Source organism: Sciurus carolinensis, chromosome 8 (genome assembly GCF_902686445.1).
Source record: "Sciurus carolinensis chromosome 8, mSciCar1.2, whole genome shotgun sequence".
In the NCBI taxonomy this organism is placed as follows: Eukaryota; Metazoa; Chordata; class Mammalia; order Rodentia; family Sciuridae; genus Sciurus; species Sciurus carolinensis.
In genome coordinates, this window is record NC_062220.1 from 18,949,154 (window position 1) to 19,021,242 (window position 72,089).

The 72,089-nt window shown below is 39.3% G+C and overlaps 1 protein-coding gene across 1 annotated transcript; it reads left to right on the plus strand.

The window, feature by feature from the left end:
- Nucleotides 1-4,988: 4,988 nt before the first annotated feature.
- Nucleotides 4,989-41,399, plus strand: Mtpn (myotrophin). The gene is made up of 4 exons (XM_047562210.1): nt 4,989-5,330; nt 18,782-18,895; nt 19,749-19,832; nt 38,279-41,399. The coding sequence occupies exons 1-4, from the start codon at nt 5,259-5,261 to the stop codon at nt 38,363-38,365; spliced, it is 357 nt and encodes a 118-aa protein (XP_047418166.1). The 5' UTR covers nt 4,989-5,258; the 3' UTR covers nt 38,366-41,399.
- Nucleotides 41,400-72,089: the final 30,690 nt, after the last annotated feature.

Below are 72,089 nucleotides of genomic sequence, written 5' to 3' on the forward strand. Positions count from 1 at the left end.
TCAAAAAATATTTATTGAACACCTACTATCAGCCAGGTGTAATGATAAATACCTAGTATATACCTTATAGCAAGATAAAAAAAATCTTGTCCTCATTGAAACTGTGTTATAAACTGCATGATTATATGGCCCCAAAATTCATATGTTGAAATCCTAGTCCCCAGTATGATGGTATTTGGAGTTGGGGCCTCGGGAGGTAATTAAGACAGGAGGATGAGGTCCTTATGATGAGATTGGCATGCTTATAAAAAACAAAAGAGCTTTCTCTCTCCCTTCCTCCCTCTCCCCTCCTTTCCTATTCCCTCTTCCTCTCCACCCCTCCATTTCTCTCCCCATCCTCTCTACTCCCCTCTCTCCCACCATGGGAGAAAATCAGGAAATGGGCCCTCACCAAAACCCAACCATGCTAGCACCTTGACACCCTGATTGTGGTCTTCCTAGCCTCCAAAGCTATAAAAAAATAAATGTTTGCTGTTTAAACCACCCAGTCTGTGGTGTGCATTTAAATATTTGTATAAACACACATAGTCAAGCATACTATGACATTCTTCTTCCTAATGCAAGAGGCAGATGATAAATAATTACGTTATCCAAGATAGGCTATGTTATTTCACCATAATATCCAACTCCTGAAATTTTAGTGGTGTTAAACATAAAACATTAATCTCTAAATGATGCTACAGCTACATGCCTATAACAGGCAGCAAGGGAATCTGCTTGCCAGTTACTCCAGAACCCAGGCTGATGGCTACCACTCTACTGGAAAAGAAGGTAATGCTGAAACTCACAATGGCAATCAAAGTTTAAATGTTTTGCTCATAACTCATTTGTCATTTGTCAGAACTACTCATATCTCCCCACCCAAACACTAAGGGACCAGAAAGTGCCCCAAAGGTGACAGTATGCCTTCTGATCCTTATATAATGGGTTTACCCTTCTTCCCACGTGTTAAACATATGCATACTGCCTTCCATGGAAATAACCAGAAAAGTTCTTAACTATTACAGTATATTTCTTAAAGTCAGGACCTCCAGTAGTTGGTCTCCTCTTGATCTGAAGATACATAAACTAAAGAAATGAAATATTCCTCCCTTCTACCTAGCATATAACAGTAGAGTAGGAACATGATAACCATAATCACCACCCCCATTCAAGAAGAGGAATCCTGCCCAGGCAGACCGTGCATGGGCTGTTCCTCCAGGGCAGGACGTGTTCCTTGATTAAGCTCCAATTCTGATCCATGGTACAGTCCACCCCTGCACACTGCTTCTGGAGGTCCTTAGCTTTGCCTTCTAAAAGGGCTCTTCTTTCCCACAATCCCACTTGTCCTTATCTCAAGTAGGCACTGGGGAACATGTTCTCCTTGGAGTGTGAGCAGTTTTCTTGGGTTGCTTCCTGTCCAAAGAGGACCAGGTTCTTTTCAAAACTATTTACAGCTCCTATAAATATGACTGATAAATATTTTGCCATTGCTCTCAAAAATGTAGTCAGTTTCTTCTACATTTGTTACAAGTCAGTTCCAGTTATCATAATCCCAGTCACTGTAATTTCTGAGATACAACTCTCTCATTTATTTCTTTCTCATAGGTAACTTAAGCCTATCAGGCTTTATCATGGGAAGGTCTGGATCATTTTGTCCAACCGAGAAGTTTTACTGAACACCACCTTAATCTAGGATTTGGTCCTGGTCATAATACTGAGTTTTAATCACCATTTGTTACTCAGTTTTATTTTTTTATTGATCGAGGATGAGAATCACTTGCACCTTCCACTTGGGCAAGTCTCCAAATTTCTGGACTCTATTATAGTCATTTTGTTCCTACTTGCAAACTGGACAATTATTTCCTGGACTGATCTTGTCCTTTACTACTTTATGTAATCACTAGTTACCAATACACGACACCAGCTTTCCATTTCCAGTCTCTTCCAGTAGAGCTTCAAGTTTAAGAAGTACATTATTTGCCTCCGGTGCTTCACCATGCTAGCACAGGAGTTTCACTAAAATGTTTAACTCCTAGAAATATGAATCACCATCCTTACGACTCCTATTACTTTCTTTGTTGTGTGCTACCTAGCTCCAAAGCCAAGGCAACTTATTTACATTTTTTATTCTAGTAATCTCCCCATCCTGGAAATAATCTCTGTATTAGTCAAGATTGGCTCATCCAGGAATAAATGCCCAAATCTCTTAAAGCAATAAAAATTTAATTCTTGTTCATACTTCATATCCATCATGGGTTGGTGGGACATCCTGGGTCCCAGACTGACTATGTATCCACTATCCTGAATATTGCTGGTTGCTGTAGCTCTGAAGGTCTTGTGTTGGCAAGTCTGGAAGTGACTCATGTTACTTCTGCTCATAAACTAACAGGACAAAATTAGTTACATGATGTTACTCAACAACAAAGAAGCCAGGAAGAGCAATTCTCTCTTGCATACAGAATTGCAGACAAAAGGAAGTATTTGTGGAACATCATGAATGCCTATGAAAACAGACATTAAAAATAATGAAAAATAATGAAAACATTTGTGATAAGTACCATAATGGAGGATTAAAACTGGCTATATGACAGAAGGAACCAAGAGACCTACCTGAAGTGGATGGTCTTGGGAGTCTTCTCTGAAGATGTAACACTTTTCACTGAGACCTGAAGGTCTAAGTGGATGGTCTTGGGAGTCTTCTCTGAAGAGGTAGCATTTTCACTGAGACCTGAAGGAGTGAGAATTAAATGAACATTTTAGGCCGGAAACAACAGGTATAAATACCCTAAGGTAGACTGTGCCTGGTTTTTCTTGAGACTGACAGAAGACAAGATTTATGAGAATAGAAGCAGCAATGCAAGTGGGAGAAAATGTCATAAGACAGGAGAAACCTCTCAGGGACACATCACAGAGGGCCCTGAAAGCCACGACAAATAATTAGAATTTTAACCAAGTGCAATAGGAAGTTATTGAAAGTTGTTTGGACAAGAAGCACATAGTTATGTTTTATAAAATGGAGGCTCTCTATGTGGGCAAATACCTGGAAAAGGACAAGTTAAAATAAGGAGACCCATGGGAAGGCTATGAACGTAGAAATGATAGTGGCTTGGGTGGTGACGAAGAGGAGTGGTCAATACTGAAGGTGCCAGAAGTGAACCAATCTAAGATATATTTCAAAACTTTTACTGGTGGAAAAGTTGGGAACAACAGGAGCTATTAGGTCTACCGTATTTCTGGTTTTAATGACAGGGTGGAGGTGGTGCCATTTATCAAAATAGGGAAGTACAGAAAGAAGCAGGTTTAGAATCTAAAGGAGATTCAAGCCTATTTTAAGTTCAAGACATTTGAATAGGTAAGAAGGTAAAAGTAAGAAAAGATCACATATGAGAAGTCTGGGTTGCAGAATTCAAGAATAGTCATTGTAATAACACAGATCACACAAGCAGAAGTGTGAGTCAGGAAGGAGAGAACTGCAGGGTTTACCTAACAAATTCATCCTTGAGATTTATTTCTACAAATGTATCATCATTAGGTATGTGGATTCATATTTCCAACAACTGGAAAGTAAAATTAATGGAATAACAACATACATAGCTGGTAAAATCTTTAGAAATTTTTTCTTTGGATTTGAAATCTTTGCTATGACTAAATGACAGCAAATTTATATTTATTGAACACCACTATTATCTTTATTTTGCACACATGGAAAACTAAAGCAGAGGTAAGAAAGTTGCCTGATATGACACAAAATTAGTAATGGTGGGTCCCATGTTCAAAAACTAAGCAATCTGGCCCCAGAGTATGTTTTCGAACCCCTATACTATGTGGCAACTGTGGAATAATAGCCTGACTTATTTGTTTAGGAAGTTGTAAATAATAAATTTTATACATATATATAAAAGTTGTAATGAGAGTTTTTATTGCATCTCTCAATGTTCATGCATGCATGTCTGGATCATAAGGGTTATGAGCTACAATTCACCTGGTAGATGTGCCCTAAGGTATTACAACCAACCCTAGAAAGAAGATACAGACTTCTTAAGAAAGGTCTTGAAGCTCCAAACATTTAAAAAGTAATAATAATAACACGAAGTGTGCCAGGCAGGTTTGCTCTGCCTTGTGTCATCGAACCTAATTTCTAGTGCGGGAAGTCATTTGATGGGCAAGAACATGACTTTTTTTTCCATCACACGCTTAAGCTTTTCCCTGTACAGAACATCATACATAGTATTAACACACTAATTAACATTGCTGTCTTGTGTTGAAGTTTCCTTGCAGGCAGGAACGCTTTATTCTATCCTATCTTCTTGGTGCTTACCAGAGTCTGGCATGTAGAAGGAACCCAGATAATGCTGCACAGTGGAGGATGAGGAGGATGGAAGAGAGAGGGAGAGAAGGAAGGAAGGGAGAAAGGAAGGGAGGGAGGTGAGGGAAGAAAGGAAGCATGAACAAACCAACTCATCTCCTAACTAGCAAATGACATTCAGGACTGGGAATTCAATCAGATGCCACAAAGCAGAGCAAACCTGTCTCGTGGTACAGTTGAGAGAGAGAGAGAGAGAGAGAGAGAGAGTGTGTGTGTGTGTGTGTGTGTGTGTGTGTGTGTTAAAAATGGCTCGAAGCAAAAAGAAAGAAGGTAAGCAATCCAAATCAAACACTTCTGAACATTTTTAGGTGAGCAAGAAGCCCTCCATGATCTTGTATTGGACAAAAAAATTAATCATAAATCTCTCCGGTTTATGGTAGTGCAGAAACATCCCAATCCCACCCGAAATCCTCTAACTCCTTCGCCTGGTCCCTGCCTGGCCTGACCTGGGCTGGACCGCTACACTCGGCCTCCGGCCCCGCCTACTCGCCCCCGCTCCTCCCTCCGCCCCGGCTCCAGCCCGCGTGGCCACTGCGCCTGCGCACAAGGGACGTTCGTGCCGTGGTCTGTAGGGGCGGGGTCCGGAGCGCGGCGTTCCGCGTGGAGAAGAGGAAGAGGAAGTTGGGGGAGGGTCCTAGCTGGGAGTGAACCGGAAGTGTAAACGCTCCCACTTCTTCTCGGCCAGGCGGAACCTGCTTTGCTGGGCCCGGTGGCCGCAAAAGAACTTTCTCCCGCCCCAACGGTGGCCGCGGCCAACTGCCTCGCCCGTCTGGCAGCCTTACCCGCCTTCCCTTCACCTCCTCTTCGGCTTCGCGCGGCCCTGTCTCCTCCTCGTGCGGCGGTATCCGCTTGCTGCCGCCACCGCCTCCCTCGCCTTCTGCCTGGCCAAGCGGCCCGCCCCGCTGCAGTGATGTGCGACAAGGAGTTCATGTGGGCCCTGAAAAACGGAGACTTGGATGAGGTGAAGGACTATGTGGCCAAGGTAAGCGGGGTTGGTTGAGGAAGGTTGAGGAAGCTGACGGTCGCTCCGCCGGCGGGGGCGGCGGTGTCGCCGGGGAGCGTCCAGGCGGAGAGAAGGGTCTGGGTAACTTGGTGTCCTGTGCCAGGTGACTGCTGCGTTGGTACCGTCAGGGCTCTTGCCTGCTTGACGCCTTGGAGGAGAGGGATGGAACTGGCCGAGTCTCCTCTGAGCCCTGATCATTTGAATATGGCCCTCTTTTATACCAGCGCTACTAAAATCTTTAATTGAATGAAGCGATTCTCCATCTTGGACTTGGCCATTTACTGAGTGAAGTAACCTAAGTAATTGGAGTCATAGGAACGTTTTCTTTAACTTGGGGCCTGATAGGAATTGAAAAGAATTCGTTGACCGTGAGAAAGAGTACTGAAAATAGCAATAGTTAGAATTCTGAAACTTAGTATCACTTCAGTGTGAAGTCTTAACTTTGGGTGTGGCCTTTTTCCTCTTCCCCCCACCACAACAAACACATATTTGCCTCAAGTGGTAAGGTCGTCGATCGGCACCTGGAGTTTTGAAGAAATCTGAGTAGTTTTCAACAAGCATGTTAACTTTGGCTACTCCATCATCTGAAGTGCTTACTTGTGTCATTGCCATGCTGTTTAGTCACAGTATATTTGGGGGGTAAGATCATGATTAAGAAAGCCAAACTCAAAGCTAAACCCAAAATGTCAAACAATCCACGTTGTGGTGGAGTGGTGAACTTTTAAGTTCCAACCTAACCTACCTTTGGATCCTGCAACTCTACATTTTGTAATTATAAAAGAACTTAATGTAATTGTAATGTCATGATAATTTTTTAAACATCTCTTCCAGAACAAAACTATAATTTTATGACATAAACAAGAAGGGCATCTTGTTCAACTTTATTTATTTGTGTGTGTGGGGGGGGATTGAACCCAGGGGCACTTAACCACTGAGTCACATCCCTAGGCCCCTCCCTTTTTAAATTTTTATTTAAAGACAGGGTCTGGCTAAGTTTCTTAAGCTCTGACTTTCTGGCTAAGTTGCTGAAGCTGACTTTGAACTTAATGATCCTCCTGCCTCAGCCTTTCCAGCCTCTGGGATCACAGGGGTGTGCCACTGCAGCCTACTCAACTTTAAAAGTGTGAGAACCAGGTATAAATTTCACTAGTGTGACCACTGATACACTACTACAGAGGTCTGTGTTAGGAAGTAAGCAGAACAGAGTTTCATAAAACTTGCCTGATTGTGCAAGGCAAGTGCTGATGGTTTTCCCTCTGTTTAACTGTTACAGTTTAGACTTTTTGCATGTATTTGATCTGCTTAATTGTTATTTGCAATGGATTTTTAGAATAAGCTGCCTTCTATTTACTGCCTTCTTACCTAGTGGCAGGCTGAAACCTGAATTATTGCCTATTTCAGAGTAAGGTTAAAAAAAGAGAAATTACTTGGAGCACTTCAGACTGAGAAATTTACCACTGTTGGGACATTGTCGTACTCTGTAACTGAGTAGCCTTTGGTTTCATTGTGGAACCTAGGGTATTTGAAATACAAAAAAGTTGAAAAGTACTAACTGAATTTTCAGCTAACAAAAAATAACAGAGTTTATGTAGTGTCTTCCTGATTTATTTTACATCTTCCTTGTGAGTCTTGTGAAACAAGTCTATTAGTCCCATTTTACAGTTAAACTTACTGAGATGAAGGGCACTTAAAAAAGGAATCCAGAATTATAGAGATCATGTATGATAAAGCCAGAACTGAACTGCTCACTCCAGAACTGAGACTTTTTATAACTGGTTCATACAGTCACAATCCAAGCATAATTGTGACAGTATATAATACCAAGCTTTCTAGTGGGACATCCCCAAGATCCACATTCAGGCAGATATTTGTGCAGAGAAGCTATCACACTAAAACTTTAATGGAAAAAATATGTGACAATAAAGGTGGATTGATTTAACTTATTTCCTGGTCATTTTTAAAGTTAGTTATGTTCAGCCTGACTTCTCCTGCCCCCATTACTACTATACTACCTACTATCATAATAAAATGGATGTACTGAAGGGGAGGAGAGACTTTGGAATAAAAGTTAAAGGCGTTGAGAACTGGTTTACCCATAAAGGTTTGACTTTAATGAACTCCTATGAACAGATCATTGAGCTTTTTGCTTTCTTAGTGTTCATTGAGAAGTGTGGGTCTTAATGTCTTTTACTTTGTAAATAGGGAAAATTAATTTTAAAAAACCTACCATTCTGGTTTTATACTGACTGAGCTGCTTTATTGTGTCTATTCACACTCAAGTTCTTATTATATGGCTGCTTCCACTCAGCAACCACCTTCTGTACTTATTCATCAACTCAACTTTTTCATCTGTCAATTTATGAACATTCATTATCTTCTGAGTTTATAGGACATGCCTTTATCTAAGTGTGTATAAAGAAAGTATTAAAGAAACACTCAGACTTGTCTAGTTTTCATTATGAGTAGTGACTTTAAATTACTCTTGTGAGAGAATACTCTTATTAACATACAAGGACGAACTTAGAGGTAGCATTTTAGTAGTTTTCCTATTTTAACTAATACTTTAAAAATTCAGTAATTGTACTGCTCTACCTGCTTCTGACTTTTCTACAGAAACTTGAAATAGAGATAGTCTTAATTGTTGATGTTGAGTGAGCTTTTGCACTCTTGAGTTTAGAGTTCCCAAAACCACTGAAAATTGCATGTTTCTAAATGGAAAAAGCAGAGTGTAGAGAAAAATGTAGATTTTACCATAGTAAATGTTTATCTATAACATTAAAATGTTATCTGAAGCAATTTAAAGTTTTTGAACACTGTGTTTTGCCTTCTTGACTGACCTAAAGGCCATGTTTAGTTAATTCATCTGCTTTTATTGGACACCAAATACTATTAGATCTGGGCTAGGCCTAGTAACTAAAAAATTTTGAGCACAGTGCTCAGGAAAGTTAAACGTCTATATTTAGTAGACTTATGTGAAAACACTCAGGCTTTTTAAAGTAATATGTAAATTACAAGTAACATCTCACATAAAATTTGGTAGTCCAATTGGAAGCAAGAGAAAGGCAGAAAGTAAAAATAGCCTGAGCAACTATAGTGGATACTCACAGCCTAATTTTCGATCTATATGCTGCATCTGGGTGACAGAATTTTTGCCTCTGTCTTCTATTTCTGTCTTAATGTTAATTTCTCCCATTGAAGTTAATTTTGGCACTACCTGAATGCCAGATTCCTATTGGATACCTCTATTATATTCCAAATGAACTTTTTTCCTCTCAAAAATTTTATTCATATTGTCTCCATTTTGACTTGTGACCTCATAACTCAGCCATTCACCCAAATTAGAAATTGGGAGATTTTTCTAATTTCTGAGGGTTGTCAAGACTACCTTCTTTGTCTCCCTCATTTACACCTCACTCTCCATTCTTAGCACTGCTATTATAGGCCATTTGCTGCTTTTCAGCCTGAATTGTATTTTCCTTAAATATAGTCTCCCCTCCCCACATGTCCTTCCTGGTCTACTTACAGAGTTTACCTGGAGGAATCTCTGTAAAATGTGAATCTAAGCATGTTATCTTCAGCCAAGCTCCTTCTCTTAAGATACCCTTGTGATTCCTTGTGATTGCTAATTTAAAAAAGGCAAACTCCTCCTTGGTTCAGCATACTAGGTCATAATGATCTGACCCAGGCCTGCCCTCTGCTCCAGAACTTACCATATTATTTCTTACAGAAAGCAGGAACACTTTCCATGTACTCTTCGTTCTCCTTGAGCAGTTTGACTCCTCCTCAGTCCCTAGCCCCCAAGCTGGTAAACTCATTATCTTCCTAGCATATCACCTCTTCCAGAAAAATATTTCAACTTCATATGGAGCTCTGGTGCTTTTACTGTTTCACTTACCGTTTTGCTGTGATTTTGCTTATGTATCTGTCTTTGATTAGGCTCTGAGAATCTAGAGGGTAGATACTCTATTTTTTTAATCTTTGTATCTCCAGTATAGTGTCAGGGAACTTCACACATTAAAGTTCATGTTCCTGGGAATTCTCTTCATCCTTAATTATGATTTCAATAAACTAATATATGTAATAGTAATTACCATTGAGTGGTTAATTTATGTACTCTGCAAAATGTTTTATCTGTTTCATTTGCTTTATATCATAGTGTTTCAATATCACCATTTTAAAATGAGGAAATCAAGCTTAGAGAAGTAATTTGACAAGGTCACAAATTAAATAGTCTTACTGGGATTCAGACTTGAGGATGTCTGAATTGAAAACCACACACTTTTATTTAGACCATATCAGTCTGCTTTGAAATAAGTTGACTGGTTTCTTCCTTAAAACAGTTTATAAGGAGCACTTTAAGAAAAATGGGAGAGGGGCTTGCAAGAGGTAGAACAAATTAGTTCTGATTATGAAGACAGAAAATAACTACTTTGGGGTTTTTTAATTTTAAGTGTAACAACTTGGAAATAATTAGCATACAGACATACATTTCTGTAAACTTTAATTTTCACCAAAGGCTCTTTTCTCAAGGTGTGTCCATAAATAGAGTGATTGATATCTTGTGGGAACTTTTTCTGTACTTGAAGTCATAATTTTACTTCATGATTTAGGCTCCTAATTGTAATCTTTCACAGTCCAAAAGAAGTTAAAATTGTGTCTGTTTGCTTTAGGACAAAACAAGTAACTCATTACTGAGATTTCTATTCAGAGCAGTTTAAATTAAACAGCACTTTTAAAAAGATTTGTTCTTAACATTTTGTACATTTGAGCACTGTGGTGCATATATGTGTATTGTTTCATTTACTTTTCACATCAACCCATGAATGTGATTAATAAGTTAACACCATTTTATAGATGAAGAACTGAGGCAAAGATTAAATAATTTGCCCAAATCATAAATTTTTTGGATGGTGAAGCTGAGATTTGAATCCAGTTCCATGGGTGCTGAAGAGCTTCAGAACTCCTCACTATTAACCACTTCACATACCCTTCACCTTCATTTCTCAGTAATGCCAGATAACTCAGGGCATACTATATTATTGTGTATATGGGTATTAAAAATAAAAAATCAGGGCAGGATGATAACAATCCATTGAGACTACTTAAAGATAAACTTTCTGATGGACTTTGAAGCTCCAACACTTTCAGGTGAATGCTTATGAGTTATATTGATAAGTAGCCCCTTAAAGTCTCCAGCAGGCCTGATAAATGTACTCTTGTTTACATGTACTTCTGTTTCACTTGCTGTGAAATACTATACATCAGGTCTCTAACTTCCCTTTCTCTGTGGTTTCCTTTCCCTCTCCATCCCCCATTTTAATTACATGTGCCTTTGACACTGTGATAAGTTTAAAAAGCAACAATTGTGTGCCATGTGAGAGAATAGGATCTCTTGAGCTTGAGAAAGGTCTCAACTCTAATCTTTAAAAATTTCTAGACTTATTGGGATCATTCTTCACTTTCCTAATTTAATAGGCAATTTAGAAGAATACCTAATTCGATCTGTCTTTTGATTGGTTATAGGTTGTTTCCTGGTGTTTTTTGACTCAGTTGTTTTTGTATTATAAACATTTATCACTTTATATTGCTTTTTCTGCCTCAGGACTGCTGACTCAGTAAGAAAGCTATTATCAATTTCTATAAGATACAAATGCCATCAATAAATACAGAGTACTTAGTACAGTATAGATAATTTGCTTTATATTAGGCTTTCAGCCTTTTTTTTAAATAAAATGAAGGAAGATCTTTTTTACATTGAAATGTAAGTGTTCTCTCAGGTATATTTTTTTGAAATTTTAGACATTATTCTTCCATTAGTGCAGCTAATTAAAAGTTTAAGAATTAAAACTGATTTAAATGTCTCATTTAAAAATAAAACTATTGAATAGAATCAAAAACAAACATTTCATTGAATATTCCTCCTACTTGTGATTTTTTTCATTAATATGTAAAACTTACTAGGTGTCTTAAAGACAGAAAAGTGTACAGAAGACAAAAATTAGCCCATAATTCTACCATCTAGATAACTCCTATTAACTTTAAGACATAAAATCACTGATTCCACCACAGATTAGAAAATGCAACAGTTAGGACTGAAAGGGCTGGCCTCCCACCACTAGTCCCTGTGAACAAAGCAAGCCATTCTTAACAGGTTCACGTAATTAATTTTGGGAAAACATTAAAAATTCACTTACTCATCCGTTTTCCCCACTTAGATTTTATAACCATACTTGTACTTTGTTTTATTTAAATTTATTCATTTATCTTAAAGATTGAGATTTATTGATTACCCTCTTTTTAAATGGGGTACAGTATTCCATCTTATAGGTATGCCATAATTTATTTCACTAATCCTCTATGATAAACATTTTGGTTTCAGTTTATTTAAACAACCTTGTAGTGGATCACCTTTGTGTATGTTGTGTATGTGTATACACTTTGTGTATATGCATACATATATATACACACACATATCTTGACAGATAATATACATGTACACATATATCTGTGTATGTGTACATATGTATATGCACATGTGTGCATCTTAACAACTTTTGAGGATATATCTGTATTACGCTCTTGATAAGTTCATGGCACATAGGTGTATGAGACTGATGGTTCCCTTACATTGTAGGTAGAACTGGGCGTCATCAAACTTTAGTTTTTGCCATTTGGTTAGATGAAAAATGGTGTTGCTTCATTTTGCATTAATTAGGAGAACATCTCTGCAGAACTTTATTAACCATTTATATTCTTTTTCCGAATTTTTCATTTATATCTTCTGTTCGTTTTTCTTTTAGGTCATTGATCTGTTTCTTACAGATTTGTGTGAGCCCTTTATAAATTAAGGAAATTAATTTTTTGTCATATCTTGCCAATATTGTTCCCAGTCTGTCTCTTGACTTTAGTTATTTCATTGTGCTAGAATAGTCTTGTGACTTGTGTATTATGTCCATGTTATTTATTTTGAAGTAAGGCATGAAATAGGAGTATAGTTTATTAAACTATATACCATTGTGCCTGTAATATGATGAGTGGCAATGTATATTAGCTATTGATGATAATACCTGTAAGTTTGTTTAGGAGCAAGACTACTTAAAATGTAGTCCACCTCTCTTATAGATAGGGAGAAATTGGATATTAAAGACCTTGACCAGAGTCATACTGCTAATTGAAGTTAGGAGTTCTTTTTTACACTTTCCTTTATGAAAAAATTTTTTTCCACCACACTCTTGTTTTCTAACAAAGTGCTTTATTTGCTCTTTATTGGGATATTCTTTTTTGCTCCACTCCATCTGCTTGTATCAATCAACTTTTTCATTGCTATAATGAATTACCTGAGGCATACTAACTTTAAAAAAAGAGATTTATTTAGTTCACAGTTCTGGGAGTTCAAGGGCATGGAACTAGCATTGACAGTTCTAGTGAGTGCCTTCTTAGCTGTCACATCATGGCATATTATCATAGCTTTTTTAATAACTCTCCGAGAACCACCTTATTGCCTTCCCAAGGGCCTTCCTCTAAGCCCTGCCTCTTAAAGGTTCTATCAGCAGCTCCCCTAACACATTGAGAACAAAACTTTCAATATATGTGCCCTTGGGGAACAAACTACATCCAAACTGTAGCACTGCTTATTTTTAAAAGTTTTTGTTTATGTCTCTTTGGTTTTGCATAACATTTCATAACTGCTCATGCAGTTAATCCCTCATTTATGCCACTGTGGTATATAATACAGAACTTTTTAACTGTGTTCATACTTTATTGTAGAATTATTTAAACTTAAGAGTTTATGAGCTCCTGACCTGAGAAGTCAGTGGACCTGAATTTGAAAAACAGTAATTTGCTCTATGAAACATATCTTTAAGTTTAGAGCATTCCAAAAGAGTTTTGTCTTAATGACTGGTTAAAAAAACAAAGGTGCATTTATAGGTATAGGCTCAATTATTACCATTTATTGTTTCTTGACAACTCAGTGACTCTCCACTAAAAAATAATCTGCAGGTCTTGATTTAAGATTCAGTGCTCTGTAGGGGAGCATTTGTCTTGTGAGGTAAAATACATGGCTTCCCAACAGTTGAAGCCCCTTCCTGTCTGTGAGGCATTCTCTACTATGAATCTTGATGAAATGCAGGACCTGGCTCCCACCACAACAAAAGCCAAGAAGAACAAATAAATTGCTTTCTCCTGCCAAAACAGGAAATGGGCTCATAACCCAAATATGACCATTTGAATACTTATGTCTGGAGCCAAGTACAAAGACTCAGGCACAGTAAAAGATGTATGGCAGCAATAAAACATCTGGTGTCCAAAAACCACAACCACAGTAGTGGAATGTCACAGTAGTTGTGACATCTCTTCTATGCCCAGGTGGTTCTTATGACAGGTTAAGTCTCTTTATTTCTTGCCCATTTCTTCAACTTTCCCAGCAATTCTGGGAGCTATTTTAATTAGTCTGAATTGGTTTATGTTGCTTGCAGTTAAAACCCCCTTATTTATTTTTACCTGTCAGTCTTCCCAATATACCATAGATTTTTTGAAGATAAAAATTATCTTTATATTCACAACAGTTATCACATTGCTTGTTATCAGCCTTACAGTTTAGTTGAATTTGGGTTGGATTGGTATTTGCAGAAATTAGTTCTTCCTTTATTGTTTCCAATATATCTCTTTGTAACAGATGTTCTTAGTATAAATGATGTTCTTTCATTTCCTCTCTTAGAAATAGCTCTAAGTTTTCAAACTTTGTTGTTTTAAACTCAGTGAACTTTGTTCAGCTTTTCTACAGTGTATATGCCAGCTTGCACTTATAACCTCTCATGACCATCATTTTAGAATTTCAATTCAGAAATTTTAAAACCACACAGTCTAAAAGTAAAGATAGTTTTGTGCTTATTGTCTGTGTAAAGTAAGAATCATCAGTGCATTTTTTCTTGGTATTAGTGAAAAAAATATTAAAACCTGTGCTTAATGTCATATTACTTACAACTACATAAAAGCACATGGCCTCTCTTTATTATTTTTTAAAGCTCTATGTAAAGTGCTTATTCTTTCAATAATAATTGAAATTATTATTTCAATTTGACCAAGATATTTAATTGCATTAAGCCTCAGCTTTCTCACTTGTAAATGAGTGAGAAAATGCATATGTTTTGTACAATTTTAAAAGAGATAGTAAATGTCAATTCACAAAGTAGTACCTACACATTGCAGCTGTGCAGTAAATATTTTCTATTTGTGGTGTTGTCTATGTAGATCATTTCCTAATTGAAGGCTCATAAGAGAAGCCAGGGCAGGGGTTGGCAAATTTTTTGGTAAAGGATAAGCTAGTAAATATTTAAGACCTGTTAACTATGTAGTCTTTGTCACACTATTTATCTTCGCTGTTGTGCAGAAGCAGCCATAGGTGATATATATAAACACATGAGCATGTTTCTTGTATTCCAGTAAAACTTTATTTACAAAACCGGCAGAGAGAATTTGAATGAAATGCTGAAAAGGAAAATGCAGAATATAACTTGTAAATTTGAACTGTAGGCAAGAGGTCTAGAATTATTCTGAAAATTAGGGGTCATTATTTGTAAATATGCAAAAAGGAACTAATTTAGATTCTTAAACTACAAGGAAATTCAAAGGGCTGGCAGTTCAGCTCAGTGGTAGAACACTCGTCTGGCATGCCCAAGATCCTGGGTTCAATCTCCAATACCACAAAAAAAATCTTTAAAAAAGTTATAGAAAGGAAATTCTACAAAATCTTTTCAATTGCCAAATTGAAAATGTTCACCAAAAATATTCCAGAATATTCTTCCCAACCCTGATACCAATTCCATGAACCGACTTGGTTTCCAACTCCAACAGTGAAAGAGAAGGATAGTTAGCACAGTTTTCACTGTTTTAGGCGTGGTTCATTTATCAAATATCATAGTGCCGGTTGTTGTATTGGATAAGCATGGAATATACTAGGAACAGTACTTCTGAGGCTGAGTTTTCTTTGGAGGTTCGTTTAGAGTGTGCAGGAAAACAGCAAATAAAATAGTTATATGGGTTCTGAATAAATTATATCCCTTATTTAATATATGAAATATGAACAAAACTTAGCAACTACTCATTTTGGAGTGGTAGGATTAAGAGTAAATATTTTCCTTTCTCTTCCAACTTTTCCTTTATAATGCAACTTAATTTTATAATATAGTAAATTCTAATAATGATTATGTATTTTCAGTTTTTCAATTCATAACATACTGCTTTATTTGTATTTTTGATTCTCTGTAGTCTTTAATTTTAAATGTTACATCTCATTGTATTTGAAGTATTCATTTACACTAAATGTTAACAATGACATCATTTTAGGTGACTTGAACTTATAAATAAATATAACTTTTACTTTTTTATGTTGGATTATTATCCTATTAACCATTATTTTAAAGATTTTGTTACTTACAACTGATTACCTCCATTAAATATTTTGAAACCCTATGTTGGGAAAAGAATGTAGAAAGAGGATAAAACAATGCCTTATCTTTGAGTACTTTATTCCAGGTACAGTGTACATAATTAATTTCAGTGCATACAGATATAATTTAATTCTTGACAACTATCCAGGTAGGCCTTATTCCCATTTTGTAGTCAGAAAAAAAATGGGAATTAATTGGCCTGAGATCCAACAGCTAATATAGTAGGACAGGATTTGAACTCTGATCTGACCCATTCCAAAAGAGTATTCCTATTCTCTTTGCATTGAAATATTTCAGAACTACAAATGAAATACAGAGATGCAAAAAATTGAAGATGAGGCATTACAGAAGACTGTGATTGAACCAGCAAAAAATGGGAAGAACGTATATATTTGAACTAATAGAAATTGAAATCTTCAGAACTGAAAATATAACTCAAGGTTGTAAATAGACGGTCTACACTTCTTTGCAAAATTAGTAAATACAGATGAGGAACAAGACACATCCTAGCTAAAATTTTGAAAATCTGAAATTCTATGGGTAGAATAATATTAGTTTCAAGGCAATAAAATGAACCTGCCTTTCAGTTGTTTTCTAATACAGGATACCAGAAAATAGTGAAACAATTATGTTAGGAATACAAGGTATAAAAAAAATGTTTAATATTTTTTAAATATGTTAATACTCAGGTTATCATTCTATATGGTGGTTACAGAAAAACAATCTTAGGAAACCTTAATACTCTTCACTCAGTAGATTTGTACATGTTACACCTTGAAACTTCAGACTGAATATTTTCTTTCTCCTCTCTTGTCTCCCTCCACCCCATCCCCTCTTTCTCCCTTTCTTCTCACTTACCGGTTCATTTACAAATACAGCTTTTAGGACTGTAAGCATTGAATTAAGATACTTGATATTTCCTAGGCTTTATAAGATTTTAAGAATAAATTCCAACTATGGAGCCATGAATTAGTGTCTTATAAATGAAACTACTTTTCAATCACATCAAAATTTTTTTGCAAACTTAAGATACCACCATAATGTTTTGAATGAATTTTCTTAATTTTGATAGACTTTCATAATATAACTATATGCGCTTGGTTATTAAAATTTTAATTTTATACCACAAATAAAAGCTTTTCTAAAAATGCCATGAAACAATTAGAAATAGTGGAAATTTTTCTTCCAAAGAAGAACTTAACCTCTTTACATTTACTGTCACAATGTGTCATAAAAATTAAGTATGAATTTACCAAGTAAGTCAGCCTTTTAAAAGTAAAAAATCAGCGTTTCCATAATTTAAATGACTGAAGTAGTTACTTAAAAATGAAAATATCTAGACTAAAAAGCAAGTTGATTTTATATTTCCCAGACCTCCCATGCCTGCTTCATGCTCATGCTGGGGGCACTAAACCACTGAGCTACATCCCCAGCCTTTTTTTTTTTTTTTTTTTTTTTTTTTTTTAATTTTGAGACAGGGTCTTGCTAAGTTACTGAGTCTGACCTCAAACTGGGAATCCTTCTGACCCAGCCTCCCGAGTCTCTGGAATTACAAGCATGTGCCACCACTTGGTTTGACCTTCTTCCTTTTTGTTGTCATCTGTTTTCCTGTACTTTGTAAAGTTCCAGATAAAGTATTACCATCTTTTTTCTTTGCTTTGCCTCTCAATGGTAGATTTTAAATCTGAACTAATTGCTATGCTGTAATTTATAATTTTGGGTACTGTTTTATACACTGTTGTCACCAATAAATAACACATGATTCTACTTTGCCAAGTTATATACTGCGTAAGGATTTTTGAGGAAGGGACAGGGGAGAAAGAAGGAACATACAGAGGGAGAAAGGTAGGAAAAGAAGGAACATAGCATTCATTTTAAAAAGATCTGTCATTTAAAAAATACTGAACACTGCAGTCTTAGGGAATTCTGCATTCTGCATGGAGACAGGTAATACTTAACTGACTTCAAAGACAAACTGTATATACAGCAGTGGTCCAGTAAGATTATGCCATCTACCTATGTAAAATCTGAACTCTCCTTAAAAAGTTAGGAACAAATACTGAGCTAGAAGCAGCGTGGTGGTATAGGAAGAGAAAGAGTGTAGAACTCTGCCATTACTTGAGTCACCTCTTTTCAGCTTTAGACTTTTCATGTATTGGAAGTTCTCTATCCTGTTAGGTTAGTTTGAAGATTAGAAATATGCATATAGCACAGTACTAAATACATAGTAGCTGGTCAGTAGAAAAAGATAAAAAAATCTCTTAATCCTCAATGAATGAAAACTACTTTTTGAGGGCTTAAGTTTGTTTGCTGACAATGTATCCTGTCCATCACTAAGATTAAGTCATGGTCTTCTGATAAGTCCTTTTTTTATAGCACTTATATTTTGAAATTATATATTTCATTGTACAGTTATTTTATTACTCTCTCCCACACACACACTAGATGGTAAGCTTCATGCATGTGGAAGCCATGTTTGATTTTGTTCACCATTGTCTTTCCAGCACCTAGTTCAGTGCCTGCTATCCAGTGGAACTTTTAAGTAAAAGTTGAAAGAATAAAATGGATTCTCTTTTTTAAATGAATTCCTAGTAGCTAATAGTTGTGGTACTGATAGCTGCCTCCATCAAAAAATAGCAGTGCTTTCTTTGTAGAATTAAAGTACATATTGTATGAAATGTACAGAATATCTCACTACCTGAACTTTTTTTTAATTCCTTAGAGATATTGGAGCTCAGCAATACATTTCGTTATATTTAGTATTATTGTGTATTGTTTTCAGTTTGCTAAATCATGACTTGAATTACTATTATGTATGTTAACATGCAGATTTCAATTCAAGTTTTTATTTCACTTTGTAATAAAGACAATTGTTAGATGAAACTTAAGTTTTTAAGAAAATAAAAATATCTGGTCCTCTTTTCCTTTCTTCAGTCTCCTGTCACAATAAACATTGTTTTCTTTTGGCTTCCTTATAAGGGAGAAGATGTCAATCGGACACTAGAAGGTGGAAGGAAGCCTCTTCATTATGCGGCAGATTGTGGACAACTTGAAATCCTGGAATTTCTGCTGCTGAAAGGAGCAGATATTAATGTATGTAAAGAGCATACATTAATACATAATAACATGCATAATGTATATAATTCTAGGAAAAATTTTCATGTTGATTTGGGTAATTTGTTTTCTATAGATTTATAAAATAGTTACAGAAATCTCTTCTAATAATACAGTCTGAAATTGTGCCATATTTCCTGTAACTTTGAAACATAGTTGGGGTTTTTTAAAAGTAAGCCAAACAGACTGACTTTTTTTAGCTATTAAACTGAGGGTTCACATTTCCCCCTTGGCTGTTGCTTTTTAAGTTCTAAATCTTGAGGAGTTAGCACTGTCTATACGTAGCAAATGCTGTCATGTAGTGGAACATAGGACTCTGTAGTCATAGTCTACATTTAAACTGGATAGTGGGGCAAAGGTCAGTAATCAAGTAATCAGACAGAAGCAGTCATCTCTGGACTCTAGCTAGCCTTTTATAACTTCTGCTTTTCAGACTTTTAGAAAGTCATTTAAGTAACCATGACAGCAAGTAAGATGAGATTTCAACATTTTAGGGAAAATGCTATGATCTCTCCATCTCTTCCTTCCTCGACCACATTGGCATTTCTGCAATAGTAGGAAACTAGGCTTATAGAGGCTAAGCAACTAGTCACACAGTAAGTGGCAGTGTAAGGTTTGAGCTAAGAGCCCACTCCCTCCACTACACAGATTCCCAAGGCTTCTTGTTACCTTTCTAAGAGACTAGAAACTTACTCTGTGGAGTGATTTTGTATAGGAAGGCAAATAGGTGTTTATTGATTTTGAAATATTCTCAAGAATTCCTTGCTCATATGTAGAAAGAAGGAAGAAATGAAAAATGGATAAGGTTCTCTCTCTATTTGTCATTTCATAGGCTCCAGATAAACATCATATCACCCCTCTTCTGTCTGCTGTCTATGAGGGTCATGTTTCCTGTGTGAAATTGCTTCTGTCTAAGGTGAGGTCCTTTGCTCATTTTTATTGATTTTTCCCCCAATCACTGTGCAACTGTTTAAGTATTTGACTGTTAATTTACTTAATTACATGTACCTGCAGGGACAGAAAACTTGAGGTAGTTTCCAAAATTGTGATCTACAATGGTTTTACTCAAAATAACCAGTTCACAAACTGTTATCAGTTCATAATGGGCCTGTGGGAAAAGAGCTTGGGCTAGTCTCTTCCTCAAGAAAATCTTATGATAAAAAGGTTAGCTGAAGTAAGCACATTATACTTAGAGATGTAGAAAATGTCATGGATGAGCAACAGTTTGTGGCCTGGCCCTGGCACCTTCTTTGAATAGCACTGGTTTGAAATTTTAAGTTTCAGTTTCTATAGTCCATACTAAGCAAGATCATTAGAGGTATTTTGCTATAAGGGCCCTTTTAAGTCATCTGGTTCCCTGATATGATTGAGATAGGGGGTAAATCTGGGAATTTCCAATGGTTTTTGTTTTGTTTGTCTCTGCTACTTAGAAGCTCTTAGGTGGACTTCCAGAATCCATCCTTGGGAAGTAATCAATTAGTAGCAGACATTCTAGCTATATTAGATGTTGGAAGGTAAGAAATCTTTATAAAATAAGACACCAGTATTAATCCCAAGCTTGCCATTTCTTGACCATACTCTGAAAAATGCTGTTCATAATATATTCATTTGGGGTCTTAGAATAAGGCCAGCTGAAAGAAGCAAGGAAGAATAGAAATTAAATGAGTAAATGTATGAAAAGCATTTGCCAGAGTGCCTGACACAAAATAAGCACTCTTTAGATAGTAGCTTTTATTATAACTAAGATTGAAAGAGGATTTTGTGTTCATGCATCTAAGTTTCAATATGGAGAGAATTGAGAAAGGGGTGGCACATTTATCTTTTAACATTGTATTAACAACTCCTTAAAGATATGGTTCTAAAAGCAGTTTATTCGGGTCCTTTTAAAACTAGATATTTTTTTCTATGCTTAGCTTCATATTAAACACAATTATTAGATTTCTTTAAATATGTGGCTTTGTTGTTTTATTTTCTGGGTGTATATTAACAGCAATTTTTAGGTACCACATACCATGCTACAAATGGTATAGTCCCAAAGAAACAAAATAAATGGAAATGTTTTTCTTTGCCACTGTTGTAGATCCACCTTCTCTGATAGGGTGTGCTCACAATGATTTCCAGTCACTATGTTGTCTAGTTTCATCCCTGAGGAGATATTTGTTGCTCACTGTAGCAAACACTTGTTGCCACAGGCTACAAATACTGATTGACAATTCATGAAAGATTGATACAATTCCAATATTCTATTAGTTAGGACTCTCTATTTCAGATACCTAAACCAGCCTGGACAAACAAATAGTAGAGATCTTATTGACTCATGACTGTATAGTTGAGGCCCAACTTGACCCTGGTTTAAGCCACATGACCTGATGTCTGTCTCTCTGCTCTTTCCTCAACATCACTTAAATTCTCATGGCCTCAGCCTATCTAGCTGAGTATATAGTAAAAGAACTGAATGACTCCTTTCCTCCCTTTCTTTGACCTTCTCTGCTCACCCAGGGGTTTTCTCTGAAAATAAAAACTTCTGTGGAATCCTTATAATTTAGGATTATTTACTAAATGAATTGCCCCTTAGCATGCTCTTTCATTTTAGCTATATCTGGAACTATATCAGAATAAATACTGTTTCTGAGTCCTCTTTTTCCTCCTAGGAAAACAAAACAGCCATAATTATTGTTATGCTAGAGAGGGCCCAAATCATTGTTCTGTAGACCTTTGTCTCCAGTGTTCCAGCTCATTGAAACCTTGTGGTTTTAAGTTTTTATTGTTATGCAATCTTCTAGAATAAAGAATTCCTTGGTCTAGGGTTATATAGCTCAGTGGTGGAGTGCTTGCCTAGCAAGTGTGAGGCACTGGATTCAATCTTCAGCACCACATAAAAATAAATAAGTAAAGTAAAGGTATTGTGTCCATCTACAACAAAAGAAAAAATTTAAAAAGAAAGAATTCCTGAAAGTCCAACTGATTTGCATGTACATTAGGCCCTGATGTTATCTTTAAAAAGTTCTCCTTCCCACCCTACATTTCTACATATGTACTATGTTGCTAAATTATTGATTATCTAACTTTTAAACAGTTTGATTTTTTCTTTTACATATGCTCATATCATTCTTTCAGTTTGTATTTGAGCCTTGTTTCTGTAGCCAAATAAATGACATTCAGAGGCGGCTATATTGATGGAAGATTGACTAACCCTGTAGACCCATTATTTGTTTTACATGAATTCTTTAACTTTTTTGAAAGCAACATGGAAAATTTTAGTTCTACCGTCTCAAAATTAATTACTTTGATTTGATTTGATTGTGTGAGCTTCTTTAGTTCTTTAATGGACATGATGTAGTTTTGTTAGCCTTTTTTTTGGAAATCAGTTGTGGTCTTTCAGAAATCCTTAATTACTAAATAGGGCTATTCCAGTGCATCTTTTAAAAGTTATAATCAGTATTTTTATTGTCATGTTCTGCCTTTTATCAAAGTAGAATCCTTATGGATTCCAGAATATTGACATTGCTAATAATTTTCCAGCCAATATATCATTATTAGCATAGGAAAAAAGACAGCATAATAAATAGCAATTTAGAAACTCAGTATGATCACAGCTAATGGAACGGGATTACAAAAAAACAAATCAAACTGTAAATGATATACTGTTTATAATTTGTTGTCAATTCAAGCACATAGGTATGTTATCTCCATTTTATGGATAAGGAAACTATATGTCTCTGAGGAATTTAACTGCCTGAAGCCCAAACAATATAGTAGACTCAAGATTTTGTTCTAAAATGTATGATTCAATTGCCTGTATTCTTTCTACTACTTGAGGTTGCCTTTCAATATTAGGGCAGTTATGAGAAATGGAGCCTGTGTGTATTTGCAGGTTAAAATACATGCAGCAGATGTTTAATTGTTGAGTTGATAAATTAGAAAAATGTAGAAATTAACAGATGTAGGAATTCCACTTCTAGATTGAGGTCTGAGCACATGTTTGCTATCCCATTTTTTTGCCCCTAGTGACAGAAAAGGTGTTTTTAAAGTGAATGAATCAATATCTGCTTTGGACCATAAGAAGGAATTCATTAGACAAGAAGAAGCAAATCCATGAAAGACAGAAAGCAGGCAATACAGGGTCAAAGAAGAAAACATTTCTAAATATGCACAAGAAAATAAAAGGTAGATGCTGATCCAGAGCTTCTCAAGGGCTTTTCTAGGCCCAGAGGAACCCAGTACACCTGAACAAGTGGAATGAAGAGTTGGATGCACTTCAGGAAGAACGAGGTGCAAGAGAGAATAATAGCCAAGAAATTAACACATGAATAAATCAAAACAAAGATTAAAATACAAAATGAAAATTAACTAGAACCAAAGAATTGGTAAATGAAAACAGATAAGAGGGAAGACAGATGGTCAAAAGCTCCTGGTGTATGAGTATCCAGAGCACATGAGAAACATAGCAAAACTGATGAGAAGAGACAAGGAAGAAGAGAAGCAGATGAAACAGGTTAAAATTCAGGCTCAAGAAGCACCCTCAGAAGTGTAACAGCAGCAGAGGAATGAGAGCGTACCGTGTATGTGAAACAGACATCCACCATGTTAGGGAAGTGAAATTTAGGAGCCCAGCAGTCAGCATAAAGGCCAAGCCCAGCACACTTCAGCCTGTTTTTAAAAAGCAAGAACAGTTAGACTGTGTAATCATGTGTCATTTAGAATTGTAATTATCTTAGCTTAATACTCTTTTTTTGCCTTAAAAATGTTAACAGGGAAACTTTTGAAATAAAAGGATATTTAAAATATGGTTTTAAAATGTTCTGTAGTACAGAGGTGGTCAAACTTTCTTAAAGAGTCACATATGCCTTTGCATATCTGCTATGGCAGACATAACTTTGCCAAGCAGCTCCAGAGCTGCCATAGACAATGGGCACGACTTCATTTCAGTAAAACTTAATTTACAAAAACAAGTATCCGAGCCATAGTTTGCCAACCAACTACTGTTGTTGCTCATCTATAGTTTTAGAATTTGTAGTATGCATCATTTTAAAGCCTTAACCCTCAATGACAAACAGTTCTTCCAAAGTGATACAAGTTAAATATGTGTCACTTGGGGTGTTTTTATTAGATTATGCTAGCCTATTTGTTGAATAGTTTTATGAATTAATATAGTCAAGCATAAGCTTGTAGGACAGTCATCTGGAATTTCCATTGTTCATTTCTAAACTAGTCTCTGATTAAAATCACAAATACCTGGTTCACAGAAAGCTATATTAAGCACAATTATTTAGAAAAGGTTAATCATGAGGTAGTATTCTTGAACTATGATTATCTTATAGGCTTTCATAAGTTAAATTCATTTATTTTCAAGTTACATGCAACATTTTATTCTACTTTTGTGGTTACAAAACAGCTCTATAAGAAATAATAGTTTGCCTGTTAGCATCAGTACATTATGTTAGACATTTCTTATAATATTAATAATAATACATATTAATATATTTACTATATATTAAACTTTCTAAAATATTAATAATTAAAATTCCTTATGTGTAATCCCTTATAACATATAATGGATAATAAAGGATTTTTGAGAAATCCAGTATTCTAATCCTAATCCTAATCCTAGGGAAAACCATTTCTAAATAATTCTCTCCAGGGGATTGTGGGGCAATGTTTCTGTTGTCAGTACTTTAAAGATATTACATTTGCTGTAATTTATACTTTAGACAGGTAAGTTTTCATTTACCCTAGTGTATGTTCACACTCTGATGCTCACATGGTATGTCTTGATATTAAAACCGACCTCAACCTCCTATGGGAATAGGAATTCTTTTAAATAATAGAAAATGTTGCTGGGCGTAGTTGGTATACTCCTGTAATCCCAGCAACCTGGGAGACTGAGACAGAAGGATTGCAGGTTCAAGGCCAGCCTGAGCACCTTAGTGAGACCCTGTCTCAAAAAATAAAAAGGACTGGAAGTGTGGCTCAGTGGTAGAGCAACCCTGGGTTCAGTCCCCAGTGCCACATAAAGAAGGGAGGGTGGGAGAGAATGTTGTATCCTAACATTAAAAATCAAAATACCATGAACTGAAAACAATGAGAACTTAAAACATTATAAGTAGTTTTATTCTTAGATTACAAAAGTAAACTGACAGCATACTTTTTTTTTAATTGCATATCATCATACTGTCATCCTGTTACTAGAGATATTTGATGTTCTAAGCTGTGTCTGAGAGGAAGAAGTCCAAGACAAATTTTACTTTGTTTTCCTCTTTGCTTCACACTGTCAACAGAATTTATCTCCTTAGGAAGTCTACTCTGATCTTACAAGAAAAAAAACTATGTATAACCCCTGAGGATTGTGCAACACTAATTTTAATAACTCATGGCTATTTTAGATCTCTTGGTTTGGTTTGTTTGTTTTGCAGTGCTGGTGATCAAACCCAGGGCCCTCACATACTAGGCAAGTGTCTTACCACATATCTACAATCCTAGCCCTGTTTTAGACCACTCTTAAGTCAACTGTTCCTCATTTGCTAAGATTTTTTTTTTTAATCAGTCTGCTAAGAAAATACAGAAAGCCATTTTATCTATTATCATTGATGTTTTTAGTAAAGATATTTTCTGCGTGTATTTTTTTTTTCAATCAAGCAGTCATTTGAATATCCCTCTCAAGTACTAGTATTGTTGATTCCAAAAGGAAGTATCTATGGCACAGATTTTGCTGCTGGATTTAAGAATCAAATGTATATAATTGCTGGGCATGATGGTGCACACCTGTAATTCCAGCAGGTTGGGAGGCTGAGGCAGGAGGATCACGAGTTCAAAGCCAGCCATAGTAAAAGCAAGGTGCTAAGCAACTCAATGAGACCCTGTCTTAAATATACTACAAAATAGGATTGGGGATGTGGCTCAGTGGTCAGGGGCCTCTGAGTTCAATTCCCGATACTCCCCCGCACCCCACAAAATGTATATGATATAAGCGCTGCAATCAGTCTTTCAAACATAAGCAAATAGATATGTTTGCAGATATAGCCATTTTTTACCTGCTTTACTCACTGCCCTACCTCCATAAACTATAAGTAGCTTCACATATTATCAAACACACATTTATTATTTAAAGCCACCAAAGTTCTGTTTTGTATAATATGGATAAGGTTTGGACTACTGACCCTTGCAGTAGCTTTCTGAATTGCCTGAAAGGGCCCACCCAAATGATTACTACAAAATTTACCCTGTAATAACTGAATGATCAATTATTACTGTTTTGATAGGTTTTATGAATCTCATACACAAGTATGCCCATTGTAAGCTCATTGTTTTTACTCATTTAGCTCTTTAAGACTGGAGTACATCATCATTTTGTATAGTTTCAGTTAGTGACACACATTGTGTGTCATGACACAAAAACAATCCTAAGTTTAGTGCTCATTTCTGTTCCTTAATAGCTCTTTGACTTTGGCAAGTTCTTTAATATCTCAGCATAAGCTTTTTCTTATGTAACGGGGGACCAATACTTACCACATAGAGTTGATAAATATAAGGTAGATCACAATTAAGTGACATTTCCAACATAAGTCTCCTTTAAGTGCTTGATATGGATAAACTCAGCTTATCACAATAATCATATTAGGCATGTTTTTTATTCCCCATGTCATCATTGGGGAAACAGTTACAGGACAATTAGGAAACTTACCCAGGATCACACAGCTTAATAAGGTGTCATAGTTCATTTTCTGTTCTTTCAACAGAATACCTCAGACTGGTTAATTTATAGTGAACATGGTTCTGGCGGCTGGGGAGTCCAAGAGCATGGTGCCAGTATCTGGCAAGGGCCTTTGTGCTATATCATCCCATGGTAGAAGGTAAAAGAGCAAAAGGAAAAAAGAGATAGTGTTGGACTTGTACTTACAACTAGTCCACTTTCACAATAACTCACTCACTCCACAGTAAGCACATTGATTTATTCATGAGGGCAGAGCTCATCTGACCTAATTACCTCTTGGTATGCCCTCCTTCCCAAGCTGTTGCACTGGGGATTAAGTTTCCCACACATGAATTTTGGGGGACCCAGTCAAACCATAAGAGAAAGGGAGTTAGAATTCAAATCCAATCAGTTTGTCTCCAGAGCCTGTCTATAACTACTGCATTATAGCAAAGGAGGTAAATGAGAGAATGTGTATATAAGCCACTTCTTGTAAAACCCCCAGTAAATCATAAAATTTCAGTAGATGCCAAGACAAGTACTTCTCAGAAAAGGGAAGATCTGCTGCAGGCAGGAACAGGCGTTTCCTGAAAAACATAAGCTTTATGAAAACAACTTTGTTTCAAGTATAGGCAAACTTTCATCCAAAATTTATGATGTTCTACCACAAAAGTACTATAACAGGTCAATATTGAGTTTCCTTAGAAGTCATCTGAAGACTCACTTTTGCTTTACTCCATCCTCATATTTCTTACATGAATTCTTCTCTGAAACCTTGAAATAATCTTTGTTCTTGCTAAAATATGGTTGTAGTAGAGATGTTAAAATCATATTTTTACAATGAGTAACATAAGAACAAATCCACATTTTTTCTGCAACTGAAAATGAAGTGTGGTCATTGTGTTCAAATGAGAAAATGAAATGTAAAATGTGTTTCATTGCTTATATGTATGTGGATTTCATTTGTTAGTTTTTGTTATGTGAATAAGTTGCAATGGTTAGTTGGAAAACTTTTGAAGTACCTGCCTCTTAAGAGTTAATTGAGGCTGCAAGAATTCTTTTATTGTTTTAAGCAAAAGAGATCAGACAACAGCAACACTTAGCTCACTAAGGTAAGGTTCTCATCCAATGCTGTAGATAATACGTGTAGTTCCCCGTTGTGTAGTGAGCAGGTTGTTAGGCAGAATCATACAATGGAGGATCTTAACCGTGAAGTTAAAAAGCCTGCTTGTAAAGCCTAGTCCTATAACTTAATAGCCAAGAAGTCACTGACATCTGAACTCAGTGGAATTAACAGTATTCATACCTCAGGATTATCCTGAGGATCAAAGAAGGTAGTGATTGATCTGTCCCTCTATTTTTAGTACATACTTGCCATGCTGGTACATTTGCACAAATGATCCCTTCCTCAGTCCTTGCTAGATTGTGAAAATAGGAGTAGTCTTCATTCTCCTTAATACCATAGAACAAAGGTCAACAAACATCTTCTGCAAAGGACCAGATAGTAAAAGTTTTGAGCTTTTTGTGCCATATGGTCTCTGTCACAGCCACCATAGCACAAAAGCAGCTTTAAACTACATGTTAAGTGAATGAGTGTGACTGTGAGTCAGTAAAATTTTATTTACCAAGACTTCATCTGGCACTTAATAGAAACTCAGTAAATACTTGTTGAATCGACTTGTGAATTGAATGTCTGCATATATTCTCTAGCTTCATAGTGCTCCACGGATGAGATGATGCCTCTTGCATATTCGTCTTACAAAACTGTGCATTTTCCCTTAAGAGACATAAATAAGGTACAGATATCTAAAGGAAATAAATTCTAAAATCTGGGTCTCATTCTCATGTTTTGAACAAGAGGCTATAGATAATTTTCAACTAAAGATTTCATAGAACACAGGATTTAGAGTCAAGCTTCTTAAAATTTGCTGACATTGAGCAAGTTTCTTAATCTCTAAACTTAAGAACCTGTCTGTAAAATAGAGTTAACAGTACCTACTTCACAATGCTGCTGTGAGAAAAAATAAATAAAATTATGTCTTTTAGGTTAAAAATCCAAAACTGCTACATGGCAGTTTCGAAATGTGTGGAACGTGCATTCACTGTATTTTATATTTTATTAGATACTTTGGGGTATCCAGAAACTCTCTTTACTTTGTGTCTTCTATCACTGTGTAAATTAAGTATGAAATTAAATGTGCTATGAAATCCTGTACCACTAAATACAGTTATATAACATGTATAATTGTGGGCATTTGAATATTCTTTTAATGTCACTAAATGCCAAATTCATTTTTAGTAGTCACCAAAATTGAACTGTGTAAATTCTTTGGCAGTTGTAACATAGAAGTATAAATTCAGACAGTTGAAAGTTTTCAGATTCTCAATATTCTATCAGTAGCACTGTGGAATTGCAAACAGATACCCACAATCATGAACTAATGGAGTTGGGTGGTGGTGGTGGTGGTGAATGTTTTGTGGTTTCATTTTTTCGAAGTTTTTTGGGGGAGGGGCGTGTTTTGCACTGCTAGGGATCAAACTCAGGGCTTCATACATGCTAGACAAGCATTCTTCCACTGACCTATAGTCCCAGTCCAATAACAGTTCTTTGTGAACATAACATAGTCTCTCAGGACTATTTTAGTATGCAATAAATTGATTGAAAATATCTTGCAGTATTCTTTTTAATAGAGTGATAAGTGGTGGTATATATTCAGGATGGTAGAAGAGGTACTTGTTCCTTTTAATTTGGATATATGTATTCACTAAGGGTAATATTTGTTGCTAAATATATACTGACACTGTGACCCAGATGTGATTTTTTTTTTTTTTTAACAAATACTTGTTGAGCATCACTGAATACCAGGCATTACCCCAGGTGTTAAAGTTACAGCAATGAATATAACAAAGACCCTGTCCTTACAAAGTTCAGCCTAATTTTGGGAAGACAAGTGTGTTTACATTATAGACTCGGTTAAGTGCTATAAGTGGAGTTCAGCCACAGTAAAAGCCCCTACTATAATGATCTAAACAAGAAAATGGCTTATATCACGCTATCTGAAGGTGCATAATACAACTGGCTCCACCATGTGTATTATCCTTCCTCACACCTCCCTCCATCCCCCTGATCCTTAGGGTCACAGGATGACTAGGGAACCTCTAAGCATTGTGTGTGTTTCAGAAAAAAAGTGGAAGGAATTAAGGACTTTCCCCTGCAGGGCTTTATTAGAAAAGGAAAACCCTCTACAAGAGAGACCAAAAATTTTATCAGATGGCTACATGTATGCTTCCTTTTGTGGGAATTCTATTTCTTTTCAACCTCTGTAGTAGAGGAAAGCAAGGAGGGAGGGGTCACACTGGGCAATTGAGTAAGCCAAGCTACAGCGTCCACCTTGGTATGATCAGTAACGCACTGTGGACTTAGAGGAACCAGCTGCCTGGTAAATTCCAGAAGGACTTAAGAGAATATAACAATTGAATCAGAGTTAATTGGGTCATTAAAGGGAAGAATAAGAATGTACAATGTTGAGGTATGTTCCTACTAACCCTAGTTTTTCTAGTGTTTTGAACATGAAGGGGTACTATATTTTGCCAATTGCTTTTTCTGCATCTATTGAGGTAATCATATGATTCTTGTTTTTAAATCTGTTGATATGATGAATTATGTTTATTGATTTCCATATGTAGAAACAACCCTGCATCCCTGGGATGAACCCCACTTGATCATGATGCACTATCTTTTTGATGTTTTTGTATGTGATTTGCCAGAATTTTACTGAGAATTTTTGCATCTGTGTTCATCGGGGATATTGGTCTGAAGTTTTCTTTCCTTGATGTGTCTTTGTCTGGTTTTGGTATCAGGGTGATATTGGCCTCATAGAATGAGTTTGGAAGGTTTCATGGAATAATTTGAGGAGTATTGGTGTTAATTCTTCTTTGAAGGTCTCATAGAACTCGTCTGAGAATCCATCTGGTCCTGGGCTTTCCTTAATTCGTGGGCTTTTGATGGTGTTTTCTATTTCATTTCTTGAAATTGTTCTGTTTATATCATGTATGGACCCCCTGATTCAGTTTACGTAGGTCATATGTCTCTAGAAATTTGTCAGTTTCTTCAATATTTTCTATTTTATTGGAGTATAAATTTTCAAATTAGTTTCTAGTCATCTTCTGTAGTTCAGTTGTGTCCATTGTGATATTTCCTTTTTCATCACATATTTTAGTAATTTGGATTTTCTCTCTTTTCATTAGTATGGCTAGGGGGTTATCAGTTTTATTGATTTTATTTCAAAGAACCAACTTTCTTACATGACTGCATAACCAATGTGATCCTACAATATGTACAATCAGAAAAATGAGAAATTATACTCCATGTATGTATGACTTATCAAAATGCGTAAGTTCATTCTACTGTCATGTATAACTAATTAGAACAAATAAATTTTTTTTGAAAAATCAGACCTTAAGGAGAGAAAAGAGAATTCCAGCATATTTATTCCAAGAAAGAACTTGTAAATGCTATACTGTGATCTCCTCATTACACCAGTGAAGAAATAGGCTCAGACAGGAAAGTCGATGTCACCAGTTGGCCTTGAAACTCAGCTGTCTTATTCATCATACCAGTTTGCTAACTGACTTCTCTTGTGAGGGCAGTGGTAACTGGAGAGCCAACCAGTATGAGTCTGCAAACCCAGGTACTATTTATCAACATCTTACCCTGAACAAAACCCTGGACTTCGGAGTGCCCAGCTCTCACTCTCATGCAGATCTGAAAGTCCAACTCACAAGCTCAAGGACAAGTACCTTTTACTCACTACTGAATGGACTCCCTCTCCCCTCGCTATTGAGTTCTGGGAAAGATCAGCAGCAACACTTCACCCATTCATAACTATGTGCATCCTTCCATTGCTGGCACACAGGATACTTGAAATGTGTGGCCTTGTTAAAAGAAAGAAAGGTTTTTATTCTCTTCTAGCAACATAAATTTTATTAGAAGTCATATGTGGGCTGGGGATATAGCTCAGTTGGTAGAGTGCTCTCCTCGCAAGCACAAGGCCCTGGGTTCAGTCCCAGCACGGCAAAAAAAAAAAAAAAAAGAAGTCATATGTGCTTTCTAAAATAAGAAGGTAAGGATAATTAAATAAAATTTAAAGTTATCTAAAAATCTCATCACCCACATATAAGTCACTGTCAATGTGTTTGTTCTCGTCCTGAATATTTTTATATGAACATATGTATATTTTTCTGTATTTAAATACATTTCTCTTTTTATTTTTGTTTTGGTACCAGGGATCCAACCCAGGGGCTCTTAATCACTGAGCCAGATCCCCAACCCTTTGTACTTTTTTTTTTTTTTTTGAGACAGGGTCTCACTAAGTTGCTTATTAGGCTCTTGCCAAGTTGCTGAGGCTAGCCTCAAACTTGTGATCCTCCTGCCTCAGCCTCCTAAGCCACTGTGATTACTGGCATGCACCATCATGCCAAGCTTTAAATACATTTCTCTTACCAAAAAAGGTAGTATTATATTTTCTATTTAATAATTTTTAGTGGCAATAGAAAATTTATCCTTATGTCAATAAATGTACTTCAATACCTAAAAAAAAATTTTTACATTTTTCAGCCTCTTTATGAGATATTTACTTTCCAAACAAAATAAATACAGTATATTCATTTAGGTACTGGGAATATATAAATAAACAAGATAAACAAGTCTGCTGCCCCTGGAGACCTTGTGTTCTAGAGAAGATGGAGTAAATAAGTACACAGAATGTACTTTTGATTAAATGTAATTTAATTTCAGGTAGTAACAAATGCAGTGGAAAAAAGAAAAATGTCTTTGTACAAATAAAAACTGTCTAGGTATTTTGGATAGAAAATTATTAAGGATATTAGGTGCAGTTCTCTTAAGCAGAATAAGCACAACATGGTTAACCCTTCCATGAAGACTTCAGCATCAGACACTCTGGGTCTGTTGAACTGTGATGGTTATTCATAGCTCTAGTCCATTGCTTTAGCAGTGATTCCGTCTTAGTTTGGTTTTGGTTATTTTGCACCAGTCATGTCAAGCTCCTGTCTGATGGTTCTGCTTTTGGTATAACCATCTTTAGGAGACTTTCCCTCCTCTTCTGTTTTGTTTCTGATTTTATTTGAACTGCGAAATATCCATGATATGAATTTCTGACTGAGGACTCTAGCATGCTTCCAGAGCACAATAAAGAACTTAGACCCTGGGAAGCCGTTTCAATGGTTTTACAAAGTTTTAGATTCACTTCCTAGTTCCAGTGACATGAGGTTCCCTGAAATACTAACCTGGAAAGTATGCCATAAAATGTTAAACTAGAAACATTTCCTCTCACATGTTCCTTGAATTGGCTTTATACCTCAACTGCAGTCTTAGTCCTTTCAAGCATTCAGTTTGCGTTTGATTCTAAACTGCCTTCTCTCCATAAGTGAATTATCTATTCCAAATTATCATTGTTAAATTTTTTTCTGAAGAAATCGGTTATATTCTAAGGTTATAAAGTAGTCTTATGCAGAAATGTCCACTAAGATTCAATGTCTATGCATACACACATGTATGTGTGTGTATAGATGGGTAGGTCCATGTATATTTTTTACCATATTAATGTGCATTGAAACAAAACTGGTTCATATGCTGGTAGTTGGATCAGTGTAATTGTAATCAGCATCTTTATCATAGAAGCTGTTGTGAAGATAATGTCATATTATCAATATAAGTTTAAGAGTTTCATTCTTAAAATGTTACTAGTCCAGTTTTCTTGGCCTAGTTTTGCATATTAAGAGTGGAATTAGTCTATCTTAGGTGGAAAGTAAATAAAGATAACAAGTAGGAGGTACATTCTTGTTTCATGCCTGTACAGCTTATCTTTCCAGCGAGGTTATAAACTATTCATGAGCAGAGATAGGATGACTTGAAATTTTTTTAACATTTCCTACCACATACTATCAAATAATACTTGATATCAAAAAGTATGACTGCTGAAAATCAATAAATTACTCATATTGCCTTAAAAGTTTTACTCCCTGGAATGATGACCAGGCTATTTGCAGAAGCCACTTTAATTTGGCCATAGCAACTTTCCCTACTTCAGAAAACTGTCGCCTGAATCATGCTCTCAATATAGGCCAGATTGAAGCCATAATGAGAAGAGTCACAGGAATGAGAAAGATCACATTGCGGTAGGGTATGGCAGAATCTTTTCTGAAGCTGCAATGTAGGATAGAATGAATTTAACACTAAATATGACTAGGGAACTAGGTAGCTAGCAGACGTGCCTTTTTATGTCATGTTATTTGTCTTTATTCTCTTTTGCAAGGGTGCCACAGGCTTAGGAAAGTGAACAGTATTTGGGAGAGAGTACCCAGACAGACGTATGGGGTATGAATTGCATGGTGTGAGAAAAGAAAGAAGAAACTACTGCATTAGTATATTTACATAGATCTTGAACTAAGAAAGCCATGGAGGGGCTGGGGTTGTGGCTCAGTGGTAGAGCACTTGCTTAGCATGTGTGAGGTACCGGGTTCGATTCTCCACACTGCAGATGAGTAAGTTAATTAATTAAAGGTCCATCAACAACTAAAAAAATATTTTAAAAAAAGAGAAAGCAATGGAGAAGCGTAGACAGATGGGCAGTGTTCAGAAAAGTGTGACTCAATAGCTTGTGGAAAAACTCAGGGAGGGTCAACAAGAACCAGCATAATGTCTCCATGTTCTCGGAAGGTTGTAGTATTCTTCACCATGATGGAGATACTGAAAAGGAAGTGATTTTTTTTAGGGGAAGATTACAGATTCATTTTAGGAGAGGTTGAATTTGAGGTATTTATGGAACTTAAAGTAGATAAAACTCAAAGCCAATATGTATACATGAGCTTAAATTTCAAGGCAGTGGTTCAGGATAGGGATAAAGGTTTGACATATCTGAGATGACTAATGAAAAACACCTCGAGCAAGTCACAAACAGTTCCAAATAGAAGAACCATGGAGAATAGCAATGTATACGAGACAGCTAGAGAGAAAGAGGGGGCAGGGGGCAAAGGAAAGAGGTGGTGCAGGGAGAAGGAAAGGCAGGCTAGACAGAATATGGACATAGTATCTTGAGCCTGAAGGCTGCATGGGTTAGGAAAATGATTCACCACTGTTCAGGTACCATTGATGATGATTGAACTTGGCATTAAGAGGACATTAATGACTTACTCCAAGTTATTTTTAGAACAGTAAGGGTCAGGTTGTAATTGTCCACCATGTCTATTTTTTCCTCGTTCATTTAGGGAAAAAACCCCAGGTCTTGGCTGCATACATGGCAGCTGGTTGGTTCTTGTGTCTCGGCTTCCCTTGCATAAGTATGACAGAGTATCTTTGGGATGTACACTCATGATGTGCACCACTTCCAAATCATCACCTGAAACATGAAGCCAGTTGCTGTGGACTTACCCCACCATTCCCATTATAGCAGGCTGGAAGCAGGTGTAGAGTTAGGCCAGCTTTAGCCATAGGGGTGCAGAGGGTACTCAAGGAAGGGTGGAAGGAACCCAGGTCCTTACTTGACCTTACCAACGTTGATGTCGTTAGCACTAGACTATGATGAAAGAGAAATAGTACACCGAGTTTAATCCGGTGTGTTCTAGTTCTGTACATTACAACTGTTACCCTGACACTAACAAATAGGTTCAAAAGTTGATGATTTGTAAGTAAATTAACAGGACTGTGAGAAACTCAGGCTGCTCCTCTGGGTTTCACTTCCCAATTCTTTCACTTGTGAGGGCAGCACAAGGTTGCAGTATTAGAGCAACAAAGAAAACTAATCACAGTAGTCTGCTAGGTTCCACGGCAGACAGCGTTGACCTAGAAATAATTTAAACATTGTTCTTTTCTTTTTTTTTACTGTAAGAATAATCCAATAAACAAAACACAGTTTTTATAAATCAGAATATAATTGTTAATCTTAAAATAATGGAAAAGCTGGCACATTAGATAAAGGGTATGATGAGAAGTTAAAGTACTTTGTGAAATTAGTTTGTGAGAAATGAGATACTATCAAAATTGATGGAATAATATAAAGAAACAAAATGTTAAGTATAAAAAAGTGAGAGAATCTGGGGAAGGTGGTAAACTGAAACCTCATCTACATAGCAGGAAGTCAAAGAGAAAATCTAAAGCTAATAACAGCATGGATATATTACCTAAAGATATGACAGTAATCACTGAAACAAAAAGCAAACAATTGAAAATGGTTTTTCAGAGAAATGATGACCAAATGTATTTAAGTTCTGTATTACTGCATTTAGTACCCAAAAAATCACTTCCTTGTGATATTCTTACCCTGTTGACAAAATCAGTTCATCGTCTTTTCTTAGAACTGATGTGACTTCATTAAATATATCAAGTATTTTATCTTTTTTTGGTGCTATTATAAATGAAATTGTTTTCTTAATTTCATTTAAAATATGAATTATCAATTGTATCTGACTTGTAGAATTAAGAGTTTTGTTTTTCTGTGTGTTCTTAGTTTTCTTTCATAATTGAATATTATGACTAGGGGGAAAAAGTGATTTTGAATGTTTTGAATATTTTATCAGCTAAATATTTTTTACTACAAATAGCAGAAATTGACTGTAACAAGTAGGAAAGGAATTTTTGAAAAGATATTCAACCAGTCATAGAATCCCAGGGAAAGCTGGAGGATCAGGCTGAGAAGAAAATGGAGCTGGATGTCTGCCGGGCTTGTGAGTAGTAGGAACTCCTCAACTTGTCATCCAGGTGACACCATGGTGACAAATAAGCTCTAACTTCTTGTAGTCCCTCTTTTGGTCTCTCCAAATTAAGAGGGAGTCCTGTTTGACTTATAGAAATCTTCAACACTTGGTAGAGAAAGTACATGGCTTCTTGATTTATATCCTAGGAGTCACACTGCAGGGGACAAAGGGGTCCCTGGTGTGCTGTTATCAAAAGAAGGGAAATAAACTGATGGCTCACCACACTATGTTACTCTTCACTAATGCAGAATTACAGTTTTCAGTGCTAGTCACAAAAAACAGCAGCCATCAAAACAAGTAAGAAATCATTTGTTTTGAGTACAGTGATCTTAGTTATTGTCATTTAACCTATGTTGCAGGAACTCACCACATTGAATTGAAATTCTCATTCACTGATTTCTCTCCTTCTTGAGTTCCATGTCTTCCATGAAGCAATTAAATTTAATTAGAAAATGAAGAAATAGAGACTTACAGTGATTGAGGAAGACCTTGTGATAATTTAAGACTTCCCAGAATATCTGTCACCTCCACCTCCCTGGTATACCTAATCAGCTTGTATTACTCACCAAGACTCAGCTCAAGCACTGCTTCATCCAGGAAGGCTTTAGCTCTCACACCCTCCCACCACATCCTCTTCTGGTTTATGGGCCACTCCCCAACCCCAAGGAATGGTACTGTTACTGTACCCACCCCACTGTGCTGTGTTGACTTGCTAAACTCCCACATCAACCAGACTGAAAGACTATGTCTTGATTTTCTTTGATTCTCTAGTCCCTTACATAGTAAGTCTACATCAAACATTGAGCAGATTCTTGGTTGGATGGTTGGATGGATGGATTTGCCAGAGAAAATGGGGTAAGACATTCCATATGGAGTCCCACATGTTTGAAGGCATGGCTCATGGAATGTTCAGGAACTGGAGGGAAATTCTGTAGGATGGGAGCACAGAAGGATTAGTGGGAAAAGAGGTGGATAAGTTTACTAGAATTAGTCTCTAAAGGACTATTTACACTATGTTTAGACAAGTTTTTAGGCTTAGGAAATGACAGAAGAACGGGTGAGATTTGGCAAGGGAAGGTGGGCTTAACTGAAGCTGTGTGGTGAATAGGTATTGGTTGTGACTGGGGCTGGTGAAGAGAGCCCTCAGGTGGTAAGATATAGTCTCTGAAGTTAAAAGACCAAGCTTGGGAGCGAGTTCACTACCTGCCGTGGATCAGGCAGTTTTCTCAGTGCTGGGATGCAGTGGTGAGCCCTCAGGATTCCTGCTCCCATGGAGTTCTCATTCTAGAAAGGGCCAGCAGATAAGAATATAGAGACACTAATGGACAGCAAAGCGCTCAGCAGTCTGGTGTCTCCACTGAAGATTCCCCTAGTGCGAGAGCAGCCTCCTTACAGCCCTCATCCCAATCATTTACTGCTAAGTTTTCCTAAGGAAAATGACCAGTAGCACATACATTCTTAGCCACTGTAGAGAAAATGTTGTGGAGAAGAAAAAAATAATTTTGTCATAGGAGTATTTTCTTTAGCAAAAATATCTTTGTTTCCTACTACACAGAGGTGGGCTTTATTATTTTTTAATAATAAAGGGATATTATTTTTTAAGCTTTAATTGGGTAAATATGCAATAGTACAAACAAAAGCCAATCATTGCCTGTGTTAATGTCAAGTTGCATTTGTAGATTATAATTTCTGGTGCCTTAAAAGTAATATGGTATTTTTACAACTTAATTCATAACCTCATCAACTTCTTTGGTGTTTATTTTTCTGTGATCCAGTGAACTCCATTAGGGGAATTTTTAAAATTCTCTTTGTAAACTTTAGCCTATTCCACACAATCTCTTAGGTTTTCTTCAACTTGTTGGAGTTCACTTAATGCTGATGCTCTTCCCTCTCTTCTCTAGGGTGCTGATAAGACTGTGAAAGGTCCAGATGGACTGACCGCCCTTGAAGCCACTGACAACCAGGCAATCAGAGCTCTTCTCCAGTGATGGATGGATGGACTGATAACTTGGGAAGAATGACTCTCCTGTGGCCTCACACTGCTGCCTGTCTGTCTGTCACTCTCTATCTGCCAGCTTCTTCAGCTAAATACTTTCAGAGGGGTGAGGGGAGAGAGAAATTCATAATAAATCAGACTACCAGAAAAAAAAACAATGCTTTGGAGAGGGGAAAAGCCAGGATCAGGCTCTTACTGGGAGTCCTGATCAAGCCAGCCTCCTTTCCATTTCTAATAAAATAGACAGCTTAGACCCAAGGGAGAGCAAAGACACAATGTACCAGGAACATTTGACCTTTCCAGCTCCCTAGCCAATTCATTAATTAGATTGTGTTGAAGGTCTGATTATACAAAGGCCAACTCTTATTTGGCAGCCCTACCTGCAAGCAGTAGTGGCTGCTGCGATGTAAACCTAGGGTGCTGAGATAAGCAATTAGCTACAGCCTTCTGCCTTAAGAATGCACTCTCCTGGGGAGTTCCTGGCACAGTTAAGAGCGCTGCCTCTGGTTGGTGACCAAATCTTCCCTCGGTGACTTCAAGCTTTATGTGAAAGCTCAGTTAAAGTGAGGTGGGGCACACTCCTAAATTGCTGGATGACTGAACTTTGGATTTTCTCTCCCCTTTCATGTGGATTTCATGTCTCTTTAGATAAAACTGACTAGTTTTATTTATAAAATCTTAAATTTTAGAAGTCTAAAGGAGAAACCATTCCAGTATGTGTATTTTTTTTTCTCCTCTAGAGTCAGACATTTATGTAACAGTGAAACACTTTCAAACTCCTGCTGGTAGTAAAAGGGGATTTAAAAACAGAATCATAGCCATAAGCCTGTTAGTATCATATAAAGAGAGAAACATTGTCTTAGTACCTATGAATTTTCTTCATTTTCTGTTTGAATGAATTGACCTCAGTTATGTTTGGAGAATCAAGGAGCATTCTTTGGAATGCCTCTCAGACCCATCTTGGATGCTGATTACTTAGTGCACCAAAGCTATCACTGGGGTGAGATTTACTATTTGGACAAATTTAACCCCATCCCTTCAGAGATATGTTTGTTACCAGGTTCCCCAAGTTGTGGACAGGCTTCTGCTGACCATGCCAACCCACCTGTATAATGTGTTTTTCTTTCTAAGTCATGCATAAAGTGTAACAACTTCAAAATCTATTCTATGTTCTTAGAATACAGTGCCCTGAAATGCCGTTCTTATGAATTGCAGAAAATTTAGTCATATCTCCAAGTGTTTATTTCATGAGCAGTAAAATTAAACATATAACCTTACATTTGATTATCTTGCATTTAAAATATTGAGATTTCTTTGACTTGCCATCCATATATGCTTACTAAAATATTAGGGTTTTTCCTTAGCGAAGTCATGCAATAATTGAATGTACCTCAAATTTTTAAAGGGGGGGGGCGGGTTAGGGACTTATATTCAGATTGTGGATAATAAGATCTAATGATTTTTTTAAGGCAATGTAGCATTCTACAGCAGGGTTAAACTATTACCAAGAACAGTCAGCTCCTGACTAAAAACAAGTTTTATTGATCAGTTGCTGATTGGTTGGTTGGCGTGTGTGTGAGTGTGTGTATGTAGTGTGTGTGTTCATGAACCCTTTTTTTATCCTGTGGCTTTTTCACTTTCAACTAACCTCACCCTGTAATTTTCCTATGTCCAAGAAAACAATCACAAAATGGTGGTTTAAAATACTTTGATATATTTGGCAAATTCTGCTGTCTTAATGCAGCCTATTAGAGTTGGACGTCCTGATTGGAAGTGGAGGGCACTCTGTCAGTCTATAACTATCAGCATAATACAAAGGGTGGTTTCACCTCTTGGCATAATGCTACTTGAAAGGCTTGAATTTTGCCCTTTACACAGTTTTCACCTTTATTTCCGAGTGTTGTGTTGTCGTTGGCTGTTGCAGAGAGTGCACCATCCTATCATTCCTAAATTTGGTCTGCTTTCTGCAGTCATGGCTTTTTGTACAGTTTATCCTGATGTTCCTTGTAATGCAGTAGAGGCTATCTCGCCTTCCCTCTTCTTTCTCAGCCATTTTGTAAACCCTATAATTATAAAGCAATTGCTTGAGAAAATAACATATAAACATAGAATAGAATAGACTGACCAAGATGGTTTACACTTTTTTTTAACTAGGTTATTTATAATGTATTTCTGAACCACTTGGCAGAGAAATTCACAACACTTACGTTCATATTTTGAGTAAAGAAGGCTAACACCATGTCTTTTTTTGGTACTACATGCATTAGTAAAAGGTTAAGTAAGTTTCGTTCTCCACTGAAATACTATTTTAACATCTCAGAAAAAATCTTGCATGTTCAGTAGTTTTGTATTAAATCAGTCATTTCGTATGCACTATATCAAGTAAAAACAGGTTGTTTGCCTGTTTACAGTAGGGTACAAACAAATTCCCCCTGCAGCTGCAGACTGGTGTTTATAGACTTAGAGTTTATACACAGCACCTGAGTCTCCCAGTAGTTCTTTGCACAGCTCACCTTTCAAAACCCAGCTGGGCACAGAGAAGTAGTAGGTAGGTGCAGTGTGTGGAAGCTGCAAATGAGTAAGCCCTTTATTCATTGATTTCTTTCCCCAAATAATGGAGTTTAAATCTACATGTACCTATTTTTTTTTTCCTGAAACTTCAACTGAGCTGCTGTTTTCTTCCATGCAATATTGTATACTCAATTGTGTATAGAAGAAGCTGGTAAGAGTGCCCTCCTACATAAATAAGCAATTGCAGTGTTTGCATGCAAAATTTAAAAACTTTAAATTGTCCTGATTCTATTTTGTAAATGGAGAAACAATCATATCTTTCTAAGCAGTAATGGAGGAAGACTAGTGCTTTGTGCATTTTGATATATTTGAGTTCATTTTTCCACAATGTCATACTTTTGACACAATTGGGTTTCTCATAAGTATCCTAGTTCATGTACATCCGAATGCTAAATAATACTGTGTTTCAGTTTTGTGTTGCAAGAACAAATGGAATAAACTTGAATTGTGCTACAGCTAATGTCAGCAGTGTTTTTATCCTTCAGTTACTATCACCTCCTTTTCTAGTCTTCTCTATACTATTACCAGAACCTTGATTGCCTCAAACCTTAATGATTCAAATTATTTTATTCCCCTTCCAGGAAAAAAAAAAAAAAAAAGTGGAGAGAAAATATTCCTAGTGGATGCAAGATTTTTTCTTTTGCATCATTGTTTCATTGCAATGATTTGTAAATGTTTAGCACCCTCTTGGCTGCCTGGGAACCAGGTGCAACCGACAGCATCAAACTTGTCATTGGTGTTGAAGAAAACGGTCACAGTCAGCCTGGTCCACCCATTCATTGCACACTTAATTTGCTACACATTTCTTGGAATATACATTTTCCAAATTCACCACCACCAGCATCTTTTAGGGTATTCTTTTCAGGATGAAATGATTACTTGGAATCACAAAACTGAGCATGATTATATATGAAATTAGTTTGATTCTATTGTAAGCTTGTCAGCACCAGAAGACTGCTGCATAATTTACTTTTGAAGTGGTCCATTAATGATAGAAAAAATGTGTGCCAGTCTAAGTAAGATATAGCAAAAGCTGTTTCAGAACTTCCATTTTGTTGGCCAAACAGGTAGGGTACCTATGTGACTTTAGGGTGATATGTTCACAGAAAATATTTCAAAATTCATTTTAATTGGGGTCTAGAAAAAAGGTGTTTAAATATGCCTCACTATGTTTTAAAGGGAGCAGCCTTTTCTACATTGATTGAAAAGCACACATCTGCGGGAAAGAGCAAGCTTAGAGTGGAATTCTGTGCTTAGAAAACAACTAGCACAGAATTTCCACACAGCAGTGTACCAGACTGCCACAGAGATCTCCTTTTTGGGTTTGCTTTTTCCTCTGTAAGATCGGTGATTCCCAAACTGTAGCCATGAACCAGCAGCATCACCATAACCTGGAAACTTGGTAGAAATGCACATTTTTGGACCCCAGCAATGGCTACTAAATCTAACTCTGTAGCTAGGCCCAACAGTCTGTTCCGCAAAGCTCTCCAGGTGATTGTGAAGCACACTAAAGAGAAGAACCACAGTACAAGACCCCAGGAGAGAAAGAGCCGAAAGCCTGTAAACAGGATGTCATCAGACATGGCTTCCTAGAGAGAGTGGAAGACTAACGTGACAGCAGAACTGGCTGGACCTTCATCTTTTTCTCCTCTAATACATACCAGTTGTAGCAGTATTTCCACAGCCTACAGCGGTCCCCACAGCTGAATTCCTGAGTCTTGAGCCCTACACACATTCTTGGGGGAGGACGTGAACCCGCCTTTCCCTGTGTTACGGGTTGCTGAAGTCACTGAGCTGTGTGCCTGGCAGTCCTGCCGCAGCAGGAGGGCCCCCCAGAAGACAGTGCTGCCCTGGGGGTGCCCTGAGAGTGGACTTCGTACCAGGTGCTCTGGATGGAATTTCCCCTTCTCCACACTGAACTGGCCTCTTCCTCCTGCTCCTGTTTTCTTTATGGATGTCACTCTCAGCCAGTTTCTTCCCCAGATGCTAAACAGATGATCACAAATCAGCCACGGGGTTTTTCTCTAAGGCTTTTATTTAAATCGAAGAAATTTCTGAGCAACTTGAATAGCACCTGACACATGGTAGATATTCACCCTATTTGTCCTGAATTCTGTATAATATAGTAAAATGTGGAAGCAGATATGGTTCAGTAAGTCCTGCCCAAGAGGGACTCATAGAACCTCGAGGCTGCCTGAGTAGTCAGTGTTCCCAACCTTTGGGCAAAGCAGCTTCATAAGTTCTACTGGTAGTACAGTCTCCAATCAGTGAGGTGAAGACAAATACAGTTCATGAAGGAAATGCTGACCATGGGGTCAAATGCAGGTCACTTTGAGCCACTGTGGCATATACTAAAGCACAGCTGTAAATGGCATCGCAAAACAAAGCATTGTCTGGCCACCCTAGCAACTTCTACGCATTCAGCCACTTCAGCAGCAAGGACGGTCTTATTTACGAGGTTAGGACAAAACAATGGGTCACATGTCTGGCAACGTTCATAGCAGCAGCATCTTGTCATACAATGGAAAGTAATACATAGACAGTTCCTAGTCGCCGGATGCCAGTTCTGAGTATACTACTAGATAACTGAAATTTTAAAAGAAACTATCTTTTCTAAGATTTTACTAACAAATCTGAAAATGTATCTGGATACCATGCATTCTCTTCCTGATATCTAATAATGTTCCATTTGTTTATGCGTGTCCCCTGCAGCAAATCTAGGCCATGACTGTTTGTGGCTTGCTTGTTGCATTTCAGTAGACTTGAAAGTACTCAGATCTAAATTAATTTATGTTGATTTTTCAATGAAAAGTTCTTGAAATTATACCACAACACTATGAACCTGTAAACCATCACACACCTGTTCCTTATCATTTAGAGTTTTATGACAGTTTGATGCTTGTACCATTTTAGAAACATTTACTGTGATCTGAGCAACATCCTTAAGTATTTTAGGTGAACTGACTCATTTGATCTTCATAATAACCTCACGAGGTAGGGCTGTTGTCCATCCTATTTTCAGATAAAGAGACAAAAACTTGGAGACATTAAGTAACTTGCCTATGGTCACACAACTAGTTAGTGGCAGAGCCAAGCAGTCTGGCTCCAAAGTTCATGCTGTCCACATCTGTATTATATTGTCTCTCTGACTCACTGAATCAGCTCGTTACATTTTATTCTATGAACACAACTTTTGCTGAAACTTAAAAAGATATTTAGAAAATATTCTGTGGATTTGTTTATGGTTTTACACAATTAGATAAAAATATTACATAACATCAATATGCACTGATCAATTCCTTCCCATGATGAAATCAGATTCTACAAAAATGATATTTAAAAGTTTTGTGACATTTAAATTTCAAGTTTGAGAAGTAGCAATACTTGAGTATGATACACAATATTTCTGACAGTCTAGAAAATTGTTTAGTCAAGAATTGGCAAACTAAGGACCACAGGCCACACCTGTTTTATAATTAAAATTTTACTGGAATACAGCGATACCCATTCACTTACATGATCTCTAGCTCCAACTGCACTTGAACAAGAAGAGGTGAGTAGAAGCTGAAGTTTGTGAAACTCAAAATTTTTATTATCTGCCCCTTAACAGAAAAAACTTGCCAGCTCCAGATAAAGATGTTAGGGAGCACCGGTGGAGAAACGCTCTCTAGGATTGACCTGCTCCTACTTACAGAGGGATCAGTAAAGTTAGTTATGGGTAAATGTAGTGAGTTAGTGAAAGCAAATAAAAAGCGTCTCTTTATACCTGGGTGTGTTACAACAGGGGTCCCAGCAAGTCACACCACCCTGCCTCGAGTCTGGTCATGGGGCTTGCTTGGCCACAACTGGGACATCGAAGGTAAAGCCAGCAGAAGACTGACAAGTGCTTCCTCCTTGGGGCTTGCCCTCTTGGATCTCAGCACCAAAAGCCAGGGTCATAAATCAGGAGAATTGGGGTATCTCTGCCAACAGCCCCCGGTCACTGCCATGTGAGGGGCCAAAAGTGCAGCTGCACGAGGACCCAGTGAGAGCAGCTCCAGCCGAACCCAGTACAAACGGCAAACCTGGTGGACAAAGAAAAACTGCTGGCCTTGAGCTACCAAGTTTTGGGTGGGATTTTGTTGTTGTTGTTTGTGTTTTGTTTTGTTGTTGTTGTTTTAATTTTTTATTTGTTTCAGGTGCTAGAGGTTGAACCCAGGGCACTTAACCACTGAACCACATCCCCAGCCTTTTTTATTTTGAGACAGGGTCTCACTAAGTTGCTTAGGGCCTCACTAAGTTGCTGAGGCTGGCTTTGAACTTGCAATCCTCCTGCCTCAGCCTCCTGAGCCACTGGGATTACAGATGTGCACCATGCTCAGAAACAATAATAGATGCAACACTCTAGCTAAAGGGCATCATCCTAATAAGACATCAGGAGCATTCCTTAGAGATTAAAAAAAAAAAAAAAATTTAAATATTAAAAGAAAAATCCAAACAAAAAGAAAAAAGAAATCAGTGAGATACCAAGCAAACACCATTAAGGACCCAGAATATTCTTTTTTAAAAAACTCTTGAAGGAAAGAAAATAGATTTAAAAAAAAAAGACTTTCCCTTCTGTCTAGGAAGATTAGGAAAATAATAAACTCCTGTGTTTCTACAGAATCCTTTTGTAGGACAGACCAAAAAAAGTCTTTCTTATCTTGTAGGTTTCTTCTTTTTTGTCTGCGGAGGGATTCAAAGGCTAGTAGAGATTTGCTGGTAGGTGCCAAATAATTACCAAGCTGGTAACTTCAAGGCAAAATATAATGAGGAAAAGTGTGACTTCACATAGCATATCCCCCCTTATCCTTAGGGTCGAGACCCTCACCTGGTTGTCCCTCCCCCACCACTGGGCTACCCAGTGTGGGCCTTCCAGCAGGCCTCTTCTGTGGCCAGTGGGTGTGGGCGTGAGGCCCTTCCCACTTCCCGGCACCACTTCTCCTGCAGACATTTCAAAGCAGCCTCCTTGAGACCCACACCAGCCCACGGTGGCTCAGGAGCCTCCAGGTACAGGGACAAGAGGGAACAGCAAGTTAAGGGTCAGGGAGCCAACATATCTACCAGAGGCCCAGAGAATACAGCTACCATCAAACTCGAGCCATTTCAGCTTCTCACGGATTTAGTGGAGGGGAAGGCGAGGCTCTCAGCCCTCGAAATTGTGGACTTCTTTGAAAAAATATCGATTGAGTTCTGAAAACACAGTGGGCCCTGTAGAAAGAACAAGAAGCACCACTGACTGACTCCTGACCAAGGGGCAGGCAGGCGGGAGAGTGGGGAAATCCAGTCACAAAAAAAATAACTGAAAGTCCTGATGCGTGCTGGAGGGAAGAAAGAATCCAGGCTGGAGAAGACACCATGGGTGGCCAACAGGAGCGGCTTGCTCTTGCAGGGTGAGTACCCATGCCTCACTTGGTGTGGGGCTCACGGTGTTTGTGCATATGAATGCAAAGTTCTAGCATCAGGAGCCCAAGTTCCTGTGTTTAGACCTTTGCCACATTTTAATTTATGGAGTAGCAACAGTGACACAGGTCAGCAAACAAGACGAAAGACGACCAAAAGCAACAGCGTAGAGACCAGAGTAGGTGAACAGCCCCTTGCAGGGGAACGACCCACTGCCCACGTGCCCACCCCAGCCAATGACCCTCTACACAGAGTAGAAGGAAGGGACGCTCTGTCAAGGACCAGCAGCAAGTCCCCACCCCAAAGGGCTCTGCTCCAGAGCTCTCCAACAAGATTGTCCTAATAGGGCCACACAGGAGACAGAAGCCCAGCTCTCTCTTGGGGACCTCCAAGACCCCAGCAGAGGATGACTGGACTCTATGGCACCAAGGAAGCTGTGTTCTCCAGTAAGCACAGAGGGTGCGGAGACTCCCTTTTCATCTTCTTCTTGCTCCTTCCTTTTCTTTTTGAATATATCTTTGCATAAATCCTATAGTGCATCTTGTTTCAGTAGCTATGAATTTAAATCTTGTTTCAGGTCATTATTAGCAATTCTTCCCACAATGATAATAATCAATAAAGACACCAATTAAAATCCAGACAGCCCCATGATGTTGCCACAGGCAGCTGAACCGTTCACGCAGGACAGGACATATTGCTGGGTGAGGTGCTGAGGAATCCCTCTCTGTGGATAACCAAATCGAATGCACGATGTTTTGGTTGTGAGACCAGCTAGATTTTTTTTTTAAACTTCTTCATTTCAAAAGGCTCAGAGTCTGACTTCAAAAGAAGGTCTAACGGGCTAAATACTAGGGAGGTTTGTTTGGCTTTTCTTTTTTTAATATCCCTGCTCTGGAACAATTTCATTTGATTTCATTCATTTTTCTGAGATGTTCCCCATTTTTATTATTTGGAGTCAGAGACATGACTTTAAAAGTCTTGAACGAAAAGGTGTTTGTTGATTATTTTTTTCTGGCCACAGTTGTTTATTTGGGTTAGAGATTGCCTTGTGCTTCCTGACATATTATATTTAGAGTTTGGCCATGCCGTGAATCAACTTCACAATCTTTTTGCCAAAAATCACGTTTGTATTTTGGTCCCACTCTTTCTCCTTGAAATTGCTTCCTTGTGAAGGAGAAAGAAATATGTGTTTTCATAAGCCTCAGGCTAATTATGTCACAGAGTAGGGTGTGGAAGCAGATTTCAAATATAGGATGCTGGGCTTTGAGAGCCTGAGCTCTGTGGGACCACAGTGCTGGGGCACTTCTCCTTTTCAGGATGTGCTGCATTGTCCCTCGCACACCTTGAGACAGTCCTTGGCACACAGACACACTGCATCCTGGATGAACTTTCTAGTTTTTCTGTGTTCACACTCAGCTGAGTTAAAGAGTTTCCATGAGACCCAGAGACAATTCTGGTACCAGTGACCAAGTTCCTCAAATCCATAAGCACATCCATCCACTGTGGATTGAACAGAAAAGACCCCATTGCCCAGCCCTGCTCCCTCCCCTGATGAAGCTTAATAGATCTAATAAGGTACAGTTAAAGTCATCCAGAATAATCCAACAGCCCTATGAGAAGCAGTGGTGAGCCCAAGGGTGTCAAAAATGAGGGTAGTCAAGAAGAAAGTGCTGAGAACCCTGATATCACACCCGTCGGAAGCACAAAGAGGTTGTGAAATGATCTCAAGATGTTCACAGTCTGTTTTGAGAGTGCAGTTGTGTCCAGGTGTAAGAGGTATAAACACACCTTCCGGCAAAGTCAGCCTTCTAAAAGAGTCAAGGCCTGGACAAAAATACCCTAGAATCAAGAATATTAGACCAGTCTCAACTAGTCCTTCTGCATCCCGACTCCTAGGGCACTTCTATCTCATTCTCAAGGAAACTGTGGACACAAAAAAAGCCCTGGTGGCACCACCAGTGAATGCCAAGTGCATCTCCTTAGGGTTGGCGTCTCGCCCCACTGGAGAGAAGTGGTGCACAACTAATTGAGTTCCTAACACTGAAGATTGACATTAAAGCCAGAAACAGCCACCAAGAGCCAGGCCAGAGCACAGGCAGCCCCTAACTGGCCTGAACCTTCACCTCCAGGGCAGACCTCCAAATCCACATCTTTCTTGAAATCTCTTCCAGGTTCTGAATCTCTCCCAGGTTCTGGGCCCTCACCTCCAACAGCCTTCTACATCCTATCTTCAGTGCCCGTCCGCACACACTAAGAAATCATTTCTGTCCTTCCAAATGGAGTGCTTGTTAAAATGAATTTAATTAAATGTATGTCACAATATTCTTTTAATCACATAGATTTAAAAATCCTTATTTTGTGGGGCACAGTAGCACACCCTGGTAATCCCAGCAACTCAGGGAGTGGAAGCAGAAGGATTGCAAGTTCAAGGTCAACCTGGGCAACTTAATGAGACCCTGTCTCCAAATAAAAAATAAAAAATTGTTGGGGATGCTGTTTAGTGGTAGAGCATCCCTGGGTTCAATCCTCCATACTGTGGAAAAGCAAAAAAAACACTTTTATATCACCTGTGACTCCGTGATTATTCTTTTAGTTTCCCCTTCTGCAATCATTTTTTTTTCCCATTAAAACTCCCCAGGGTCAGGCTCAATGCTCCATTCACCCTGCTGCCCACGGATCCAATGCTGTCGACCCCCAGCAGGAAGTCCCTCCCATTTCACTTCATTAGCATACATCATTTAGACTCACACTTTCACCAGTTCACCCCTTGCAGGTTAAATTGTACCCCCAGGATATATTGAAGTCTTAACCCCCATACCTCAGAAGGTGCCCTCATTTGGAGACAGGGCCTTGCAGATGTGATTAGCAAAGATGAGGTCACACTGGAGCAGGCGACCCTCAGCCCAACACGGCTGCTGCCCTTCTAATGAGACAACGTGGAAGATGAAGGTGGAGTGCTACGTGCATATGCAGGCAGAGACTGGAGGATGCAGCTGCTGGCCTCGGCATGTCAAGGACTGACAGCCACCAAGAGAAGCTACGAAGCTAGCGCACGAGGCAAGGAAGGATTCTGCCCAGAGTCTCAGCGGGAGCCCGGCTCTGCGGACACCTTGATTTCTGAGTGTATCCTCTAGCTCAGGGAGACAATAAACCTGCATGTGTCAATCACCCAGGTTGTGACTCCTTGTTTCTACTGCCCTAGGAAGTTAACCAGACCCCTTTCCTTTCTCAATGGTTTCTGGTCCCCCATCTCATCCAGTTCATCTCAGGTCAACTCTAGGGGTCCTGCACTTTCCCATCTGACTGCTACTACAGCTCTCCCGCTGTTTCTTCACGACCTTCTCCAAACTCCAGACCACACTTCCCTCTCCCTTCCTCAACGTCCTGTGGCCCTTGTCTTCCCTCAAGCTCCTCTCACACACTGACTATGCTTACTCCTGCTGCTTGAGCAGGCCAGGAGCCCCTTGAGGAATGGAATGTGACCAACTTTTCTTTCCAAGCTCCCCTAAACACGAATACTCTAAAAGTCTTTATAGATGAATTGATCTACTAGCCATTGCATTAACTGCCCTGGACCCAGAACACCTGGGAAGACTATGAACCACACTCCAGGGACCATTGTTCTTTCTAATCTTTGTGTGGTGGATGCCTACCACAGTATCTGGCATTTCATAGGAATTCAATAAATATTTTATTTAATTCCTTTAAACAATCCAGCATGTAAGCCTATGCTCTGGGTCCATCACAGGCAAACCACTGTCTGCCTTCTTTGAAAGAATTTGCTAATGAAATACATTTGAGTTCTTCAAACAAAGGTAGCCGAAGAAACGGGGATACCAGGAGCCTCACTAATAGGTCATTAGAAGGGCCCTGGCCTGGAGCCCCAGGAAGCCTATTAGTCCCTGGTGACCCATCCTAGAGAAGAATCTCCTCCAGGTCACCAGGCTTCCTGTTTATTAATACATGACAGGTTTGTTCTTCCACCCCCATTGTTACCTGTGCTTCCAGAGCCCTTTGAAAGCATAAATAAATGATGGCTGGCTGGTCTCCTTACCCTAGGACTTTGTCAGTGCTGAGAATCCTGACAGCTCTGTAAGACATAATTTGCCACTACAAATGCCAAGTAGGGGAGCCCCTGTCCTCTCCTGTGCATAGAGATGCTTGATGATTCAAAGTGCCAACTCCTTCCCACAGAGCCAGACAGACGGATGTGCTGCCACAAGTCTCAGGTAAGAAGGCTGTGCAGTGAGCTTTTCAAGCAGCCTGAGCCTTCACTGGACTGAGGACCTTTGCACAGCAGGTAAATCATTAAGATCTGCAAGATGCCAGCACTCAGAGAGCCTGCAGGGGCCACAGAGTGACTCTGGGGCATCAGAGTTGGGCAAGGAGCCCAGAAGACATGTATTATTGTTCTAATTCTATCTACTTGCCAGTGTTACTTTTTCTCTATCCAAAGCTAGGAATGAGACTCCCTAATAGACTTATGGACATTTCTTTGAACTTGACTTTGACCTTGACCTTAACCCTCAGAATGCAACTGCTCTTACCATTTACTGTATGTTTTGAGGGTTAGGATGGAGAAAGGGATTCAGTGTAGAGGAGTCTAACCTTGGAAGGTGTTTAAACACCAAAGAGAGGAAGTATAGACTATCAGAATAGTGTACAGTTATTCAAATACACTTGAGAGAGAAAAGTAGAGACCAATTAAAATACCAGGTTATAGGAGAAGATCAAGTCTGGGACAGATTTTTCAGGGGAATGTATTTTAGAAAGTGAATATTGAGATCTATGTTGGCTCAAAATAAGGACATTTGTGCCAATATTCTGTCCTCAGCAAACTTTTGACCCAAAATACTCAAAACATTTTGCACTTTCCTGGAAGAGAGAATGAAGGAATGTGTTTTATGAAGGCAAAAAAAAGAATCAAGGGTAGATTTGGCCTTAGTGTGTGGGGAAGCCATAACAGCTGCCAGCGACCACTTGCTTCCTCTTTCAAGTCCCTTCCTGCCCCACAGGACACGGCTCACAGGGCCAGGGCTGTTTCTGGGTCTCCTGCACAGAGAACCCACAGATGTGTAGTGCGACGTCATCACATCGTCCCTCCACCAGGTTTTCAGGCTTTAGAGTCCATCTCTGAGGTGACTGGACTATAGCAGAGGGACTTGTTTCTGATCACACAGGTTTCTAGGAGTCCCAGAATCTCAGGCACTATCACAGGTGGAAGCAAAGAAAATACTTTCAGGGGGCTCAAACCCAGGACCTTGTACTTGCCAGAAAAGTACTCTAACACTGACCCACATCCTTGAAACTAGAAAAATATTTTTTAGGGAAACATATCCCTTTATCAATGCTCCCCACCCCAGGCTACCCTATAGCAACAAGCCCAGTCTGCATCCAGCTGCCATCCCCAGGAACCAGGGCTCCTTGAAGAAGTGGCGGCTACAGATCTGAGCAAGAAAACCACACCATGATGCTGTGGTATTTTCTGTCAAAAAGTAAGGAAAGGAATAAAATTTCCTTGCAAAGGCATGAAAACCATCTGGAAGAACTCACAATGGCCAATTTTAACAACTAAGCAAAAAATATTATTGAATTATAATCCATAAAATAAAAAAGTACATGAGTCTATTCTGATATGATAAATACATAAAGTGCCAATAAGACATGGCTTTCCTTACAAAAGAAGCCCAATTAGTCAGTGAATGAAAGAAGGAAATATAAATTCATCATTAGAACCCCACCAGGTGGGCAGGCAAGATCTACCCATGGATGCCAAAATTAGTGGACAAAAATTTGAAGAAAAACAATATCTGCATAATATAAAAGTTATTTCCCCCAAGATACTTATTAATTACAAAAGGAAACATGATAATTTTGCATCAGACATACCTTAACCCAGTGATCAGGGAAAAAGGACCAGTAATGAGTACCTCGGAATGATGCACTGACACATCACTTCTGAGATGTTATGTCAAAGATACGCAGTCAAATCTAATCACGGGGGAAAATAAGCTAGACAAACTCAAATTGAAGAGTATTCTACAAAACAACTCACCACTAATTACTCTTCCAAAATGCCAAGGTCATGAAAGAGAAGACTTAGGAACTGTCACAGATCAAAGACTAGAAGACATGGTGACTAATGCACCTTGAGAGCTGGACTTGAATCCTGTGACAGGAGAAGGAAAACAGGTGACTTTCAGAGTCTACTGATAGTTATTAGTACTGTATCAATGTCAATCTCTTGGATTTGGTCATTGCACTATGGCCTAATAAGATGGTCAACCTTAGGGCAGCAGGCTAAAGGGTATAGGAAAATGTGGTCTTTCTGCAACTTTTCTCTGTCTAAAATTATTTCAAAATGAAAAGATTTTTTAAAAAATCTTTGAAAAGATTTTTTAAATCTTTTAAATTTTTTTAAATTGTGAAACACGATTTCTTTGGGGAGGTGTTGGGGAGAAGTGGAGCTGAAGAGGTGGTGTAGAAGGGAATAGCTACACAGTTCCTCTACCCCCCAGGGGGAAAAAAAGGGTGCAAGGGGGACTCAGAAAAGGGGACTCATCGCCGGTTTCATGGAAACAGAGGTGGGGCAACAAGGGAGGTAGAGGCTGGCCTATTTCCAGGCATCCAGCTCAGAGGCAGGCAGAGCGCCTTTATTTTAAGACTGTCAGCTGTTTGTGTCCACAAAAGAGAGAGATCTCGGCTTCAACACAAATAGCTCAGTGGACATCTACCCCTGGCTGCTGTCCCTCCCAGCTGGTTGATTCTGTGGCTGGCAGTTTTGAGGCTAATTATTGTAGGGATTAGCGCCCAACAGTCTGGGAAGTCCAGATAACTCCTTTTATGTAGGAAGATCCACCATAAAATGAGTGGCTCCCACCTCCATGACCACCCCACTCTCCCTGCTACCTTTAATCTTTTCTCTAAGTGCTTTTTGGGTGTTTTGTTTTGTTTTGTTATTATGCAAGAGTTTTTGAGCATTCATATTGTTTAAGGCATAAGTAAGCCCTGAAAGACAGAAAATAAGTCTTGGTAACAATGAAGCATGAAGAGCTGAGAGCACAGCTCAGTGGTAGTGCCCATGGTTGGCATGCACAAGGCCCTGGGCTCAATCCCTAGTGCAAAAAAAAAAAAAAAAAAAAAAAATATATATATATATATATATATATATAGTAGATCCTCAATTAAGAGCTAAATGAATGAATGGATTTGAATGCCCTTCCTCTGGATTACTTCCAGGAGCACTTTCTATCCTTAGATTATATTAGATTATGGTATTTATGGCCCCCATCTCTCATACACACAATTACCAGAATAAAATATAAATGGTTGGGCTGAGGAGTAGCTACAAAAGTTGTCAAAAGCATCATCCAATGCCTCTATACAAAATATACCAGGAAACCTAGATTAAGAGTTAATATATAAATAATAATAGATTCCAAGGGTTCACTCTATGCCATGTATTTAACTCCCCACAACAACCATACAAAGTAGGAACTGTTCTGATCTCCTGATGGCAGATGGCAGGCAAATGACACAGTCTGGGTATAAGCAGGTAACCAGCTGGAATCCTGCACTTGACCTCTCGCTCCACTTCTTTCCAAGTTCCTGACTCCTGGTCTGGCTTTACTCTAGGATTTTGGGCAAGTCTTTAAAATCCTCTGGACCTGGATTACCTGCCTGATCTTATCTTGCCTACTTCAAAGATGTAATTACCCAAGAAAACATTTGCAGAAGTTGAACATACCATAGTTCACAAAAGAAGAAGTCCCCTGAAAATTCAGAGAAGATAGCAAGAGCACATCTGTGACCATAATGCAATTACATCAGAAAACAGCTATTAAGAAACAGTTGAAATTTGTTTTAAACTTAATGTACTCATAAATAAGTCATGAGCTAAAGAAATCATGTCTCATTAAGATAAAAACTATTTCCTTAAAAATATAAACCCACAGAATCTGATTGCTAAGCTTCAATGAGGTGAGGACAGCTGAGAATCACTATGTTTTTTTTTTTTTACTTTGGGTCTCCCCAAAGATCCAGACGTGGTAGGAACCAAGAAGTGAGGATGCAGAAAAGTCTGAAAACAGAAAAGGGGTTGGAAACCAGTTTAGAAGGTCCTTGGGCCTTCAGGTGCCGTTCCCCTGGGCATGGTCAGGCGTCCTCTTGACCAGGTAACACCAGGAACCGTAGAAGGTGTTATGTTCAGTAGAACTTTGACCTGAATGTTGAGTCCCCTCTCCTCTCAGCCTTCCCCCAGTTCACTACCAAAACACTAGCAGCCAGGATCCTGTGCCTAGGAAGACATCAAAGGAGCCTTCATTGGGAAATTCAGTACAAGGATTCTGAAATCAGTGTTCCCTGAGAAAGTGGCCTGGCCAGATTTCTCAGTCAGTCAACAAGCCCTACCCTTGGGGTTAGGTCTTCTATTCACTCCTTTGTTCTATTGTGGTAAAATATATATAACACAAAATATGCCATTTAAACATTTTTAGGTTTACAATTCATTGACCTGAAGTACATTCACAATGTGATGCAGACACCACCTCCATTTCCACAACTCTTCATCACCAAAAACAGAAACTCTGTAACCGGGAAGCTGTATCTCCTACCTCTGCCTCCTCCCAGGCCCTGGTCACCTCTAAACTACTTTCTTCCTACCTGACTCTTCCTATCCTGGATACCTCATATAACAGAAAGTTCTGAAAATACTTAAAATAACCCTGTCCTTAAGTGTCTTTCTTCACTAGCTTAACGTTTCCAGATTTGTCCATTTGTAGCTTGGATTAGAATTCTGTTCCTTTTATGACTGAATAATATCCCATTTTATGTAGATACCACATTTTGTTCATCTGTTCGTCAGCAGATGGACACTTGAGTGATGTCCACCTTCTAGCTATTGTGAATAACATGACAAGGAAGACAGGCATACAAGTATCTGAGATCACCTTTTCAATTTTTTTATATTCTAAGTCACTTTTTTAATTCCTCACAATCATGACATTAAAGGCAAGGATCACCAGACACCTGAGAAAAGCATTTCAATGACAGATAGAACATAAACAAAAAAAAAAAAAAAGAAAGAAAGGAAGTCAGTCTTCAGGAAATAAAGACCATCTTGAAAGAAGAAAACAAAAAATAGTGTATATCCTAGAAAGATAAAGAATATATTGCATGTAGGAAATAAAGATTGCATGCCTTAAAAAGGAAAAAGAAGAAAAAGAAACTTTCACAGGATGGAAAAGAAGTGTGTTCTTAGAAAATAACTGTATGAGAACAGAAATTAAAAGCTCAACAAATAAAACCTTAAAGTTGAGGAAATTATCCAGCAAAGAGAAAGTAAGATGAGGAGATAAAAAATAGGAAGGAAAAAGCTGAGAAAAATAGAAAAACTGAAGAGAAGAGCTAGCATCTGAACAGAATGAAGCTCTTTAGATAAGAGAGAAAATGGAAAATAATACCAATAAAACTCATGCTAAAATAAATAATAACAGAAAATAAATTACTCCTATGTTCAAGAACATTTCCCAGAGCTCATGTCCATGAGAAGGGCACTGTCCAGCACTACAGATGGATGTGGGCCCACTGCAAGGCAGTGGTGCAGCCTCAGAGCACTGAGGGTTAGCAGAAGATTCTACAAGCTTCCAAAAAGAGGGAAGGGTCAGGAGTGAGGATGATTTCTGACTTCTCCCCATGTCTCTGGAAGCTAGAAAATGATAGAGCAATGTCTTCAAAATTGTAGGGACAATATCTTCAATCTAGAAATCTCTATTATTAAAAGCACCTGTACTCCACACACCCAGATATGACACCTCACCTGAGCAGTTTGTCTGAAATGTCCGTCATTCCATACTACCCTGAGGGTTTTTGCCATATCCACAGAACTCTTGTTCTAATTTTTATAATTTTTTTCCTAAAACTGAGTCACCTTTTATTTTTTTACTTAAATTACTAATGGAATTCAATATGAAAACAATCGCCTATCACTTGTGATAAATAGAAAGTAACTGTGAAAATAAAATTAAAAAGCAAAGCAAGTCGACATCGAGTTCTTGTTGGCTTCTGTTGGTTTCTTAAAGCTCAGAGCCTACTTTGTCCGTATAATAAAGGAAAATTAATGTGGATAAAGAAGGTGTTAAAAGACCAACACTGCCTGACATGCTTTTTGATGTGATCGAGAAGATTGAAAGAAATCTGAAAGAACTAATTGTGTGACTCAACATTATTATGTAATGTCTCCTCAGCACACCACCTCCACCTCCACACCCCCACCATCCCGCCGGCTCCCAGTCTTGGAAGCACTGCACTGAAAGGCCACACAGAGGTCATGTCCCACAGGCGGACAAGTCTTAGGAACGACGAGGTAGCCTGTGTCTATGTGCACAAAGCACTGGAGCCCGTAGACCTCAGCAGACTCAACAACTAATGCCAGACAGGAATAGTAAACCCTGTTTTGGTTTTTTAAACCAGCCCCTCTCTGCTTTTCAAAGCTCTTAAACCTTCCTGCAGAAGGACAGGTTTCCTCTTGTGGTTCAAACCCAGGACCTGCTTCGTCTAAGCCCCCACTTGGATCTCTCCAAGTTTACTCAAATTGTCTCAGTATGACACCTCAGATTGTGGCCTCTGCAGGGTTGGGAAACAGTTAATGGCAGCTTCATGACCCTCTCTAGGCCTCTAGAAACATTTGTGGTTTTCCTCTGTGTTAACACAGCCACGGCAGCTGGTATCCAGACTGAAGGCTTAGCCCCTGGCTGAGATGCACAATTTCATGACTGTTAAATTTGTGCTCAGCGTATTCTCTGGAGAGGTTAAGCCAAGTCTTGACAGGGTCCAAGACTCTGTCGCCTGCCCTTTGTACCCTCCATGACCCATGCAAGGCCTAAGATCAGTACAAGCAAGGTCTAGTGGCCAGGAGACCAAGAAGGGGAGCTAGGAGATACGGTTAGGTTAAGTCAACAAGAAATCAATCACTCCTGGCCTAACAATGAACAGCTAGTGCTTATGAACCAAAGTCCCAAAGGAGGGTGACCTCTAGAGCCCTCCATAACCTGCATATTTTTCTATAAATGTTGGAGAACTTTGGACTTTATCCTTAAACAATCTCTCATCTGTCCTATTTCCCCACTCTCCCTTGTCACCTCATCAAGTCTTGTGGTTTAAATACACCTACATATTGATGGCTCCCAAACTTCCATCTCCAAACCCAAACTTCTTACTCAAAATGCAGTCTTCAATATTCACCTGCATCCTCAGTCCTAACAGCTGGAGTTTTAACAGGCACCTCAAACTTGACATGTCCCAAACTGAACTCCTGATCTCCTCCAGTCTTCCCATCTCAGTAAGTGGTCACTCCTCAGTTCCATTTGCTCAGACCAAAAGCCTTGCGATCATCATGGGCAGTTTTCGTTTTTGTTTTCATTCTACCCTCATCTGTTTCTGCAAATCCTATCAGTTTTACCTCCAAAACATATCCAGAGTCTGATCATGAGAGGTGACAGTCACCGAAACACAGGCAGCTTTTCAGAACCAGCGAGGCCTATTGCTTGACGTCCTCTGTGTGCAGTCAGCAGTGAGAATGAGTCACAGTAGGGAGCAGGAAGCAACACAGAACATCTTCTCAGATGTCTCCTAAAGCTTAGAAGGGAACTAGGTTTAATGGGGGCCAAGATACATCAGCACCTTCCAGTACACATCATCTTCTTAACCCAGTGACGTAGCTGCTGATGGCCTCACTATGCAAATGAGAAAATCAAGGCTCAGAGACTGGCAAGTGGTGAAACCCAGTTTGACCTGCATCTGTTTCCTAAGCACAGAGGCGAACTGCCCACTACACAAATAAGCTTTATGGGGAGAGAAGAGCCTCTCTAGCTTTAGGAGAAACTCTGGTGTCAGAGAAGTCAAGTGTTTGAAACTAGATGTGTCCATAATGTGACCCACATTACCAAAACACTTTTCTACATGGAAAAGAGGAGTGGATGGTGGAGAACACCACACTTGGAGCAGAATGGCCGGTGGGGGTGCAAAGGTTGTTCTCTTACCCTCAACAAAACCTCAACAAAACCTCTTCCCACTCTCCAAAGCTGCTCCTAATGTTTTCCCTGCACCTCAGGGGTGCTCTCCACAATGTGTGAGATTTTTGACTGACAGCCTCTACAAACTTCTCATGTTAGATGGACCCTGGGGCCAGAAAGGGATTGTGGTATCTGGTGCCTAACAGCTGTGGCTGCTGGCAGAACACAAATCAGCTTCAGGAATGGAGGAACATGAGCTGAGGAGATCTGAAGCAGTCACCAAGGCTGGACCTTCCCTCCTACGTGATCTGCCTGTTACGCCTCCGCCATCCATCCATGAGTCACATTTGCTTCTCAGTTAGTGCTATCAAGAAGGACGCCATCTGTGAAATGGCGGAACGTAAGGATCCCCAGATGGGAGAAGCCTCCAGCAGCAATGTGGTTCATCCCCTGCTCCAGGGTCGCTACCACCACTCTCCACACGGTGAGGAAGATCTTGGAGGTGGTTTCCCCACTTTCCCAGAAGTGATTTCTGGAATCTAATCATCACACAAAGAAACTCTTCCTTCCTTACATCTGATTTCAGTTCCTCCGGGGAAATTCCAGCTCACTTTGTTCTCCATGAAGATCTTTTCACAAAAAAGATTTAAATAAATTCAAACCACACTACAAAATCAGGAAAGGAAGTCTTATAAAATATTCACTCATAATCCCTTTAGCCTACCTTAATTTTCATTTCTCCACTTTCCCTTTCAAATTTTAACCATGTGTCTACAGATTTACAATAGTTACGATTCTAACGTAGGCACCATTTAGTGGTATCCACTGCCCATGTTCACACACAAGCTTATTTTCATTGCCATCTTTCAGGCTAATCCTCATTAACATGCTCTCTTTCCTGTGCATATTATTCCTGGAGTCCTCACTGATGCTTCAGAGGAGAAAGGATGAGTACCTGTGTTTGGGGTTGGGGGTAATGGTTGAGTTTATGGGTCAACTTGACTGGATCTTGGAGTACCTAAATTAAACACTGCTTCTGAGCATGTTTGTGAGGATGTTTCCAGATGATATTAGAGATGAAATCCATGGACTAAATAAGGCAGATTAATCTCCCCAAAGTGGATGGACCTCATTCAGTCCATTGAGGTCCTGAATAAAACAAAGGCAAAGGAAAGGAATTCACCACCATTACCACCACCTCACCCCCCACTCACTACCTGAACTGGGACTTCTCATCTTCTCAAGTCCTCAGATGGATTTATAACATCATCTCCCTTGATTCTCAGACCTTTAGACTCAGACTAAATTGTACCCTGGACTTACCAGATCTTCAGTTTGCAGACAGCAAATTGTAGGACTTAGTCACAATAATCCCATGAGTTATTCTTCATGATAAATTTGTGTGTGTGTGTGTGTGTGTGTGTGTGTGTGTGTATGTGTATACATGCAAAAACACTTGGATGCTTGGATAGACAGACACTTCTTACTAGTGCTGTATCTCTGGAGAATGCTGACTAATACAGAGGGTTGCCTAAGTTTGGGAGGCGTTTGAAGGTTGCATTTTTTCTATCTCAAACCAGGTGAAACCACTAACCCTTCACTCAGGCCTACACGAGAGAGAAGGGCCCAAGTGAACAGAGGGTCCTTACATTCATGAGCATCCTTCAATCCATTGAGGGCTTGACTGAAACAAAGGGCAAAGGAAGGAGGAATTCGACCCTTTTTCTTTATGAGAGCATTTGGGCCCATTGACTAAGAAGAGGAAAAGACTAAGCCAGTTCACCTAGTCTTGAGCCCAACAACACTCAGGTATAACATGGATACTTGGGATGACCTCAAGTTTTCCTTACCTTTGGGCCTTGTATTATTGGACAAGGCCCATTTTCCCCACTGTCAATCACTAAAGTGATTAGTTATGCAATAAAGAAAGAGTTTATTCACAAGACAGTCAAACAGGAGGCAGGAGCCCCAAGTCTGAAGTACGGATTAGGGGCTCAGTGACAGAGGGCTCATCTAGCACATGTGAGGCACTGGCTTCAATCCTCAGCACCACATAAAGATAAATAAATAAAGGTAATGTGTCCACTTAAAACTAAAAAGAAAAAATTAAATTAAAAAAAGAATACAGTTTAGGGAGTATTTATGGGACAAAGCAGCAGAGTGGTTTGAGTCATAGAAAAGGTGATTGGAGGCAGAGGAAGATGAAGTGATCAATGGTCTGTGTCATCAAACTTCCATGGCTCTTCATACAAAGTGTGTTCAGAAAATGGCAGCATTAATGTGATCTGGGGGTGGAGTTTTGAGCCCTCTGGTGACAAAGGGTCACCTATTGGACATTTGAGCAGGCCCAAGTGAAGAGCCAGTGGTTTCAGCTACTTTGAAATAGACAAAAGCAGCCTCCGAATGCCCAAAAAATCACTTAGGCCCCTGTTAGCACGGTGACCCACATGTCAGAGGTGTTACCTGTAGCAAAACTAATGGGAGTGGATGGTTTAGCTAGGTGAGCTCAGGGATTGGTGATAAAAGCAAGTAACTAAAAGCAAAGTGAAGCTAGAGTTTTATTCAGGTTTTCCCTCAGCTTCTCTTGGTCCCTGCCCCTTGCCTCCTTTTCAACCTAGATGTGGATTCATAATTCACCTGCTTAGTTTCCTGTACGCCCTGATCATGAAACTTAATGCTTGCTCGTATTGTGGTGGAACTGCAGGCTATGCATTATCGCAGACTTCCTGGCCATTCTTCAGCAAACATTCATGTCAGCACCTGCACACGCAGCTCTATGTTGACATTACAGGCAGGTCTGCTAAGCTCGGTCTATTGATGTTCAACCTCACTGAGGCCAAGTCCCAGCTGACACTGCTGTCCCCCTTAGGAGACAGAAGATGTTCACTACCCACTTTCTACTTGAAGTTCTAACAGTTAACTCCAAGCACACAGCACACAGCCCATGGCGGGGAGATGAGTTTGTTCTCACTAGAACTTACTCTCTGCTGCAGAGTTGAACCTATGACCTTCCACTATGCTTTCAATTATGGCTAAATAAAAATAAAATATGAGTCCCACACTGAATCTATCCTGGGAACTAAAGAATGTTTTTATAAAGGCACGAAAATTAGAGTACTAGCTCCTGGAAATATCAAGAAGCAATGAGTTTATACCTGTAGAAAAGAGATGCCAGCCCGAAAGCAAAAGTTGATTTCAGTTAATGAGCCCAAGACTACATGGAACACAATGTAGCCCCTCCCAATCCCAGAGTTTCTTATATCTGGCACCTGGGAAAAGGCTCTCTCTACTTGCAACAATTCATATTGGCAATCCAATTTCTGAGTGTCATTGTTCGCCCTTCTACAAACATAAAGGAATGATGACTTTCTGGCAGAAGGCCCAGGAGAGTTGTCAGACATCCTGATAAATGGGAATCATCCCTATTCTCAGTGTTTGTACGTCTCAATGCCAACCTTCTACAATTTTCAGATGACCATACTGACTTTTCCCAATAGCCAGGCACAGAGCCAAGATAATGAAGGAGCATCCCTGCCCCTTGCTGTATAAGCTTTGCTACTCTCAGAATAACATACAGGGAGGCCGTTCACAATGAATGGTGTGTGGGAGCCAGTTCATACCATACTGCAAGAGCTGCCTGTTTAATTTTTGGAAATTTTGACAGCAGATTGACATCACCTGGAGAGCTTGGCATGCACCAAGGTGGGATTATTTACACCACAGAGATTGGCAGATACAATAAATCAGCATTAGCTGTTAAACATATAGCACTATAAAATCCCTGGGATTTTATAGACCTTCAGAGAGGGTCAAAGCTTGAGCCAATTCATTTTTTAATCCACCCACTGCCCCCCGAAAAGATCAGGAAAGACAGAAACAAAGAGTCCTAACGTGTTAGGGTTTGAAGGGAGGCAAGGGTCAGCTACTAGTGAACTACTATGTCTGAGAGAGGTGACAAGAATGTCACGCTGCCAGGTAGCAACAAAGAGTAAGAGGTCTTGTCTCCTGACCACCAGTCTGCGACAAACAGACGACAAAAACAGCAGCCAGGGAGGAACTGCTTTCTCTCCATTGTTCCAGGAGTAAGTTTTCCCATCTTTTTTAAAAATAATTATTTTACTTATTTTCATGGGATGCTAAGAATCAAACCCAGTGCCTCACACATGCCAGGCAAGCTCTCAGCCACTGAGCCAGTCCCAGAAGCCCCAGTTTCCCATCTTAAAAGCAAAACATTTCGTTTTCACCATGGCTTTCCTCAACCCGAGGAGCAAGTGTCTCAGAGAGTTCCCAAATGTTTCATGGAAAAGTCACTTCCTGTTTCCCTCAAGATTTCCGGGCAGTGAGTCTAGTGCGGTGGTGCATGCCTGTAATCCCATCAACTGGGAGGCTGAGGCAAGTCCCAGTCAGCCTCAGCATTTCACAAGGCCCTAAGCAATTTAGCGAGACCCTGTCTCAAAATAAAACAAAGGGCTGGGAGTGAGGCTCAGTGTTTAAGCACTCCTGGGTTCAATACCTGGTGCCAAAAACAAAAAAAAAAGGATTTCCATGGAGTGAATGAAACGTGTTCTGAATAAGAAGTCCACCAACAAGGTGGGGCACCTGCCTCCAGGTTACAGGCCAGTTTAGGTTTCTGGAGTCATAAGGGTTAAATCGAAAGCACAGAATTTTCTGCAGCTGCTGAGGAGATAAGGTCCCTGCTTCCAGATGACCCAGCACAGCTGTCCTGTGTTCTCACATTGATCACCCATGGCTGATAGACACTCTTCAACCGTAGTGACTGGAAAGACATCAGAATTCCTGCACCTGAGATCCCTACATCTCTATCACCCCCGAAGGCTCTTGGGAGTTGGGTAGGGAATGGACTGCTAGCCTTCTTTTGTCGTTTGTGGCAGACAAGGTATAGCAACTTGTCCAAGTTTATGAAAAAGATAAGGCAAAACTGAGAACTTTGTGGTTTATAGATTTATTTATGTGGAAAAATAATTGAGAGCATCTCAAAAAGTAACAGTGAAGTGCTAATGAGCTAATTAGCACCAGTGCATTGTATGCTAATAGTTCATGTGTGAACAGAGTACCTGCCTTTGGTACTTAGAAGTTTGTTCTTAACACTTAATTAAAGAATATTAACTATTCAAAGGAAAAAAGTTAGGTGTTAGATTATATGGGTGACTTTACAAAAAATTACAGAGTTCTTCAAGAAAAGTACATTTGAGTTAATCCAGTCTGAAATCTCAGAGGTTCTTGGTTCCAGTATTTGAAGTAAATGTAACAACTGATCCTATGTTACTCTACGCAGTGGCAAGACACTTTCAAGGTGCCCAGATTTAATTCACTTCAGTGAAGTGGACTTTGTGACTTAGATTTATTTTGGCAAAAGGAAAGCATCAATGAGGTCTAAGGAGCATGGACGGTTTTCTGGCCCTATTCAATTCAACACTCAATGTATGCCGACTGTGTGCAGTCAGTGTTTATTGTAAGGTCCATAGGAGTCTCCTGGGGCTTTTGCTACTAAGATGTAGATCTGGGCATCTAGATCTGGTGCTGGGCCTGAGAGTCTGCGTTTCCAACAGGCTCCCAGGTAAGGCGATGCAGCTGATCCAGGGACTAGATTTTAAACACCAAGGTGCTAAGCAATGGAAATAAAACAATGAACAGGGTAAAGTCTTCACCTCTTTAGAGTCTATAGACACATATACAGGCAATTTCAGAATAATGGTGTGCTATGACAGCGGTACCAAACACACAGGATGCAGGAGCAGAAGGAGGAGGGATCTAACAGGTGGGGAAGGGGTGCCGAGGAAGTCCTCTGGAGAGAAACGGAGAACTTTTCAGAAAGGCCTTTTCTCTGTGGCTCCAGAGTTCAGAATTTGTTAAGCAGGAAGGAACCACTGAAGGTCATTATTAATTTATGGAAGCAAAAGGAGTTGATTCAGAAAACCACTCTGTAGCCACTGATGAGGCTGGGGAGACATCCTGGATGCTTTCCTTTGCAGGACCTATTGATTCTGCACCCAGATTATATTCCAGTCCTATCCACTTCTTTCCAATTCTCCTGCCACCCGCTACGTCCAGCTGCCATCATTTATAATCTGGACTAATGCAATCACCTCCCAAGTCACCTTCCAACTTCTAACCTTGCCCTGTGCTGACTTTTCCATGCAGAAGCTGAAGTCATCTTTTGAAGGCAAATCAGATATGTCACTCTCCTGATGAGCACCCTCAAATGGCTCCCCATGACCCAGATTTCCAGTCCATTTCATGGCCTGCAGAGCCCACATGATCCCACCTCATCTCAAACTACCCTTCCCTTCACCTGAAATCCTCCAGCCACACCAGGCTGTTACCTGTCCTTCCAACACACCGAATGTAGAACTGTGTCAGAGCTGTTCTATGTTCTGTTCTCTATGGGAAGCCATCCTTATTTAGCAGTCAGAGTAGGTTGACCCATGGGACGCGGAGGCCTGGCTTCTAGGAACTGCCAGGGAGCATGTGGCACTGTATGGGAGTGGTTCCCTATCTCCTTCTGGAATTTTCCCCCTAAGAGGATGGCTCCCCTAACTCCACCCTATCCTGTCCATCACAGAAGAAGCTCTTCCCAGTCCTGGTCCCTTTACCTGTATGTTATAAATGAAGGAGATTTGGGCGACTCTATGTTGTTATAAGAGGCCAGAGCCGGTATGGCCACACCCATCACGCCCCCACTCATAAAAAGAATATTGGTGCTTGTGTGTTCCTTGAGCAGATAAGTTTTTTGGGTAACAGATAGAAAAACCACCAACATCCTCCTCGGGCAGTTAACCCTTTTCTCCTCATTGCAGGACGTGGCAGAGAGGACCCCCACAGTTCTCCCTGCCCATGATGCCCTTCCTCAGACCTCCAGAGACTGGCTCTTTTTTGTCATCACTTGGGTCTCTGCTCAGATGTTGCCTGTTCAAACAGCCCCACTCTGAATTTCCAAATTTAACCCCCTCTTCAGTCACTCTCTATCCCATTATCTTGTCTTCAGAGCACTCATTGGTATCTTGTTCAATGTATTATTTAGTCACAGACACGTTACATGCACACTCACATTCCCCACACAAATACACACGCACACATTACCATGGTATATGCCCAGTGGCAGCAGATACTTTGTTTCTTTTGTTTACCACTATATCCCCAGCCCCTAGAACAGTACATTTATGTGACAGATGTTTCATAGACCTTTGTTGAGTGAATGGGATTGTTGGAGGTAAGACAGGTGCCAGGGAGATCTATTAGAAAGTTTGTGAAGTCACCCAGGCAAGAGGAGGGGAAGCCTAAATTAGGGTGCTGGTAGCAGAAAAGATGAGATTATTGGTTGAGAAATACTTAGAAGGTAGATTCAAAGTTACTTGGTGATTGAAGAGAGATGGTGCACGTGAATGAAAGAAGAAATAAACATGACTCAAAGATGGCTATCTCATCCATTGGTTGGTGATGCCACTGAGTGAGAGAGGGAATCCTGAGTGGGACATGATGAATTCATTTATGGATTTGATAAATTTGAACATCTGGCTGGATGAAGAATGAATATGTGAATCTGGAGCTTGGGGGAAATGACCGTGCTGAAGATACAAATTGGGAAGTGATCAGCATCCAGGTAGGGGTTAGATTGCTCAGAGAGAATATATTTAGGAGATGGAAGATATGTAATAGACAAAATTTTGAGGTACACCTAAAATAAGATGATGGGCAAAGAAAGCAGAGCCCACAAAGGAATAGTCCAAAAGAAATGAGGAAAGCCAGGACATCTTCCTACGAGTCATGGAAGCCCAAAGGAACATGAGAGTTCCAAGGAAGCAGGAGTGATTAATGGTGTTAAATTTAGCAGGAGGTCAAGGAAGATAATGAATGGAAAGTGCCCACTGGATTTGGCAATTAGGTGCCCATAGGCTCCTAACGTTCAGTAGAACTGTGTGGGTGGAAGTCAAATTGCAGCATAATGAAGATTGAATCAGAGGTGAGGAGATGATTAAAAAATCATTCTTTCAAGAAGTTTGAATGAGACTGCAAGGAGAAAGAACATCAGTTAAAGAGGTCACTGGAATATTTTGTTTGAGAATGTCTTTAATGATGGGAGAGACTTGAATACCACATGTTTGTGAGCTAAGGATAAAAAGCTAGCAAAGAGGGGAAGGTTAATATAGGAGAGGACAGAAAAGTGATGGAGCAAAAGGGGCGACAGGAGAGCAGGGATGGAGGACGGGCCTGGGACACAGAGGGCGGCTCAACCTTCAGCAGGGAGGGTACGCTTCATTCAGAGTGCAAGGTGGGGTGAGATAGGTAAATGAGTTCAGTTACATATATGGATTTCAAGTTTCTCCATAAATCAGGCAGCAGCTAAGCAGTTTAGAGTTTCTAATGTAAGAAGCAACATTTTTGTTGTAGACTGGAATCAGACAGACCTTGGAGAGGCTGCTCCAGACTGGAATGAGCAGCAATAGACAAGAACCAAGTCTCTTAATGTTGTGTGGGAAGGAGATCACAGACCGCATCAGCCCCTCTGGGACATAGATGCTGACACTCCATGAAGACCCGGGACTCATACAAGACCTTTATGTCCTGCCCTATCATTCTTCTTCCATTACCTATCCAAATGTCTCATGGTGGTGGTATGTGTTAACCAGACCAGTTATCAGAACCAAGACTACTACCCCTAGAAAGAACAGCCTGCACAGTTGGCATCTGGGAACTCAGCACTCCAAACAGTTTCCAAAGTGACACGGTTGGTTTACAGTACCTGGGCTGTTTGCAAACAGTGTGGTTTATGCCAAGCACCTGCTTCCTTCTGGGAGCCTGGAATTTTGGCAGGAGCCACATCATTGGGTACCTATGTGATCAACACCCAACAAAATTCTTAGGCACAGAGTCTTTAATGGAGTTTCCTGGACAGAAGCATCATACACCTTTGCTGAATTTTTATTGATGGGAGAAGAGTGAGCCGTGAGCTCTGTATGACCCCTCATGAGAGGAAGAGAGAATAAGGAAGGCTGCTCGTAATTGCCTCTAGATTCTGCATGTGGATTCCTCAAAATCTACCTTCCTTTTTTCCTTTGTGATTGGCTATACATACGACACTACTGAAACTAATCTTGGCCATGAGTACAATTATATGCTGTGTCCCATCAGTGCTTCTAGCACAACTCAACATGGAAGCCTTGGGAACCCCAACACATGGTCTGCACCTGCCTCCCATTTTTCTGTCCCCTCCCAATCACTCTGCCACCAAATGCAACCCAGCTCCCATTCACACCACTCCACTGAATGATGCTTACCATTGGACATCTCTGCCAAACAATATCACATGAGTCATATGAATCAAATGCTGCAGCCATGTCATGTATGTCAGAATACAACTGTGTGCATAACGTGCTTTCATGGGTGATTCAAAATATGTCTGCCAAGGTTTCAATGTCCCCTCCAAAATTCATTATTTTCCAAATGCATACATTGATGGTGTTTGGAAGTGAGGCTTTTGGAAGGAATTGAGATTAGATATCATCATCATAAGGGGCCCCATGGTAGGCCTGGTGGATTTATAAGAAGAAGAGAGATCAGAGTTAAGGCATGTTTGCTCTGTCTCACCATGTGATACCTCCTGCCATGTTAGGACATAGCAAGGAGGCCCTCACCAGATCCTGAACAGAGCTGCCATGCTCTTGGATTTCCCAGCCTTCAGGATCATAAGCTAAATATATCTTTATCATTCATAAATTACTTGGTTTTAGGTATTTTGTTATAGCAACAGAAAATGGACTAAGACCTGTCTCGAGAAGTTTCTTCAGGAAACCAGATGTCCTTAACTAAATATCAGGCCCATTAGCTGAAGACTAGTGTGTAGCTCCTTGACTTCGGTGAATGCTGAAACAAACCCAAGATCAAGAGTCAGCAAGCTAAGGGCAAATTCAGCTCAATGCCTATTCATGTAAATAAAAGATTTTTGAGAACACAACCACGCCCATTGGTTTACATAATGTCTGCTATCATTTGAATACGGCCTGAGTTTGTTCATGTATCAGAAGTTTGGTCTCCATGTGGTGATGCGAAAGGCAGCAGAACCTTGAAGAGGTCAATCCTCATTGGAGGTCCTTAGGAGAGATCAGAGCTAAGGCATGTTTGTTTTGTTGTCCTCAGAAGGGGTTAACATAGCTCTCATGGGACCCTTGGCTAGTTCTCAGGAGAGTAACTTGTAAGAAGTACGGGTCAGGTCCCCAAGTCACTGTCTGGTTCCCATCTTGTGTTGTGATCTCTTTCTCCTTCATGTGCTCTCACCATGTTGCCAGCAGTCATTCAGCCCTCATCAGAGACCCAATCAATGGGGTTGCCCAATCTTTGACTTGCAGCTTTCAAAATTATGAGCTGCAGCCTCCATTTTTCATAAAGTTGCCTGCCTCAAGCACTTCATTATAGTAACAAAAAACAGACTGAAACAGTGTTCATGGTTACTTTGTCTCTACAATAGTAAGGTTGAGTAGTTTCAAAAAAGAAGAGACCCAGTGACTCAAGGAGCCCACAATAATAATTAACTGTTCCTTTACAGAAAATGCTGGCTTACCTTGCCTTAGTAGATAAAGTTTTGCAGAACAGAACAGAACACAGAAGGATGGAATTTAAGAGACAAAAAGTTTGTCTCTTAAATTTTACATGTTTGCCTCAGACTTTGAGATGTTGCTCATGAAACTGTATGGTCTTCATTTTTCCAGCTGTGAGTTGAAAGTGCATATTAGGTACTATTTTTTCCTCATCTCTTGCTAATTTATAGGAAATTTAACTCTTAAAACTCTACTAAAACTTAAAACTTATCTGGGTAAAGTTGAGTCAGACTTCCATAAGATCTAAACACCCTTGAAAACCTTCCCTAAATCTTTCAGGTTGGTTTTCTTTGAAAGAGACAATGTATGGGGTCAAAAATAAAATTCGATCCTCAAAAAATTTAAATGTATTCCATCACCTAAACAGCATATCCAGATTTGTCAAGAACCCTCCTTATCTTGCTGGAAATTGTCCACAGAGATAAAAAATCAAATTATTTATAACCCATAAGGATTCAAGAGCCTGCAGAGAGTTGCCACCATAGTAAATAAATGACATGGCCATTTCCCACAGCTGGGTTGTTATCTGAACATAAGAAATAATGCCTTGTTCCTTGGAAGCCACTTCTTTCCTCTCATCTAGATAATACCAGCCCTGTGGAAGGTTCAGCCTCAAACTTGCCTGGGGAATATGATACAAATCTTAAGAAGAAATCTTTCCCCATCCCAAGAATTACCCTTGTCCATAGGCTGATCTCCTGAATTTCACTCCCAGACAATGTTGATGATTTGGGCTGGAAAAGCCAGAAAAGACAAAGGGCCAGGTTGCTTGTCTGGACTGGAATTCCCTTAAAAGTTTCTGACTGTTCATTGTATTTGGCAACTTTTGCTCTTCATACTGGGAAAGAAAGTCTCCCATTACTTTTCACCATTGGTCCCAGTTCCACCTCTGGGTGCCATGATGTCAGATAGATCTTGACAACTCTCTGGACTTCCCTGTATCTTTCCTCTTCACTGATCCCGATGTATCCCATCATGTCTAGGTGCCTCATAAAGCAAGGAGTCCAGACCCATATGTAAAAATTCCAGGGGACGTCTGATCCCCATGGAGGATTTCCACCTCCTTTATGCTTGGCATTGTGTTCATAGTCATGAGGCCTGAAATCACACTTTCTGAAGGCAGTCACGTCGTATCATTCGTTCTTTTTACAACCCACAAATCCCAATTACGTGTATCATTACTTTAAGAAGTAACTCTTTTGAAATTCAAATGCTTCTGGAAAAGCTACATAAAACACCACAGAAACTTTATTGTGAGTTGATGTCTCCAATCCAATTCCTTGGAGTGTGACAACTGGGCACCAAAATGATATTCAACTTCAGGAAAGAAGAGGTGGCATTGGAGAAGCCGGGTCTACTGGGGTCCACACAGTGGAGCATGAAGGGGAGGGGAGGGGAGACCCAAACAGAGGAGCTGGGGTTGTTCAACTTCTCTATAGTTTTTCAAGAATTTAGAGTTGTTTGAACCAACACAGCTTCTCTTTTCCTTCCAGTGACTTCTACAAGAGCTCTCTCAGATGGATAATTCCAAATTTCAAGTTCTACAACCTCTTCTATCAGGTTCTAGTCCATTACATTTTCCCTTTAAGCCTTATTTAAAAATGATCTTCAGGGCTGGGGAGATAGCTCAGTCGGTGGAGTGCTTGCCTTGCAAGCACAGGCCCTGGGTTCGATCCCTAGCACTGCAAAAAATAAATAAATAAACCAGAAAAAAAAAAGATCTTCATTTTCCCTCCAATCAATATAGTCATAAACAGCTGTGACTCTTTAGCCAAGAAATTAATCAAGGCAGGGGTGAAAATGGGGACGCAAGCCAGACAAGTCACCCGAATAACAGCTGTTGCATGATGGACCCACGACATTATGGAACTAAAAAGGCATCAGCAAAAGAGGTTTCACATGACTTACACCGGAACCAAAAAAGGTGAGGTGCTGTGAGGGAGGGCGATTTTGCTAAAATCTAGTTCATTGAACAATCAGATGAAAGAGAAAATTAATACAGGTTGAGTATCTCTTATCCAAATGAAATGTTTGTGACCAGAAGTATTTCAAATGTCAGAGTTTTCCAGGTTTGGGAATATTTGCATAGACTTCACCTGTTTGAACATCCCTAATCTAAAAATCCATAATGTTCTGAAACTGAAACATGTTGAGTACTAAAATGATGTTCAAAAAGTAAAGATTTGAGAGCTTGCAATTTCAAATTTTGAGATTAAGGATGCTCAGTCTGTACATTCTGAGCCCTCCAGGAGCAAGCCGGGGGTTTTCCTTATGTTTAACACTCACATTAACCCGGCAGAATATGTGTTGTAAGTTCACAGAGGGTAAACTCACAGACCTTGCCCAAGATCATACAGATGGAAGAATAGGATTTGAACAAATTCAAAACCCATCCTGCGTCTGCCTTACTACACAAACCCCAAAGCCAGAACAATTGCATCTGCAGGCATTTATTCCATTTGATCACTTTGTCAGTCTTCAATATCACATCTGAAAACCATGGACAGAACCATATAACACCGTAGCAGTGAGAAATAACAAGGTGAGTGCCAGAAAAAGTTCCTTGTTCTGCTTTCAGTTTGTGAGACAGAATCACAAATGGCTACAGAGCCTGCAAATAAGGTTTGCACCCACAAGCTAAGAAGTCACCATTGGTGAACAGCAGGAGGTACCAATAGTCACACTCCACATTCAGGAACCTCTGTATTCTGTGGACAGAATCAATCACATAATCTAATGCTCAAAAGCAGAGTTGTCAAGTGTGCACGTGCATGCACACGCATGCACACACACACACACACACCACTACACATTCACAAATACATCACTGTGGCCTCATTTCCCAATTCACATCTCACTAGGCACACTGAGAAGAGTTACTTGGCCATGTGTGCCTGGGAGGTGAAGCTGGAGATGTTGGTAATGTGGGTGGAGAAACACTCGACTTGCAGAGATGCAGGGAAGATTCCCCTGGGAAGTGTTTTCATCCCCCATGAAAACGAGGCTGAGGGCTTTTCTCTGGGCAACCTGGAACACACTGGTTCATGGTGAAACCTCCGACTAATCAGCAACTATGAGGTGGAACCCATTAATTCCAAAC

Excerpts from the sequence above, each read along its gene's own strand:
- Mtpn (XM_047562210.1), top strand. The coding sequence starts at position 5,259 with ATGTGCGACAAGGAGTTCATGTGGGCCCTGAAAAACGGAGACTTGGAT. Across the intron at positions 18,896-19,748 it reads TGAAAGGAGCAGATATTAAT|GCTCCAGATAAACATCATAT; the intron begins GTATGTAAAGAG and ends GTCATTTCATAG. Across the intron at positions 19,833-38,278 it reads TGAAATTGCTTCTGTCTAAG|GGTGCTGATAAGACTGTGAA; the intron begins GTGAGGTCCTTT and ends TCTCTTCTCTAG.